Consider the following 72,089-nt stretch of genomic DNA (forward strand, 5'->3'; position numbering starts at 1 on the left):
GTTTCTCAGATCTTCATCCTCCTCTTCAGTAGTCACATTATAGTTTCCAATGCATGGTGCAGCTAGGTGCTCCAATTAGGTTCGCTCCATTCCATAGGTTTCATCGGCGTTCTAAAGATGTCTACCTTAATCTCTTGGAGAGCTTCATCAATGCTTGAGAAGTCATCTTCAAAGATGAAGGTCAATAAGGACCCTTCCTTCAATATATCCTATTCCATGGTGCCATGGTGGAGCTTCGTTTTCAGATACCAGTTCATGGGGATTGTATCCAAAGGATGAAAAAATATGTGTACCCACTTTGGTTGCGGTTCTGTTCCCCATGCTTTATTCAATTTCACTAGGTGATCACATGAATTTTCCCTTCCACTATATTTCTCAGTCATTCTAGTGTTAACATGCCCAAATCGCAACTTCATCATTCTTTTGTAATCTCGCCATCCAACAAAACTATCCTTATGCGTACCCCACCATCATGCAGGTGTAGATGCAGTGCCAACTCTAATGCTTGGAAGCGGTGATCCTCAAGGACTTCGCGCTCAAATTCATCCAAAAACATATCTACATCAGTTAAACCATCATAATAGGGTAGTTTCCTTACCTTCAATGAAACACAGCGTAGCGACTTCATCATCATATTTCATCGCAATGTAGACACTTCATGCAAGCGATTTTGCCAATGCTCTAATTCCTCATCTGAATCAAAGGTGCAGGAACTCTCCGATCCCATGCAATCTTTCCATCTGTTGTTGGATTGATCCAGTCCTGATCTCGCATTGTTATTTTGTAGATTTGATCCAATTCCTCATCACTTTCCTCATAATCACAGACTAGTTAAGTATATCGTGCCCCTTCTGCAGGGTCCAATGGTAATACAACTCGAAGTGATTTTCTTTCAAACGACATTGTCCTCTTCTTCAAATTGATGACCCCATTCATATCAATGGCCCAGTCAATTCCCAGGAGCGTGGGGTATGGATTATTATCATCAACGATTTTCTATAACCTTAAATTCAGCCATCGCAATCACACTTTCTATATCAACTGTTAATCCATATAATCATCCCAAGGGGATGATTTTTATTAGTTCGCCATTCTAAGCTGAATCGAAGACCACTACAGGACAGGTCTCCCATTCTTTCCCATGTTTGTTTTGGTAATACCTTCGTATCAAATCTAGATCCAAGATGACTTGGTCCATCTCATAATTATATATCCACACAGTGAGCCTCATCTCACGCCCTATTCGCACCTTATGTTTGCCAATTTTCTGACCACTGAGTGTCCCTCAAGGACCTTCTCTTTGCTGGCGCATTTGTTTATTATTCCTGCATGCCTTCCACAACTTTGCTATCGTGAAACAGTTTTATGTTGGTCTCCAAAAAGGTAGTGAGTACAAAGTGATCAACTTCTGCAGGCACACTGGTTTCTTGCACCTTGCCTTGACTTCCTGAGGTGGATGCCCCAGCGAAGCTTTTCTTGGCTTCCATAAAAGTTTCCTTAGAGAAATTTAGATCAAATCCAACTTCATTCTTTGGGGCCTTGCAAACCCATCCATCCTCTTCAGGTTGTTTACCTTTATCATTGCTAGTCATATTCCACTTCTTAGCACTATATTCACGCTTTGATCCTCCTCGTGAGGCTCAACTTTGATCATCTGTAAGTTCTACATAGGTTGTGCTTTCTTCTCCTGCATCATAGCTATAAAAATGGGCTTTATTCTATAGCATGGTAGAACTAGCTGCAGTATTAACATGATAGTTGTGTCTGATTTTGACACTCTCACGCATAGTGACCTGGTTGTTCACAGTTGTAGCAAATAATCTGACCGCACGTCTACCAGGTCCTTCTCCTCCTCAGCCCCATCCTTGACCCTGAAAACCTTCGCGTGCTCCTCCGGCACACTTTCTCTGGAGGTCGAGTTTTTGCTTGCATCTGGTATGTAGGTATTCTTTCCATCATCAGCTCATAGCTTCAACAATGGCACTCATCGTGGCACACCAATTTGCCGAAGTTACATAACAACAATTGGGGTGTCTGGATGAATTTTTGATGTAAATGACAATTATCCATCACATTTTTTCCAGCAACCTGAAAAATAGTCCGCCATAGCACAACCGACACTCGGCCCTACTGGGGCTTCTAGCTTCAGGGGAACCGACCCCCCTCCTGTAATATAATTTACATACACTGGACAATGGTCTTTATCGTGCCCATGGCTCTTGCACTTCAAACACTAGACTTTCGTGCACACTTCTAGTTTTGTCTCCTTGCCTTTCTTCAAAATCTATAATTCTAGGTGTAGGCTCTGTAACGGAGAGTGGATCTACTGTACCCCCAAGGTCGCATCTTGAATAAGTGATGCATGCAACCTCATCGCAATTTCCAAGGCTTATTCCTGTGTTCCTATCTTCTATTGTGATAGATAAATTCTCAGGTGGGGCAGAATCAAAGCTATAAACCATTCACGATGCTGACTATCTATGAGCTACATGTTAGCTTCTCGAATCTGGCACTTCAACCTTTGATCTAATTCCCAAGGCATCTCATCAACCCTCATCATGATTTCTTTGAATCCAATTACTAACTATGAGTCAGAATTAGGCTTATTAAACTCCTTGTTTTAAAGTTGCCTTCGTCTCTACTAGCATTGCAAGCAGATTATTGGAACAATACTTAATATACCAGGTTAGCACGCAATTTAGTAGAGTGGTAACCAACTGTGTCTTCTTTATATTGTCATCAGTAATCTGTTGTGTTGTCCAAACAACATTCGCAACAAACCCAAATTGCAATAATTACCACTATCCCTTAATATGCACTTCAAGTTCGCCATGATTAATTTTTTTATTATTTGTTGTGTTCTGGGTGTAGGTGGTGGGAGGTGGTGGTGGATTGGGTGAGGTATGGGTGGAGGTGGGGTGAAAGGACTGATTTAATTTTCTCGAGGAATCCCCTAAGTGATTAGCTAAAAAATGCTTCATATAGGGTTCATTCCACCCGATCGTTGTCACTTAAAGGAGGTTCAATCAATGGACTATACTCTGGTCCTGATCCTTCGCGATTTCTAAAGAGTTGTCCACTTCGCGTAGCTTTGAACATCATGGTAATGGCATCACCCATTCTTCACATAATAGCATTTTAATCCAAGTATTCAATGATCTTAAATACTTACCTCATGGTCCTTTGGAAAATCGTCGCTCCGCTTCGCTATAGCTGACTGAGGTATCAACTGCAAATTTTGTAACAAATTCTCCAAGAATATGATCGAGCCAATGATCAACATCCCGCGCGATCTTGTTGTTAGAAGCTTCTAATTGTCACACTATTTCTGGAGTCCACACTATAGGACTATCAAGCTTCTGTCATTGATTGTTTGTCAATTTAGCTAACCACTCATACAGTTCAATGAGAAAAGTGTAGAATAAGATCTCGTGTATCTCCGTATACAGATATCTGTTCAACAACTCTTCCTTTGACATGCACGGATTCCTATTTTCTTGTGCAATGAACTCATGAATCTTCCGATCCAACCACTTTTCAATTTCTTTCTTGGTCGAATTCCAATGATGCGACATCACACATCTCTTTCAAGCAAATCTCGGTCTCGGCAATGGAACCATTTGTTGGCTTAGGGGGTCCTAACCCAAGTTCAGAGTTAGTTGCGCCAACTAACAAAACCCTACACTACTGGCCCTTTCAGAAACAACTTGCGTAGCGCAGGATGCATTCTCACCCGAAGCAGTATGGGGGTATGCAAGAACCAAGTTTTTGCATCCAGAGACTAGTGTGATGTCTTCCAGCACCTCAAATCTTCCTTCGTGCAAATCGATACACTCTTAGGGCACGTTGCTTCAACTCTATTACAACAGCCTTCAGACCTTCACGAAGGTCTACGATCAATCATTGCAGACCTTTAATAGCCAATTTTTCTACTTACACACATCAAAGAGCAGCCCTAAATTAGGGTTCGTGCATATTTACTTAAGTTATTAATAAGCATCAGAGAATTCATCAGAGTCTTTGCGAAAGTACTTAAACATAGAGTGTGTGCATTATTTAGAGTTATTCAAGAGAATCGCTTAACATTTAATCAATATTACATAAACACAACATTCATTGACATCATATAATATTAACAGAAATAAACAGATATACACAAGCATTCTTTAGAAAGTTGTCTTTATTGATCTTCAATTCAGGATTACAGACTCAAAATTTCCCTGCGCACTTAATTGCGGTCTCTACCTAGGCCTCTGTGAACTCAGCTACAAAGCCTTTCTTCTTCTATCTTACCCACTTCTTCTCGCTATCACTTCCCTTTCTTCCCTTAAACTCTTTAAGACACACCTATTTATAGCCTTTTTCATACAATGCCATGGTCCGTGGACCATGGGTGTATCTCAAAACTGACTCAAACTTTACATAGCACAAGGGGTTAACCCCCTTGACTCATATTCATCTATGTGCTACACATCCATAAATCGTAGAGAATTTACATTATTTACAAAAAATATACAAAACTGGGTTATCTAAACCCAAAACTTACCCAGAGGACCCCATCCAACAAGTTCTATTGTGCAAATTGACACAATACTGAACATTGCAAGGTTACAAGTTATGGAGTGCCCCAGATTCATAGATCGCTACATACAAGGGGTTTTTCCAAAATTTAATAAAAACCTCGCCAAGAAAATCTAAGTGGTTAGGATTTAGCCCTCCGACAAGGTCATACACTTGAAGCTTAATATTATGAATAAACTAGGATATCCATACCAACTTTAAAACTTGATCTATGGGGGTAGTTCCCTACAGGATGAATGAAGTTTACATGAATACAATATTCTTCATCTACTTCCATCATTCTCAATCTGAGACTAAGAGGAGGAGCAGCGGGATAAAAGTAAATCCAAAGGAACCCAGAAAAACCCTTAGGGCACTTCGATTGCGCAGGGGTTGCCCATCAAGCTTGTGATTTCAATAAATTCTTGCTGGATTTTAGAGAAATTAGACTCGAAAAACTTCCAAAAAGTCTCGCTAAAAACAATTCAAATCAATTTTCATTTTGTAAATCAACACTGGCATGCCATCAAGTCTCACACTTGCAACAAGGCCCTATTATCTATACTTCCAATGATGAACATTGTCATTTTAGATTTAGATTTTTGTTTTCATCTATCTTTACAAAGCATTAGTAATGAAAATCACTTCCTTTTAGAGTGCCCCACGTACAACCATACTAGATCTCAGTTTCATAATCTTTGTCGCAATTCTGACCTTCCTAGCCTTTTACGATGTCAAAATTATAGTGAGCTCGGGAAGCTTCTCTCCAAGCATTTTGAACATAGGAATAAAATCTTAAACCAAACTAAATAATTTGTTTCTTTAGATCCGATAGACCAAAGTTTGACCTCAATGAACGTTTTTGCCTTATCGTGTACATCATAAAAATAAAAAAATAAATAAATCAATTGAAAAAATTCTATCTTTAAATTTCAACGAAATATTAAGCATCAAACGGAGAATATATCTTTAAAAATTAAACTTCATTTTTTATAAATTTCATTCAATAGTAAAGCGTTCAATAATACAGAAATCAAATGAAAGTACAATTAAATAGAAATTTGTCCCTAAATCTATTTATACGAGTCATTGCATAAAAAGGTATTAATGGATCACATTCGTTCATAAAGAAGTTGCAAGTGGGGCGTCCATCTAAGTTGTCCCATTTTTTTTTTGGATTTTAGCTTAAATTTCCATGTTTTTCTTTTTAATTGGGATGTACTCTAAAGTAAGTTGTGTATTTTAAAAGATATTTTATTGAATTAGATGTTATATTGATGTATTACATTTGTTAAGTTAAAGAATAACTATGTTTTGAATATTTATATAACAATCTAACTATTTTATAAATACTCTTTATCACTATTATCAACATAAAAATGTACAAATTTATTGAAATTGATATTTTTTTATTTTTTTTCTATTATTGGATTCAAAGCTCATAAAATTTTATTTGATCATTTCAAAATTTTTTATATGAGATTTAATGTATTTAACGAGTGTCGTTTTCTCTTTTAACTTATGTACATTTTTTGATCAAGGAAAATTTTAAGGATGGAAGTTTACAGTAAAGTTTAGAAATTTTGGTGAATCTTACTAGTCCCTAATATGCAAATTGTAGATTTTTTGGTGATTTTTTTGTAGAAATATTTAGATTTCCAATCATTTTATATTATTTGATATAATATTTTAGCGATTTTTAAGGTAAAATAATGGTGTAATATAAAATTTGGGCGAATCATTTTAGAAAAAAGTGGAAATTGGCCAATCATTTTTTTGGAAAAAGCATGGAAAATTAGTCCACCTGTGAACATTAAAGCATGAAAAATTAGTCCACCTGTGAGCATTAGCCCCTAAAATTTTCTCTTCTTTTGATGCATATGATATTGAAATCTCTTTATTAAAAATTTTAATAACGTTCACAAAAACATTGACCAAATTTATGCAAATGTTTTTTTATCTAAATAAAATATTCACTTAGCTTCTTTTAAACTATAATAATCTATTCAACACCAAATATTCCAATATCATTATTAATATTTTTAACTTTGATGGCATACTATTTAAGCTTCTAACACATGAAATGTAAATTAATCTAAACTAATAGAAACATTGTATCCAAAAAAATATCTATAAAATTTTATGGCTAAAATTAAAATTGTAGAATGAGTATATATATATATATATATTATATATATATATATATATATATATATAATATCATTTTTTAGGCAAAATAGACTGAATTTTATTTTGTTGTTTCAAATATAAAAATTTTACTATGGTTTTATATAATATAAGATAAAAACAAAACATAAAAATTAATTTAAACTACATGAACAATTAATTATATTCTTACTAATTTTTATTTTTTTTTAAAATCATATTTTAAATCTACATATTTATTTATTTATTTTTATTTTTAAACCAATAATACAGTTATCAAATTTACCCATTTCATATTCAATTATTCAATTCTTACCTTAGTAAAAAGAATTTTATTTAAAAATTTGTTTCTTTTTAATGAAATAATAGAAATCATGTTAGTATATGGACAAGTAAATATACACAATTTTTTAATACCTATATTTATTCCCACTTCTGCTGTGAAATACTTTTTTACATAATAAACAGATACTAAACAACAAGGGTGCATATTAAACGTGTTTTATGACCTGTAATGATATTGATTTACATTTTCATCCAGATCCCTTCACATTTACTTAAAGAAATTATATTTAAATTAAATTTATTTTAATTATATATGAACAAAAATGTCATAAATGCATTTCATTAAATGTAATAAAACTTAATGCATTTTAATTTCGTCTTGGTATTGCATTATTATGTTAGTGTGTTTTCTTATATTATAAAGAAAATATTACTGGAATTTATTCATTTGTAAAAAAATAAGTGGATGTTTTTACAAGGTGGCAAATGAAAAACATAAAAAAAATAAAAAATCAATTGTAATGCATTATGTTTAAATACATAGATCAACCAACTTAATATATAAGAGTAATGGTGTTCCACGATCACATGTGCATGAGAGTGACATCATGTTAAAAGGAAATTAATTCTCTTCTTGCATCATTTCTCCACATTGTTATGGGTGCATTGGTGTTCTAAAATTGATGCGCGCTTTAATGTGAATAACTCAATTATTTCTTAACTACATTGGTATTCCACATGGAACAACAATATTCTATTCTCATGTATATTTAAAGGAAAATAAAACAAATTGAGTTGTTTAATGAGGCGGAGGAATTGCTTGGATGACCAAAGTGGTCGGAATTCGGGCAGAAAAAATTCAAAAAATCTAGTACAGGCTATGTTTGAATCATGATTTTGATGGTGGAAATGGATTTAGCACCATCAAAAATGCCTAAGACACCTAAAATTTTGAAGTTTAACAACTATAACTTGGAGTTACAAAAATCCTTGCCGGATTTTTCTAAATATAACCGGAATTTCCATAACTTTCTGAGCAACTTCTTCGCCTTGTTAGACTACAAGTTAGACTATGCGAAAACAAATTGCTTCTCTAATATTTATGCACATCATAGTGCCAATAACTCAAAAATATATTAATGCTCCACTTATTTCTAAGCACATTGGTATTGCACATTGATGTGGAGCAGCAATATTCCATTCCCATGCATATTTAAAGGGAAATGAAACAAAAACTCTCAGCACTCTATATCTATTTAAAAGTATCAATAGCAAGTATCAATGTTCCTTGGTTGTTTGGTGCATATTTTCTCCCCTTTAGTATTAAAAGGCCATTCTCTCATTTGGTTGAGGTCAACCAATCCTCTTATTATACAAAAGAACCAAACAATAATTCATATTATTTTTTAACATATTAAAATAAGTGAGAAAAACTATTAGATCACTTTTAAAAGAGGAAAAAATGAGAGCTTGTTTCATTTCATATGTAACAAGATCAATTGGCGTTGCGGTAGTCCCTGCCCACGTGTAATTTTAGTGGGCTGTGAAGCAATTTTGCAATATGAACCAATTTGCAATCTTAAAATAGCTTGGTTAGCAATTACAGTTCTGACTGAGAATAAAATTCTAACAGTTTTATATGTTTTGCAGGTAACTATCTCCCCACCCCACCAGGGCCTCGAATAAACTGTCCACATAAAGTGTAATGAAACACGCCACAATTATTTGATATCTGGTCGGATGCTAATAGTAGAAAACCATAATAGATGTAATGAAACTACATCTAAGGTCTTGTGCAGAGGATTTGATCACAACATCTAAAATCTGTCAAAAATAGAGCATCCGATCAAGGACGTGGAGAAATGAATTTCAAGCGACTTTTCTACACTGAAAAGTAGTTGGGTACGTGATGGGAGAAAGCATAAGCAATGGCTCTCTCATGTTTGATTGAACCTTGTTGTCTCATTTGCAGTTTCGCATGAACTTCTTCAAGGGTTCCTTGACTATCACACCATTCCTCGTGAAACAAGGAATGCACTGCTGAAACAAAACAAACTTAAAATCCATTACTAGTGCTTCTCCCAAAAAGCTAAAATACTACGCAATATCACACTATTCCTCATGAAACAAGGAATGCATTTCTGAAACAAAACAAACTTAAAATCCATTACTGGTGCTTCTCCCAAAAAGCTAAAATACTACGCAGTGTTGATTTGTATTGATTTAAGAACATTGTCGCGTTGTCATTGCATTGGTTCATTACATATAAAATTAAACAACCTTGAATTCCAACAACAGACATTGGTTCATTGGTTCATTCATGTTGTGGCAACATGCATTGCATTTGGTCACTGACACTGTGTTGAAGTTATGTCAATTGTAGTTTTTTGGAATCTGATGGTGGGAGAGGTGATGGTGAGAGAAGTGAGGTGAGGAGAAGTTAAATAATTGACTTTCCTAATGATTAATTATTCTTAATTTCTCTAGTAACTATCAAATTTCAGAATATTATAGGATATTCCAAAAATTTACTAACCACTACACATACAATTCCCCATCTCTTATGATATGAACGAAGCGATTGGAATCTTGCGACAGTAATAATCTAAATAGTTCTTGACACATCACTATTTCCGAATATAAGATAGATGTGCTTCATGGTAGAGCAAATGTTCTTGGCATAGGAACCATAACTGAAAAAATACACAGTTTTGTTGACATACATATAAAAAACAAAAGAAGTCGCATGTTGTCATCTGGTGCGCAATGAAATCAAAGAATGGACGATGCAACGAGAATCAAATTACTACAATTGGCACTCTTTCCACATAATATTTAAATTTCAAAATATGTTACCATCAACTGGAAAGATATTGTTGAATTTGAAGAAGAAACACGTACAATATTAATATGAACTAAAAAAAAATTGATGTTACAACTGAACAATCACGAAAAAAATCATATTTTTCAATTTCCTTATACTATAATATATTATATGTACATTCCAAATGAAATCAATGCCAATATTTCATCGCTGTCATATACACAACCAAATTATAAATAGCGCATAATTGGCATATACACAAGCAATTTATAAATAGCGCATAATTGGCATCTCAAGACTACTTCCAAAATGAAATAGTTGTATATTTATTTGGCCAATGACATGAGTGTTGTCAAAATAATGTGGATTAAAGTAATTTCCAAATACCTATACGTAACACCTAACCAATAGGATAAACGGGACCGACTATATGTTACAATAAAATTGGTGCATTTTTAACATCTCTAAGTACATATTTGACTAAATCATCTATGTAAATACCCAAAGATAAATTGAGACTTTCCAAACCCAAGCTTAGTTATGAAATAGATTAAACTTAAGCTCTATCAGTGAGAGGCATATGCATATAACTTTAACATTTTCAGAGCTGACTGACCGTCATTCGAAGACGGTTACTTGAATTTCAAGAAGAATGAAGTCGACTACATTTAGTGTAGATTCTGGTTATACAAGTCTTTGTTCCCCTAAGGCAAGTATAAACATATATTGTTTACGAACCCCGTAAAGCAGTTCCTAGGCGAAGATACTCTTCCTTCAAGGCGATGTGGGGTCTAAAATATTCAAAATAAGGGTAACCATACAAGTCCCATTGTCTCATTCAACACTAAAGATTTGGTGAAGTGGAGGGGCGCGTAGTGAAGATCCTACTCAAAGGTGAGGTGAGTTACCCAAGAACCAGTCTCATCTCTGGTCAATCACGACCTATGATGTTGATGCGACGCTCTGCACGGAGTCAGATGGAGCAGTTAGGCCCATCAAGGAAAACACTTAGAGAACCTAACTAGAGGTTAACTCTAGGGCTAGCCAAAGAATTCAGAGCCTAAAAAAGTCTTGGGTTTCAGGGGGCACATGGACTTTTCAAAATGGGGGGAGGAAGGCAATGTGAGAAACAAAGAAAATGTTGTGTTCTTCATCTCCATGGATGCCAATATTGATAAAGCATGAAGATACTTTTGGCAATGTTGGGTTGTGTTATACTCTTTCCACGACTATCCCACATAGTTAACCAGGGTTAGAGGGGGGGAACCCGTAACCCCACTTTATGGGGTCTGGGGCAGTGCCCTGGAAAATTTTGGTTTTGGACCCTATGTTAGGTTGGGCAGACCCACCTATGGCTTTGTGCATGATTTTCACACATGTTTTTTGGACGCAATGGTTTTCGGTCCATGGTTTTGGACGCGATGGTTTTCGGTCCATGGTATTGGATGCTTCGGCATGTATAAATATGTATTATAACATTGAAAGGAACATAATAAAAAATCAAGCTGGTAGTCTCGGTTTTGGGATCTAGGGGAAAATCTCTATGTATATGTGTGTTTATGTGTTATTCTCTCGCATTGTTTATTTTCTGTGTTTTAGAATTCGTATGCAAGTAATTTCTATATGGGGTTAAAACCTACATTTGATATCAGAGCAGTTTTGGCTTCAAGGGAACGCCTTTGTTGTTGAGGGGTTTCGCTCGGGCCTGTGGTAGACCCTATTCAGTGGGAGATCTGCGAGATTGATTCTGGTGGTGAAAGAAGATGGCGAGTAGTGGAAAGATAGAGATCAAGAAATTTAGTGGTTAGAGTTTTGAGTTGTGGAAACTCAAGATGGAGGATCTGTTGGTGGATAAAGATCAGTGGATCGCAGTAGATCCAGGTACTAAACCAATGGGAGTGTCCGATGAAGAATGGAAGAAGTTGGATCAGAAGGCAAAGAGCACAATACAATTATGTGTCTCGGATTTAGTATTGTTGAATGAATCAGGGGAAGCTATGACAAAGGCTTTGTGGGACAAGTTAGGGACTTTGTACCAATCTAAGTCTCTGGTGAATAAACTGTTCCTACAGAAAAAGCTATATAACTTGAGGATGAAAGATGGAGAATCGGTGACAAAGTATTTGAACGCATTTAATACTATGGTAAGTCAGTTAGCATCTGTTGATATTAAAATTTCAGATGAAGATAATTGCATTAGTTTGTTGTGTTCTTTACTAGATTCGTGGGATATTGTGGTTATTGCAATAGGTAGCAACGCAACTATCCTTGTAGTTTGATGAAATAGTCTCATCCTTGCTGACGGAGGAGATGAGATGGAAAAATATGGACAGTCAGAATGGTGATGCCTTGCCTGTACGAGGACGGTCCCAGTACAGAAACAAAAATAAGTCATCGAGTGGGAGATCTAAATCTAGAGGGACATCTAAATCTCCAGGAAAACCTGTAAAGATGGTGTGCTGGAAATGCAGAAAGGAAGGGCACTACAAAAGTTACTATAAATCTAAAGCTCTTGATAAAGGAAAGGGATATGATGATGCTCCTTCTGCAGGGGCGAAAACTAGCTCAGATTACGGTGGGGATGTGTACTTGGCTTCTTCAAGTACACATGTAGATCATGAGGCATGGTTGATTGACTTAGGTGCATCCTTTCACTTCACTCCCCATAGAGAGTGGTTCTGCAAGTATGAGAAATATGATGGTGGTGATGTCTTCTTAGGGGATGATAGGAAGGCTAGAATCGTTGATCGCAGAAAAGTAAAGTTGAAGTTGCAAGGTGGAGGGGTTAGAACACTTTCGGGTGTTCTGCATATTCCTGCATTAGCTAGAAATCTGATTTCTGTAGGCAAGTTGGATGATGTAGGTGTAAAAACAGTGTTCGAGAAAGATACCTGCAAGATGGTTTAGGGAGCACTGGTATTGATGTGGGGAGTTCAGATTGGAACTCTGTACAAGATGCAAGGTAGCACTGCTATTGATGGGTGCAATAGTTCTGTGGTTCCTGAAAGTGGAGCTGAAAATCTAGTGGTCTCTGGAGAGAAGATCATGCTGTGGCATCAAAGGCTTGGACATATTGGAGAGAAGGGCCTTCGAATACTTCATGGTAAAGGTATGGTAGAAGGTATGAGTAATAGCTCTCTGTATTTTGATTCTGTGAAAATTGTGTATACGGGAAGCAGAATCGGGCGAGTTTCCCCTCTGGTAGTAAGAGGGTGAAACAGATATTAGAACTTGTGCACAATGATGTGTTTGGACCTATGAAGGTTCCATCACTGGGTAAGTCTGTGTACTATGTATCATTTATAGATGACTTCTCAAGGAATACATGGATATATTTCCATAATAAGAAATCTAAAGCCTTTGAAAGGTCTAACGAATTTAAGGCTCTTGTGGAAAATCAGATAGAGAAGAAGATAAAGGTGCTGAGGACAGATAATGGTGGAGAGTTTTGTAGCAATGAATTTGAAGAATTCAGTAAGAAGTGTGGAATAGCACGACAGAAGACAACTCCATATACATCTCAGCAAAATGGATTTGTAGAAAGAATGAATAAGACATTGATGGAAAGGGCAAGAAGCATGCTTAGTGGTGCCTGGTTAGGACAAGAATTCTGGGTGGAAGTGATGGATACTACATGTTACGTGGTCAACAGGTCACCTTCATCAGCGTTGGAGGATAGGACTCCACAAGAGATATGGACTGGTAAGAAACCCTCTCTTTCACATCTGAGGGTATTTGGATGTGATGCATATGTACATGTTCCAAAGGAGAAACGAACTAAGTTGGATAGTAAATGTAAAAAGTGCATCTTTATTGGTTATAAGGATGGTTTGAAGGGTTATAAGCTTTGGAACCCAGTCACACAGAATGTTGTGTATAGCTGAGATGTGGTGTTGAGAGAGGTAAAAGATGTTATTAAACATGAAGTCCAACCAAAGGAACCCGAGAAGATAGAGTTTGAGCTAAAGGAGGAAGAATCAGACTCTACAACAAAGGAGGAATCAAAAGATGAAGAGCCACAAACTCTGGGTGTAAGAAGATCAGTTCGAGAAAGAAGGCAGCCAGAAAGGTATAGTCCATCTGCTTTCTGTTCAATTTTTGCTTTATCTATTACTGATGGTGATCCTAGAACTGTGAAGGAAGCAGTAGATTCAAAGGACGGAAAACTTTGGAAAGAGGCCATGGCTAATGAAATGGCATCTTTGCACAAAAATGAGGCTTGACATATGGTGGAGTTGTCGGCTGGAAGGAAACCCATTGGTAGCAAATGGGTGTTCAAGAAGAAGACAAATGCAGAAGGAAAGGACAAGAAATACAAAGCTCGGTTGGTAGCAAAAGGTTATTCCCAGGTGTCAGGAATTGATTTCAGTGATATTTTTTCTCCTGTTGACAAGGTAACTTCTATTAGATTACTTTGATTTGTTGATGTTGCTTTTGATTTTGAGCTAGAATAGATGGCTATGAAGACAACATTTCTTCACAGGGATCTGCAAGAGGAAATATACATGAAGCAACCTGAAGGCTTTGCGGTGAAGGGTAAGAAAGAATTGGTATGCAAGTTAAAGAAGTCTCTGTATGGGTTAAAACGGTCACCAAGGATGTGGTATCAGAAATTTCATACATTTATATGGGGACTTGGCTTCACTAGAAGCAAAGAAGATCATTGTGTGTATTTTAAATTAATTGGTGACCGTGTTATTTATCTGGTCTTGTATGTGGATGATATGTTGCTAGTTGGAAATGACAAAGAAATTATCCAAGATTTGAAGACCCAATTGTCCTCCAAATTCGACATGAAAGATCTTGGTGCTGCAAACTATATTTTGGGCATGGAAATTAAAAGAGATCAGGCAAAGAGGAAGCTTTGGTTAAACCAGAGGAAGTATGTCGAGACAATACTGCAAAGGTTTAATATGTAGGATAGTAAACCGGTGAAGGTTCCTATTCCTATAGGTGTGAGTTTATCTGCTAAACAGTGTCCCAAGACACAAGAAGAGGAAGAGGACATGTCTCATGTTCCATATGCAAGTGCAGTCAGTAGCCTGATGTATGTAATGGTCTATACTAGACCAAACATCACACATGCAGTGGAAGTATTGAGTGGGTTTATGTCAAAACGCATCACACATGCAATGGGAGTATTGAGTGGGTTTATGTCAAAACCAGGAAATGAGCATTGGACAGCAGTGAAGCGGGTTTTCAGGTATTTTCATGGCACTAGTGATTATGGTTTGTGCTACCAAGGAAGACCAGGATTGGATAGAGTGTTGGATATTCGTGGCTTTGTTGATGCAGACTGGGCTGGAGATCTGGATCAGAGAAGATCTACAAGTGGGTATGTGTTTAACCTATTTGGAGGTGTCTTTAGTTGGATGAGTAAGAAACAATCTGTAGTGGCACTATCAACTACAAATGCGGAATACATGGCAGCCACTAATGCAAGCAGGGAAACAGTTTGGTTGCAGAAATTATGTTCAAGTATGGGGTTAGTATAGGAAGCTATAAGGATAGACTATGACAGCCAAAGTGCAATTTTCTTGGCAAAGAACCCCACATATCATTCAAAGACAAAGCACATTGATGTTCAGTATCACTTTGTGAGGGATATTATAGAAGACAAAAGGGTGTTGCTAGTAAAGGTGGACACTTTGAAGAATACTGCAGATGCATTAACAAAATTTGTGAGCTCTGAGAAGTTCTCTTGGTGTAGAGAAACAATGGGCATTGCAGGGCTGGATAAATGACTAAGCTCTCTTGTGGCCCCCTGTGGAAAGAAAACAACAAGTGGGAGAATGTTGGGTTGTCTTATATTCTTTCCACGACTAGCCCACGTAGTTAACCTGGGTTAGAACGGGGGAACCCGTAACCCCACTTTATGGGGTCCAGGGTAGCGCCCCGGAAAATTTTGGTTTTGGACACTATGTTAGGTTGGGCGGACCCACCTATGCTTTTGTGCATGACTTTCGCACATGTTTTTTGGACGCGATGGTTTTCGACGCAATGGTTTTTGCTCCATGGTATTGCATGCTTCGGCATGGATAAATATGTATTATAACATTGAAAGGAACATAATGAAAAATTAAGATGGTAGTCCCAGTTTTGGGATCCAGTGCAAAATCTCTATGTATATGTGTTTTATGTGTTATGCTCTCGTATTGTTTATTTTCTGTGTTTTAGAATTCGTATGCAAGTAATTTCTGTACGAGGTTAAAACCTACAGGAAAAAGGCAATTTTTATGGATTAGCAGATAGAGGTTCACTATTGACTTTGCTATAACAGTTAACAACGTTGCTACTGCAATACCATAATTGCATTGAAGCTTCTAGATTGTGGATCAAAGCTGAAATCTGAATACAATCCAAATCCATGAAAGGTGAAACCAAGCACCACAAACCCCAAGAAGGCCTGCACACCAATGAAGATGTCCATGAAGCAGAATAGAATGTCATTCCTGCACCAACCTCCAGAATGATCTATAAAAGCTACAGTCCCATAAAAGATGCTTCAAGGATTCTAAATGATGACAAAAGTGGCATAAACTATCTGACAACCTGCTTTTGGCAAGGCAAACTTTGGAGGTCATCCCTTGAACTACCAGTGAAATAAAGACCTGGACCTTGTAGCTCAACATCACTCACATCTAATAGCAGAATTAAAAACAAAGCACACCCATAAGAACATTGCACGACCTGTTAATAAAATGATCGAATATATTACCTTGGGTTGCAGCTTCTTCCATTCGATTTAGGTCCTACAGTTAAAAAAAAAGTTATAGGGCTTGACAGTGGAAGCAAATGTTATAGATTGTACAAAATAGTTACTTGAAAGGTGCAAGTGAGTTTATCATATGTCCTATATATAAAAAAAAATTACAAAATGGCATCTATTATAATTTATCATATCAAGAAGGCTTAGGACCTCCTCGGTTCTACTTGTTATACCTCAAACCACTGATAGATGAGAAGAATCCTTTTTTGTTATACCTGGGACCACTGATAGCTTAGAAGCATCCTTTGAGGACTTGAGATTTTATCTGCAAATTGTGACTGGCCAACTAGAAGGAGATGGCCATCAGTAATAGGATAATAATTCCAGAAGCCCACTGGACTCTAGAATTTACTAGTGAGCATCATTATTAAAACTAACTATAATAAACTAGAAATTCAAATTCATAATGAGGCACGTGTAAGCCATGCACACATTATATATGCCTTGTGGAAATAATTTCAAACCAAAATTTTACACTGTGACTTCCATGGGCCATGGACCCCACATGAGGGCCACATGCCTTACCTCCCCATTATCCAAAACAACCATGCAAGACTTGGATGACGCCACGTGAAGTTGTAGCACACCAAAATATTGGTGCTACTCTTCCTTTGCTTCAGGTGTTACCTTAGCTCTTGGTTTATATGATGTTGTAGGGTCATTTGCTTAATCTACTGAATAAACATAGGAGTTACTCTTGATCCTTCTACCATTACCATTGTTTTCTTCAGTATATGATAGGTAGATTACATTAGATTATGAAGGTGCATAACAATTGTTCAACGACTTCCTTGGCATGGGTGGTAGGTAGTTCTAAATATATGCAGTGAAATGAAAACAATTGACTATATGGGAACATGTAGCAGTGTTGGTACCAGAAGTTTGCCCTAAGCTAATTTGGAAAGAAAATGTAAACAGTTTAGGAACATAAAGCACTATGGATCCAGGTACAAATTCCAACTTTCTTTTACAAGCAATATTCCTTACAAGTAATTTTCCTTGGATTCGTTCTAATCTCGTGGAATTCACAGCTCAAGGTTCCCGTTGAATGGCTATGTCACCCTGTTTTCCTAATTAGGGGTTTTCAAAATTGTCTCATTTTATCGTCCTTATTAATAAAAAACTATATGCATATTTTTATTTTAAATTCTCCAGAAAAATGTCTCATTTTATCAGCCTCATTCATCCGAGGTATGCATATTTTTTTTTGTAATTCTTCGAAAAAATTTATTAAGTGAAACAACACTCACATAATTCTATTTTGTGCTATAGGGTTGTGGTCAGAGCTCCTCTACTCATTGATTTGCCTCAGAATCACACCACTCCAACAATCATTTCTAAGGGTTTAGGAGGAACCCATACTAGTGACATACCATTAGTTTTTTGAAATATTCATAGGTTATTGTAAGAGTAATCCAACTCCTCCCAAAAGCCCTAGCAATGAACTACATACCAATACAACTCTTCCTTGTCATTTAATACTAAGTATATTATTTTTTATGTAGGTTGTGTAAATCATGGTTGTTCCATATTCCTACTCATAGGTAATAATGTTATTTCGTTGTTGCACTTATTTCCTTCCATAATAATGTCCTTTGTAAAAACTCACTATTAATGGGATTTCTTGTTCAAGTATTAACCACTACCTCAGTGTATTTCACTTGCAAAAAAGGAACTACTCAAATGTAGAAAACAAGAAGGCGAATTTGTATCTGGTATTTTTGAGATGCACCTGGAACTGAGCGAACTTTCGTGAACCTCAACAATAGCGTTCCTTTTTTCTATCCCATGTACCTGCTTCTGTCTTCTTTACCAACCTTCTTTACTAGCATGTATCTTAGCCCATCTCAGTAAGGCACTCTCAGTAACACACAAAAAATAGAAATCTCAGTAAGGCACCTTGTTTCTGTCCCCTGTACCATCTTTTGTTTGCGTCTGTCTTCTTTACCAGTCTATATCTTAGCCCATCTCAGCTTCTGTTTGCGTCTATCTTCTTTACCCGCTTGTATCTTAGCCCATCTCAGTAAGGCACTCTCAGTAATACACAAAAAATAGCAATCTTAGTAAGGCTCAGTGATACATAAAAAATAGCAGAATAACTACAATACATAAAAAATAGAAGGATAACTACAATCTTAGAACTGTAAAGAAGTAACTGCTGGAGGAGTAGGTACTACACGCGGAGGAGTAGGACTGTCATAAAGTAACATGTGCCCATTGATGGCATCCGGCATCAAGTCTAAAAAAACTTTAGATATAAATAAGTTGTCACAACTGAACTTTAGATACAAATAAGTTGTCACGACTGAACTTTGGATAACTATAACTTAGTCGCAATATTTCACATTGTGATGACTTAAGCTTGCAATAAGAGGTTGATTTCCTTCCACTCGAAAACTTTGGTTAAAATTTAGATAAATAAATATCGCCACAATAAACCTTAGTTAAACAATGATAAAGCCAAGAAAAACAATGAGTCAACGATTCAATTAATAGCTAGTCAACGATCTATGGATCGCTATAGTCCTACTGAAGGCAGGGACTAATAAAGAACAACGTAAAGAAAATTCACTATAAAACATTCCATTGTTAATATCTACACAAAAATATCCACATCATGATTCATTTTTATTTTCTTCCTTCCCAATGTGTTGACTCATTCACATATAGAATGTGGAATTGGAACATACACCATTGTACCATTAAAAATAAATAAAAATTACAACAAAACCATTTGATAAAAAAAATATTACCCTCTATTAATCAAACTATACAATAAAAATTATCTATTCTTTTATAGAATACTCACTATCTTACTTTACGATTTACGAAGACATTAAAGTTCAGTAAATATCAACATAAATAAAAATTCAGTAAATATTAATGTCTAGACAAAATTCAAGAACAGCAAAAACATTTACCAACACAATTATTTACAATAAACAACCTCAAAGCATTGTGACTTACTCATACAAACTTTTATTATATTATTTCCCCTTGGTTATTTACATCTTTTACTTATACCCCTCCCTTTATTATTTATACTTTTTACGTGTATCTCTTATGTTAAAATAACTATAATATAAATATTTTAAATTATTTAGATTTATTTGTCTTGTTATCATCACTATAATATAAAACACTTTGACCTCCTTATATTCTTTAATTTCGACAGTATGATTTGTTCTTTTTTCCAAAGTGTCGCCTCATTTACATGAGGATACTCTTCACAAATGCATGTTTATCTCTATTGTTTCGTTATAATTATGAGCAGAATCAAAGTGATAGAATTAAAAGCATGTTTATCTCTATTGCTTTTTTATAATTATAATCAGCATCAAAAATTAAATTGGTGTGACACAATGAAAGTTAAGTTTCCTCCAATTAAATTGGTGTGACACAATGAAAAGTTAAGTTTCCTCCCTATTATATATTAATTAAAATTATACAATACGAATTATCTTTTTTTATTTTTTTATATATTTTTTAGAATTCGCATTATTTCATTCTATCATAATATTAGAGTTCAATAAGTAGCAACATAAATAAAACTCACTATAAACCATTCAATTATTAACATTTACAGAAAATCCACATTATGATTCTTTTTCTTTTCTTTTCTTTTTTCATTTCCTTCCTTCCTCAAAGTGTTGACTCATTCACATATGGAATATAGAATATCGAATATACAACTTTGTACTTATGAAAAAAAGAAACATTACAACAAATCCATTTAATGTAAAAAGAAATTGCCCTATACTAATCAAATATATACAATAAAAATTATGTATTTTTTTTATAGAATTCTCATTATTTCACTCTACCATAACATTGGAGTTCAATAAATAGCAACATAAAAAAAATCACTATAAACATTCAATTATTGATATTGTTAGGGTCCTATAGTATAGGAATCATAGTGTTTTCTTATCTTACTATTCCATTCTCGAGGTCTGTTTGTAAAATTTAGCCTATGAATCACAAGGTATCATAGTCTAAAGGTTTCTGTATGAAAGGGTTTTTGTGTGCCACAATCTATCATCCCCATTGTAAAGGTTCATGCCATAAAGAGGTCTTTGAATCTAAGGTGGAATTTTGTGAAAGTCTCAAGTCTAAAATTCATGAGAAGGTCATAAGGTCATAAGTTCAAATGTGTAATCATGGAGGGAAAATGAATTATTGAGGGTTCAAGGAGTCATTTCATGGGGTTTTCATTCATCATAAGTCTATTAGTGGTCTTCACTTCTCATCATTGGTCTAATTAGTAAATGATATCCTCATGTCACCTCACTCTTCCTCCACTCAACCATTTATCCTCATGACATGAAACAAGGCATATGGAGGCACTAAATTCATTTTTTTTAAAAGCTGCACTCATTCCCACCTCATTGCAACCCGCGCTCAAAGAATTTGTGAATTGAAAGCTAGTGTTTGAAAACTTAGAAGAAAGGAGGTCGTTGCGCAAACTAAGAACAACCATTTTGGAGGTCTACAAGCATGGAGGTAAGCACTCATAGGGTGCTACATCATCACCAGTTCATCTCAATCACATCTACACACTCATCCTTGCACATAACCATCTGCAACCATATTGACCATGGAGGCCTGCTACACTCTGCTACGAATTTGCTCTGAAATTGATTGTTTTAGTCATCGTTTTCAAAATAGGTTTATGAGTGAATGGAAAATAATTTAGAAAAACTGAAAGATATTTTTTCCAAGAATGGCAAAAATAAAAGAAACCTCCTTCCATTTCTACATAGGCGTTATTTTTTTTTAGATATGCAATTCTCTTGGAGGCCTATTTATCAAAAAATAAAATTCTGCATTTTCCTCCTGTTTCAGTCATTGTTTTTTTGCACACTTTCATAATATATGGAAGTGAATTTTTAAAAACAAAAAGAGCTTTATGTATTAAATGATCCAAACAAAAAACACCTCTCTCATTTTGTGCATAGGTAGCACAGTTTGGGAATTACAATTGTCACCTAGAGACCCATTTTCCACAATTTCTTGCTGAGGAGTTTTGGTAGGTTGGAAGTATGTTAGGTGCTATAAGGATGAATAAGATGTTTGACTGGTCACTACAATCTGTTTGGAGTAGGATTTGCTAATACAACGTCAGAATCTGAATTATGTTTCACAAATAATGAGCAGCTAGTTGGGAGGTCTGCAAAGGCTAAGGAAGATATCTCAGAGGTTTTACACCAACACAACATCATTCCAAGCACACCCATTAGCTCATTTTTGTCCAGAATGATCTGCAACCATGTCAATCTTGAAATCCTATTTCACACTGATGCGCAAGTTTATCAGTTATGGTAATTTTTACAAATCTCTATTTTATGACCTTCTAGAAGTGTTTTAATAGTCGAATAAGCATGGATAATTTAGTTTAGTTGATAAGTCCAGACATGATGTTTCCAAACTTGATGTTGATGTTTATTTGATGTTTTTTAAAGTTTTAAGACAGTGATAATTTCGATATGGTAGGTTTATGCTTTTCTTCAAATACATTGTATCTAGCCTATTTTACTCTTGTGCAGTGAACTCGACCACCTAGAGTGGTAATTTCGAATTCTTGATTCTATTTAATGATGAAAGGAGATGTAAAAGGGTTCAGGTTGAGAGTGTTTTAGAGGCTAGACTACTTTTCTGTAAGTTTTGTTGAATGAATTGAAGAAGGCAAGTGCATATTTATACAATGATGCATGTGTCTGGCTTATTGGTATCTTGTTCCTTTATTTCCATGATATGTATTATTATTAGATCTACTTGTAGTTTTTAAATTTCATACAACAATTTTCCTTGTGTTCATCTTTGAAATATTTCTTAGAATTCAAGAATTTCTCTCACAAATTTCAATTGATCACTATATGTGTGTTGTTTTCTTCTATGGCAAGTTGAATTCGTCCTTATATGGATGCTCATGTTTTTATTTTTCCTTTTCCTCCATTCATATTGTTACCACAATGAATTTGATTGTTTACCCATAGGTCTGCCTACCTTTTCCCTGTGTGAATTGCACCATATCCCTAATTCATTCAAACCTATAATAGTGCTATGAATTTAAGTAGTCCTTCCCTCTGCACACACCTTAAACAAATAAAAATCAAAACATCCTCCAATCATCATAACCATCCTAAAATCTAGACCCTGTCAGTGATTTAGTTGATTGATAGAAGAAATCTAGAGATCCCTCTCAAAGGCTAGGGGATTGGACCTCAGCCTAAAAGAGGTTTGTGGTTACCCTTGTGATCCTTTTTTAAGTCTAGAGGTTAATTACAAGGTGATAACATAGTGGTGTTGTTGTCGGGGATCGAAAGGTTCCATCTTCCCTGCGAAAAGATCATCAAAGTTTCAGATCTGATTTCTGATGGTGGACAACAATCAGACACATGAAGGTTGAACCATTCACCTAGCGACTCCAATCAAATATCAACCTAATCCAAAGACTTCGCTGATAGCAGGATCCATAAATCAGAGGTTTACTGGAAATTCTATTGGCCAATAATAAATTCATCTGCAAGGTATGCACCTATGGATAGTGTTCATATTCCTGGCTTTCCAAACTGCATGCCTTGTGTAGATTGTAAAACTTATTTTCCAAAATTCAGAGATCAAAAAGGAGATGATGTTGCAATTCACTTGGTTAAATTTCACATGCATGTGCGTAGACTTAAAGTTCAATTTCATGAAGATTTCCTGATGAAGATGTTCAAGGCTACCTTGGAGGAAAAAGTGAGATATTGGTATGAAATCTTGCCAAATGGTTGTTTGTATTCTCTTAGATATTTTCATGTTGTATCTTATGAGAGATATAAAGAAAATCATCCTTCCTTATTGTTGGTCTAAGACTATTGCATACATTTTGAAGAATTTATTGAGCATTTGGAAAGTTTTTATAAAGATGATCAATTTATGGATGATGAGATTATAGAAGCTTTTCATGAGAATCCTTTTCAATATTAGGAGGAAATAGAAGAGGTCTGTTGCCATGATATTCAGGTGGATTTCCATAAATAAATAGTTCGTCCAAGGGTTGAAAATGAAATAGATCAACATCCTGATGCAAAAAGTTATGATTTGTCTCCTGAGTTTGAAGAAAATTTGCAGCAGTCTTGTTAGTTTTTAAGTGATTAGGAGGAAGAACTAGTAGATTTTAGTAGCCTTGATACAGAAGAACATTTCCAACAAACAGTGTTTTCTTCCATGACTGAAGACCAATCATATTTGCATGATGAAAGTCATGTTTCATCTCACGATTTTAATGATGATTTGCAGCAAGATTTCAGTTTTCATGTGACCAAAACAAGAATGAAGATAGTGCTTCAAATTTTCCTTCATGTCATTCCTCTACTGAATTTTTCTCTCATGAAAAAAGTCTACGAAAATCAGATTTCTAAAATTGTTTGCATGGAAAATTTAGGAGTGAACTAGTCCTTGTTGGTAACTTCTTACATATGCAGGAGGATCATGTGCAAGAACGTGTTTCTCTTCACTCCTTTGAAAGTCAAAATGAACCATATGCTGATATTTTTTAGAGTTATTTTGAAACTAAAAACATAGAACAACTAACAGTTATAGATGGAGCTTCCATTTTTCCTTGTGTTCATCAACAAGAAGGACATATTCATGATTTTTGGGATTCTTTTTCATTTCTGTTGCAAAAATCAGATAATGAGAAATGTACAATATTCTTGAAATTAGTCAGTGGATTTAGCTTCTCAAAATGGAGAAATTTGAATTTGGGTTCAAATTTCATGTTGTTGGGTCATCTCTCAGATTTTTCTTTCTATCTGAACCAAATGAAAGTGAAAAGAAATCAAGTAATTATTGGCTTGATTGGTTACATTGGAGGGATCATTTCAAGAGTGTATATATATCTTCAGCAGGTGTGGAAAACTATCATCAATGTTTGAAGCCCGAGGAGAAGGCCCTAAGACTTTGGTGATGTGTTGTCAAAATTCTTATTTCCTTTAAAGTTTTTATCTTTATAATTAGTGAGACAGTTGAGTCAATTTATTTTTTGACTCCATTGCCCAATGGTTAGGCTAATAGTCTGCAGTGTTCTTGGCACCTCACTAGGAGGCTTCCATCCCCATTGGAGCCAATGTTAGGGTCCAATAGTCTAGGAATCATAGTGTTTGCTTATCTTACTATTCCATGCTCGAGGTATGTTTGTAAAATTTAGCCTATGAATCAAAAGGTGTCATAGTCTAAATATTTCTATATGAAGGGGTTTGTGTGTGCCACAGGCTATCATCCCCATTGTAAAGGTTCATGTCATAAAGAGGTCTTTGAATCTAAGGTTGAATTTTGTGAAAGTCTCAAGTCTAAAATTATTGAGGGTTCAAGGAATTATTGAGGGTTCAAGGGGTCATTTTATGGGGTTTTCATTAATCATAAGTCTATTAGTGGTCTACACTTTTCATCATTGGTCTCATTAGTAAGGGATATCCCCATGTCAGGTCACTCTTCCTCCACTCAACCATTCATCTTCATGACATGAAACAAGGAATATGGAGGCACTAAATTCAAAATTTTTAAAAACCTACGCTCATTCACACGTCATTGCAACTCACGCTCAAAGAAGTTGTGAATTGAAAGCTAGTGTTTGAAAACCCAGAAGAAAGAAGGTTGTTGCGCAAATGCTGCGCAAATTGAGAACAACCATTTTGGAGGTATGCAAGCATTGAGGGAAGCACTCAGAGGGTGCTACATCATCACTAGGTCATCTCAAGCACATATACACACTCATCCTTGCATAGAACCATCTGCAACCATATCAACCGTGGAGGTGTGCTACACTCTGCTACGAATTTGCTCCGATTTTAACTGTTTATGTCATCATTTTGAAAAGATGTTTCAGACTAAATGAAAAATAATTTAGAAAAACTAAAAGATATTTTTGCCAAGAACAGGCCAAATAGCAAAAATCTCCTTCTGTTTCTGCACAGGTGTTATGGTTTTGGAGATATGTAATGCTCTTGGAGGTTTATTTTTCAAAAAATAAAATTCTGCATTTTCCTCCTATTTCAGGCATTATGTGTAACATGGCCCAAATAACAAAAACCTCTCTCATTTTGTGCACAAGTAGCATGGTTTGGGAATTACATGTGTCTCTTGGAGACCTATTTTCCATAATTTCTTGCTAACAGAATTCTGATTTTTTTTTTAAATTTGATTTGTAAATTCAAATTTTGGTAGGTTGGAAGTATTTTGGGTGCTATAAGGATGAATGAGATGTTTGACTAGTCACTACAATCAGTTTGGAGCAGGATCTATCTGCCTTTCCCCTATGTGAATTGCACCATATCCCTAATTCATTCAGACCTATAACAATGCCATGGCTTTAAGTAGTCTCCTTCCCTCTGCACCCCCCATAAACAAATCAAAATCAAAACATCATCCGATCATCACAATCAACCTAAAATCAAGACCCTGTCAGTCATTTAGTTGGTTGATAGAAGAAATCTAGCAAGAGAGCCCTCTCAAAGGCTAGGGGAGTAAACCCTAGCCTAAAAGAGGTTTGTGGTTACCCGTGTGATCCTTTTTTCAGCCTAAAGGTTAATTACAAGGTGATAACAGATATCTACACAAAATTGAAGAATAACACAATTATTCATCAACATAATTAATTATAATACACAAAATTTAAGAATAGCACAATCATTCATCTAACATACTTAATTATAATTAACAAACTCGCTTATGAAATAAAATCATCATTACATATGATCTATAAACTTTTATTATATTTTGAAAAAACCATAATAACATAACTATCGAAAAGCACTTCCTCCCTTAATATTATTTACATCTTTTACTTATATCCCTTCCCTTTATTATTAATATCTATATCCCATAATATAAAATACTTTTAACTTATTTATATCTATACCTAACTAAAATAACTATAATATAAAACACTCTAACTTAACCTATTTATACTCTTTAATTTGGAGTTGTCTTTAGTGCGACTTTTTGGAGATTCTAGTAAATTGCTGTCAGATTTTAGAAAAATTGGATAGGAAAAACCCACGCGAAAAGCTTCCAAAAAGTCTCACTAAAGACCACTGCCTTTGATTTCTGCACTATGATTCTTTTATTTGTCTTTACAAGATGATTCTTTTATTTGTCTTTATTTTTTTTTTTAATTTCCACACCATGATTCTTTTATGATTCTTTTATTTGGCTTTACACGATGATTTTGAGGTTAACGAGCACGGAGGCTCCATGATTATGGTTATATATTATGGTAAGGAGGGCCACGGTATGCAACGTTCGATTATCATTCGGAGCCTCTCTCTGCCCCAAAAGAAACTCCGAGATGGCGTCCCTTTCTTCCCAATCGAATGGCACCGTTTGCCCCGCAGTTACAGTAAAGCATACGAAGCTCTTCATCAATGGAGAGTTTGTAGATTCAGTTTCAGGTATTTAATTTCTTGATCCATTGCACAGTATTTTAAAGTCAAATCAAGATTTGTGTTTAGATCTTTAGGGCTGATTTATTTGTATTGTTGCAGGGAAAAAGTTCGAGACTTTGGATCCTCGAACAGGGGAAGTGATAGCGAGCGTATCAGAGGCCAGGCAAGAAGATGTGGATTTGGCTGTAAAAGCCGCTCGCGCAGCATTTGATCAAATCTGCAGAGCAGACTCCCTTTACAGTGGTTAAATCTGCAGAGAAGACTCCATATTTGAGTTAAATGGAGTCTGCTCTGTACATCCTGCATTGGCCTGCAGAGCAGACTCCCTTTTACAGTGGTTAAATGCCAATGTCAAGTCTGCTCAGTTAAATGCCGCGCAGCATTTAACTGAGCAGACTTGACATTGGCATTTAACCACTGTAAAAGGGAGTCTGCTCTGCAGGCCAATGCAGGATGTACAGAGCAGACTCCATTTAACTCAAATATGGAGTCTTCTCTGCAGATTTAACCACTGTAAAGGGAGTCTGCTCTGCAGATTTGATCAAATGCTGCGCGAGCGGCTTTTACAGCCAAATCCACATCTTCTTGCCTGGCCTCTGATACGCTCGCTATCACTTATCACTTCCCCTGTTCGAGGATCCAAAGTCTCGAACTTTTTCCCTGTAACAATAAAAATAAATCAGCCCTAAAGATGTAAACACAAATCTTGATTTGACTTTAAAATACTGTGCAATGGATCAAGAAATTAAATACCTGAAACTGAATCTACAAACTCTCCATTGATGAAGAGCTTCGTATGCTTTACTGTAACTGCGGGGCAAACGGTGCCATTCGATTGGGAAGAAAGGGACGCCATCTCGGAGTTTCTTTTGGGGCAGAGAGAGGCTCCGAATGATAATCGAACGTTGCATACCGTGGCCCTCCTTACCATAATATATAATCATAATCATGGAGCGTATCAGAGGCCAGGCAAGAAGATGTGGATTTGGCTGTAAAAGCCGCTCGCGCAGCATTTGATCAAATCTGCAGAGCAGACTCCCTTTACAGTGGTTAAATCTGCAGAGCAGACTCCATATTTGAGTTAAATGGAGTCTGCTCTGTACATCCTGCATTGGCCTGCGGATGTACAGTGGTTATCAAATCTGCAGAGCAGACTCCCTTAACTGCACTTTATTGTGCACAACTAGCCAGCGAGGTATTTATATTATCATTTTAATAGGGTCAAGATATTGCAGATCCAATCCAATAATTTTTTAATCGGAGGTGGTCTCTTCCATAATTTGTAATTGCAGGCAGGAATACCCCCTGGGGCTCTTAATGTGCTCTCTGGCTTTGGTGAAACTGCTGGTGCTGCCATGAGCAGCCACATGGATATTGATAAGGTAAGCTGATACATTGATGGCAAATGCTATAATTTTTTCATTTAGGGATCATTAGTTCATTGAAATGAATACGGTGAAAGAATATGAAGGGTTTGTAACTCCGTGTTGGATTGTACTCAGATATCATTTACAGGGTCAACTCAAGTTGGGCGACTTATTATGGAGGCTGCTGCAAAGAGCAACTTGAAGCCTGTGACATTAGAATTGGGTGGAAAATCCCCTCTCATTGTTATGGAGGACGCTGATATTGATGAAGCTGTGGATATTGCCCATCTAGCAGTATTTACCAACATGGTGACTATACAAACCAGATGCCTTATAAAAAATATTAGATTGAGCAAATGGTATTGCATTGCATCAAGTATGTTGTTTTGATATATATGTCATCAAATTTGTGCAGGGGCAAGCCTGCTTGGCAGGTTCACGGGTGTTTGTTCAAGAAAGCATTTATGATGAATTTGTGAAGAAAGCAGTGGAAAGAGCAAAGAAGCAAGTGATCGGAGACCCTTTTAAGTCTGGGGTCCATCAAGGCCCTCAGGTAAGCCATGCATGCACCTTTCTCATAGATTGCACTGTCTCAGATAGCATTGACAATTCTATGAAAATGTGTAGAAACTTGCAGTACACTTCAGTAGTGTCAGTTTGTCTGGTCAAAGGTTCAACTCCAATGTCTTGTGCTTTCACCTTTCTCAGCTACTTGAGAAGCCCATCCACTAAGATTGACCGAGCAGATAAAGATTAAAAATTGATTGAATATTTTGTAGTTTTCTTTTTTTCGAATATAGATTCTAGAATATTATGTTGAGTAATTTAAGAGTGTAACTTACTCCCACTTTAAAATAGTTTTCTTAGTAAATTTGATAGACACCCAATTCTAGGTTAAAGAACTAGTTTATATTTTATTTTATTTTTACAATAAATTATTAACTTTATTTTTTGTTTTTAATTAAATTATATATATATAGATATAGATATATATTATTTTTATAAAAAAAATATTTTATTTTATTTCTACAATAAATTATTAATCTAACTTTTTATTATAATATATATATATGATATTTTTATAGAAAAATATAATCCTTAGAGTGTTGTTTTCTGTAAAAAAAAATTTAATCGTAATGTTAAAATGGTAGACATATTTATAAAATTTAGAAAATGAATTTCACATTTTTAATGGTAATGTTAAAATGGTAGACATATTTATAAAATTTAGAAAATGAATTTCACATTTCAATTTTTTTAATTGTAAATTTAAATTATAAATTATTAAAATATGTAGTTACAAAATCTATTGTTAATTTTATTTTTATTTTGTTATTGGTTTTTTAATATTAAAATTAAATTAAAAATAATAAAAATAAAATATTATATTATATTATATTTATAATTTAAAAAAATTATATAAATTTTAATAAATATAATCGGTATTATATTTCATTTTTTTCTCATTAAACAAAAAAAATTATAAATGAAAATAAAAAAATCTTAATTTTTTAAAAAACATTATAAAAAACAATCATAATACACCAGTAATAATATGATTTGAAATGGTCAATCTAGATGTTCAACGCTGGTATCGATGCTCAAATATACTTCTATTAATATTCCATTTCATGACATTATTTGGGGAGAACCAACAAAATCTGACTATTAAGCTAAATGGAATAAATAAAAAAGACAGTGGCGTGATTTCATATATGTGCTTTGGTTTGGAATAAGAACACAAATAGAGTATCTCATCTTCCGCCAATTCTCTCCCTTAATAATTATTAACTTATTTCCATGTCTATGTCTATATTCTATATAGGATGGTTATGGAATAAATTATAGTAACTTTATGGAGGACCACTTGGCAAAGTAATTTATTTTCTGAGTGGGATAACTTTGGACAGCCTGTATTTACTTCTTATAAGAAGTTTAAATATTTTTATTGGGTGTATTTTATGGTTTTGAAAGATGACACTTACACACTTGATTTATCTAATACTTGCTAAATTTTTATATGTGATACTTTTAATTTTTCTTTTCAGATCGACAAGTTGCAATTTGAAAAGGTGCTGAAATATATTCAATATGGAAAAGATGAAGGAGCTAATTTAGTGACTGGAGGTAGCTGTTTAGGTGGTCCAGGATTTTATATTGAAACTACAATATTCTCTGATGTTCAGGTGACTTGAATTTAATTTATATTCAATCAATATTTATATAAAAATATTATATTATAAATATATTTTTATATTAAGCGAGATATTTATTATTTTAAAATATTTTGCAGGATGATATGAAGATTGCACAAGATGAAATTTTTGGACCAGTGATGTCTATTTTGAAATTCAAGTAAGAATTCAGAATTTTTTATTTTTACTGATGAATACATTACATGATATATAATAAAATAATTTACAATTTTGAATCTTTTTATATGTTTCAAAGATGTTATTAATTCGTATATATCATTATTAATTTATATAAAAGTTTATAATATTTTTATTTTTATTAATTTTTTAAAAATAATTAATATATAGTATATATCTGTAATTTTGAAATTAATAAAGTTATTGATTTGTGTAATGCAGGACTATAGATGAAGCCATAGAAAGAGGAAATAAAACAATTTATGGTTTGGGAGCTGGAATTGTTACTAAAAACATAAATGTGGCTAATAGATTTACTAGATCTTTGCGTGCTGGAATGGTATGGATCAATTGTTACCTTCTAGGGAGTGGAGACTGTCCAATGGGTGGATACAAGATGAGCGGAATTGGGAGAGAATCTGGATCTAATGGCCTTGAAAATTATTTACAAGTCAAATGCGTCATTACTCCACTTCAAGAATCTCCTTGGTTATAAGAGCTTCTTATGACCTTTTATGTTATTTTATATTATTGTTATTCCACTTCAAGAATCTCTTTGGTTATAAGAGCTTCTTATGACTTTTTATGTTATTTTATATTATTGTGTGGTATATAACTATTACAGTAAGAATGTCCATTTATATACAATAAGAAGTGGATTTGAATCTATTGTTGTGGGCATGAGGTTTCTAAACATGTATGTAAAATGTGTGGGGTCTTAACATCCACCATAAATTGTCTTAAAGAATGTCTAAATGAAATATTATATAATGGAATGCAAACATTGTGTTATATTGCTTTGCACATATTCCTTTGCTTGATGAATGGAGTCTTGAGGTTGGTGTCACACCTATAACCATCACTCTTTTATCAAATGTCTATTATTTTCCTTTAACAATGGTAATTACAATCTGTTTATATATTTTTACATAGATGGTATTGGACAACATCACATGAAAAACATGGAGTATAGTCATGGGAATGTCAAAATAAATGCTAAAATCGGTGATAATGAGATTATTGGTGAAATATATTTAGGCCTATTACCATTCCTATAATGATTTTACATAGCCCATGCTTTCATAACTATGTGAGAATATTTTCCCACCAACCTTTTGCATGCACCTTTTCCTTTCAATTACTTCAAATGGCCTACAATATCTTAGTGTTCAACTGTCACAATTTCCAAGTTTTAAGGAACTCTTCTTTGGCTTTAGTTAGAGAAAAACATTATCCTTAACATGGAATTATCTATGCACTCTACTTTGATTTGGATATATTTATGTATATCTTGGGATTCCTTTAAATTTTACATAACTTTAGCAACTTCCTTATCCATTCCCTTAACAATTTCTAGCCTAAGCACTGATTATTGAATTATCCTAGATCATTGATGTCCTATATCTTCTACCATATAAAGATTAAAATGGGCTCATTTTCAATGATTATTGACGCCCATTGTTATACGAGAACTCTACCAAGTGTAGATAGTATTCCTATGTATATGGTTTGTGCATCATATACATGATCTAAAATTAGTTCTTCAAGCTTCAATACTAATTCATTACATTTAAAAAGTCTCTCAATTTATCACACTTGCATAAATCAAATGTTCAAGAACAATAAACAACCAATTAAATAACCACAATACTCAACCAATTGATAACGGAATTCGCCAGAAGGCTATGTTTTTGGGTCTACATCAATCCACTAACCAACTTTAATGATTCTCCTTCAAAAAAAGGATTTTCCTTTTACAAAAAGGGATGAAGATTCACAATCAATCCTACAACGTACTTTCCCCCCTTTCCAAAGCAAAAATGGATTCATGAGAAAGCATTCCACATATTTCCTATCCTTTACATTGGGAAAGTGAATCCATAGGAAAGAATAAAATTTTCTTCCTCTCCTATTGTAACGTCGCCTCCTCTCACATCTACCCACTTTCACAGGCTTACCTAGAGTAAACATGAGATGCAGGGTTACTATGATATGACTCAACCTCCTAGATGACCTTAAAGAAATGGAGTTGACACAACTACACCTTACTAACCCCCCTCGGGTGCCACAGGATCCCCAGGAGTAACCCATCCCCTCCAAGTGTCCAATCCCTTAGAAAACTCACCTTTTCCCTAACCTAGAGCCCCAGTCGCTCCATTTCCAAGGCCTCCATCTGACTATGGGTTCCCATTTGCTCCAATAGGCCTACATTGGTGCAACTGTAGCCTTTTTTTGCTAGTATTGAGGTAGTGACTATGAGAATTAAGGCTACTTTCTAAGGTTGGGGCTTAGCCTCTGCCCAGAAAGATATGAAACTTCCAGAACTCATAAAAGACATGAAGACAATACTTGCAAACAAAAACTAGAATTAGGACTTGACCTAACCATCCCCAACCAGGACTGTCATTTTGTCAAACACTTGGTCGATATGCCACCTTGATCAAGTGCTCAAAATTATTCTCAAAAATCAAAGTGTCAGAATCTTGTTAAATTTATCTTCAGATCAAAGAGCTAGTCATTCTGATTCCAACGGTGTGAACGACACTCAAATCCGAGCTCGTATGCAAATGTTAGATCAAGTCGAAGTTCAGGTTTGACTTGCTCACATGGTAAGATTGGATGACATGGCAAGGTCCTTTAGCGAATGAGGAGGCACCAAGTGGCAGGTCTCCATTGGCCCCCGCATTTCACAAATCGCAATTTCATGCGAGTCGACGTTAAAAATCAGCCCCCGAGGAGGGAAAGGTTGCGATGCGATAAGGCAGGCGGAAAGACATTCAAATATCAGACATAGGTGTGATGCAATGGATCGCAATCGTAGATTTGCGAAGGGAAGACTTTACAGATAATCGGCCACCAACAGGTACTAGGTTGATATGCCATCACACATCGCATATCGCATGACACTACATAGTTGGTCCTGACTGGTTCGGGTTGCTGCAAATCGCAACAGGGAAAAGTCTCGCAGACCTTAAGACCACCGGAACTCCACCGATTGTGATATCCTTGATGTGATAGGTTATGAGCTGCAGTTTAATGTCTGGTCGGGTCTGCTGATATCGCAATCGCACATCGCCTCTTTTCTCATAGATCGTAAGCCCACAGAACTCCGTTGATTATGATTTGTGATGGGATTCCCGATTGCAATTTGCGACGTACAGTCGGCTGACACAATATGGCTAGCCATGCGGTGAAAGTTTTGCTCAATCAGTGCATTTTTGGGGCTAATTTGTAGGATCATGTAAGAAATGGGGCAATTTGTTGAGTGAGTAGTGGGAAAACTAGAAGAAGTCATAACTCCTTCAGTTATCCACCAAATTGGATGCAAAAAGAGGCTAGATGGCCATTTTTGAACATTTTGGGCTCATTGGAGTATGTTTCATAACCATTTGATCATTGTAAATACAGATTTTTACACTTTGAGCATAATAGAGAGGCCCAAGCCATTGGAAGCTGGACCAAGGAGACGTAGCCCAGGAGGGGTGAACTCCTTTATCATGTGCTTGTTGTAATGCATTTTTGATGATGTTCTATACATGTTTATGTTGTTGTTCAGTTTCTGATTTATGTTAAGTTGCTCATAAAATTAACATAAAAAATCTTCATTTCACTTGCAAAAAATGATGAATCCTTAAGCACAATGAAAGCATTTTGTTTATAATCTGAAAAAGATCTTAGCACTACAAACTAATATTCTAAATCAGATCAATTTGGTATCAGACCACTAGGTTTTGCTTTGTGATAGAAGGATTTAATTGTTTGCAACTTTATGTCATGCTTAGAAGGTTGAAGCTCAAAAAAGGTGAAGGAAAGCTAGTTGGAAGCCCTAAAGTTGGGTCAAGGGGAAGAAGAGCAAGGTTGCCACAATCTCCAACACCACTTCAGCCTCAAGTTGCAGTTGACACTCCATAGATAATTTATCATGAAGGAGAACCTACAAACATGACAGAAGATGAGAAGACCTTTAGAAAGGCTTTCTTTGATATGACAAAGATGGTGAAGGTCCTCTATGAAGAGACGAATAGCAGGTTGCGAGGAGAAAGTTCCAAACCTCCTAAAGGAGAATGTTCTTCAGGAGGAGGTAATGAAAAAGGAGGTAATGGGAATGAAGACAAACCTCCGCCCTCTCCACCATCTTCTTCATCCTCTTCTTCACAAGTATCTTGACACTCTTCCACTAATAGAACCCTTACTCATACTCATCATCATTTTTCAAAAGGAATTGGTAAATCATCTTTTTAGAAACTTGATGTTAAATTCATGTTGCCCATTATAATGGTGAAGTGAATGCAGAGAAGCTTGATAATTGGACCTATCAGTTGGAGGTCTATTGCAGGATTCAAAAACTTCAAGATAATGACATAAATATTTAGTTAGCTTCCTTGAGAATGGAAGGTGCAACACTAGTATGGTGGGAATCAAAGACCCAAGAGGATATTAAAAAACATGGTAAGATCTCTATTTCCTAGAATGATTTCATTGCTACAATTAAAAGGTAATTCTACCCTCTAGCTTATATGCAGAAAGTCATCATGAATTGGTAGAACTTTAGACATCTTAAAGGTAAAAATGTGCAACATTACACCCAAGAATTCAGAAAAAGGACTTTGATGTTAGGTGTAGACCTGCAATCACATGACACATTGCTAAAGTACATAGGGGATTTACACAGTTACCATAGGCATACTATCTTAATGTTTAATCCCAGTAATATAGATTATGTGTGTGTGCAATCCACTCATCTTGAGGGAGGAGGGAAAGACACCCCAAAATAGGGTAGTAAAAAACCATTTGAGGGTAAAGAGAAAGGAAAGGGCTTCAAGGGAAAGAAAAATGCATTCATTAAAAAGGAAGGAGAGAAAACAATATGTAAAAATTAATCCAGAGAGGGTCACGATGAGGCTCACTATCGGAAGCTTCATCCCGAAATGAAACCAAAGAAATTCAACAACAAAGGAAAAGAAAAGACAAATGCAATCACTCAAGAAGAGGATTTGAGATCTGAATCAGTTGATGAAACAAAAATCACAGCCATAGGGTTTCAAGGAAAGGAATCCATTTCCAGCACTAGTTCTTCAAACTCACAAAATGAAACTCCAAACAAAAAGAGGAGAATAGAATTGTTTCACATAAGTGTGATATTGAAACATAAAAAAATTGATACAATGTTTGATAGTGGTTCTCAAGCCACTCTTATCCCTGAAAACATTTTCAGGAGTTTAAATCTAGAAATTGTTCCACATGATAAACCATATTCACTTGGATGGGTATGTGACAATGCATAATTGTAGGTTACGAGAAAGTGTAAACTGAAATTTGCAATCACTGCAAAATTCATAGATGAGGTGGAGCTTGACGTTGTGACGTTAGATATCTATGGAATTGTTTTGGGTAGTCCATACCTTTATGATAGAAAAGTTTTTCTCTATTGACATGAAAAAAAATATCACATATTCAAAAATGGAGTAGAATATATTGTGAGAGATCACACCAAAAAAACAAATCTTTTGATTGTTAATGTAGGGAAAATGAAAAGACTAGTGAATTCGAGCAAGAATTTTGTGTTTCTCATGATCAAACCCGAGAATGATATTGATTATGAAGCGTTTGATGGTTGTAATTTGAATTTGAAAATTGATTTGGTTGACGCTGTTAACCAATCTGATGAAATGTTTCAGGAATCAAAGGGATTACTTCCCAAGAGGGGAATCCAACCTGAGTTTCTGTTATAGAAAAAGTGTCTTCTTCCTAAGATTGGCATGTACAGGATCTCAGTGATGGAAAGCACATAAATTAAGACACAAATCCAGGGATTGTTGAATAAAAGGATCATTCGGCCTACTCCTTTACCATGTAGTGCACCTCTTTTTTTGGCACTCAAGAAGAATGGTAAGCATTTCCTTGAATGGGATTCAAGAAGTGGTTTTCATCAAAGTAGATTTGTTGAAGGAGATATAGGGAAGACGACATTCAAATCCAGGGAAGGTTTGTTTGAATGTATTGTTATTATTTTTGGTTTTTTCCGTGCTCCTACTACTTTTATGCATATGAAGAAAGATGTGTTGAAGCCATTTCTAGACAAGATAGTCTATTTGGATGGCATTTTCATTTTCAGAAAATTTGAGCATGTCATGTGTGAGAAAAAAATACTTGATGTCATATGTCAAGAACATTTGTTTCTGAAGATGTCAAAGTATATGTTGGATAAAAATTATTTGATGTACTTGAGCCATGAAATTGGTTCTTCCAAGCATGTTCAGGTTCCAAAAGGATTTTTGGCAGTCAGGGTGGGACGTGGAGAATGTGAGATGAAGCTAGACCTCTCCAAGATTGATGCCATAACAGTATGTGGTGGTATTGGCTCAATTTTTGCAAACACAGGTGAAGGAATCATACATCCTTGCGAAGCCACAGATGCCTTTGCTCTGCTCATAATTTACGCAGGTAGGCTCAAGATATTCATTTGGATAAGAGGTTTTTTGGGAGCAGCACGATGTTGGAGGAGAAATTTTGTTAATTTTTCTTCTATTGTAGTTCATTTTCATTCATTGGTAGTTGTGCAAAAGGTCTTCCAGTGGAGAGGCAAACAACAAGAGGCATTTGATGGTTTAAGACAAGAGATTGGTTTAGCCTTTACACTTTCTTTTCTAAACTTGAAAAATTCATTTAATTTTTAGGTTGTTGTATGTGACTATGCCATGGGCACAGTATTTTTTCAATTTGGTAAGCCCATTTCTTTTCATTCATAAATTTTCAATGATAAAGTGTTTATGTTGTAGCGACAAAGGAACTTTCATTGGATGGGTATTCCACTTGGTTAAAAGGTATAAGAAAGGTATAAGTGACAAGTTTGTTGATGTACTTTCTTGGCCTATAGTTTGCATAACTATTTTCCTCAAGCATCATTTCATTTTACATGAAAATTATGTTCAGAAAAATACATACTTTCAAGATGTATATTCAAGCTTGAGTCAAAGGAATCAATTCGAGGAATTTGTTTACCATTTGCATCATAATGTATTGTATCATATTGGTAAGAAGGATGTTGCTACTGATAGTAACATGGACAAGGCCAAAGAGTTCATTGAATGAATCCAAATGGTACGTCAAACAGTGTAAGAACAACTTGAAAAGGTTAAAGGCAAGTACACAAAAAGGCACAACAAGAATCGTGGAGATCACGAGTTCCAATTCAGTGATAAATGGATCGATATTGAAAAGGTGAGGGAATTGTACCCTCACCTATAGGTCAATTGAAAGTGATATTTTTGGGGTCCAAAGACTTCCTATTGCGGAGGAGTGATCAGGTGCTCAAAATTATGCTCAAAAATCAAAGTGTCAAAATCTTGTTAAATTTAGCCTCAGATCTAAGAGCTCGTCATTCTGATTCTAATGGTGCCAATGACACTCAAATCCCAGCTTGTATTCAGAAGTTAGAGTAGGTCAAAGTTCCGGATTGACTTACTCACATGGCAGGATTAGATGATGTGGCAAGGTCCTTCAGCGAATGAGGAGGTGCTAAGTGGCAAGTTGGCATTGGCCCTCACATTTCACAAATCGCAATCGCAGGCGGGTTGACGTTAAAAATTGGCCTCCGAATTGGGAAAGGTTGCGATGTGATAAGGCAGGCAGAAAGGCATTAAGAAATTGTTCGGTGGTGTGATGTGATGGATCACAATCACAGATTAAAGGGAAGGCTTTACAGATAATCAACCCCCAATAGGTATTGGGTTGCGATGCAATCGTACATCACATATCACACATCACTACAGAATTGGCCCTGATAGGTTCAGGTTGCGGTGCGATGTCACAATCGTAAATCACAACAGGGAAGACTCTCGCATACCTTAAGACCACCCAAACTATGCTGATTGCGATATCTCGCATGCGATAGGCTATGAGCTACAATTTAATGTCCCATCGGGTTTGCTGATATCGCAATCACACATTGCCGCTTTGTTCACAGACGATAAGCCCATAGAACTCCACCGATTATGATTTACGATGGGATTCCTGATTCCGATTTGCGATGAACAGTCGGTCGACAGAATATGGCCTGCCGCGCGGTGAAATTTTCGCCTAGTTAGCGTGTTTTAGGGGTTAATTTGTAGGATCATGCCGAAAATGGGGCAATTTGTGGAGCAAATAGTGGGAAAACTAGGAGAAGCCATAACTCCTTCAGTTATCCACCAAATTGGATGCAAAAAGAGGCTAAATGGAAATTTTTTAACATTTTGGACTCATTGGAGCAAGTTTCAGAAGCATTTGAGCATTGTAGACATAGATTTTTACAATTTTGAGCATAATATAGAGGCCCAAACCATTGGAATCTGGACCAAGGAGACGTAGCCCAGGTGGGGTGAACTCCTTTATCATGTGCTTGTTGTAATGTATTTTTGATGATGTTTTGTACATGTTTATGTTGTTGTTCAGTTTTTGATTTATGTTAAATTTCTCATAAAATTAACATAAAAACTCTTCATTTCACTTGCAAAAATTGGTGAATCCTTAAGCACAATGAAAGCATTTTGTTTATAATCTGAGGAGGATCTTAGCACTGCAAACTAATATTCTAAATCAGATCACACCTACAGGTCATGAATGCAAGTATGAACATAAGGGAGTGAAAAATTGTTTGAGGTTTATAAAGAAGGTTTTGTACCTTCTCACACTAGTTTTCATAGCATCAATTAGGTCTTGCATTCATTGTTTATTCAGTTATGAGTGATAAGATGAAAAGATCCATGAATGAGATATGTCATAAAACCAAGCTTATAACCAACATATAACCAGATAAATGTTGAATTTCCACGACCTTGGGTCTAAGTTAGAGTCTTAGAATCACTGACGCTACCAAAACAAGAATCTCAATCGTAAAATACTTTGCACAATGGAAATATAAAGCAGTAAATCACATATGCACAAATATACAAACTTTTTAACAAAATTTTACAATATTGTACAATCTCAATATTCATTATATTAAACCAAATCTGAGTAATACAATAGTTTATGGTATACAAAATACAATGAAAAACTTCACTGCAACTTTTATGTCGTATCTTTTCATGTCGGTCCTTCGCTTCCATACTGCTCACTAGTTGCCACTTATTCCTTTAAAGGACAACACATCGAGACTCCAGGAGGGTTGCCACCTAACAATGTTGCATGTCACTTCTATTGCAAGTACACGGGCTCATTAATATACTCTATTGGTATGCCTAATTCCTAAGCTCCAATTTTCCTTCTAGTAGCCTCTTTCGTCCATCAAAGAGCTAATAATTAGGCTGCAATCTTCACCCAATCATGCACCAAATAACGTTCTTATTGTATGCTTCTCTAGGGCGACTTTGGGTAGCTAACACACTAAACTCCAATCATATCAATGGAAACCAATCCTACACTGTCGATTATACTCCTAGGAAGAATTTTCACCCCCTCGGAAAGTCCTCCACATGATGCCAATAGGCTGCAAGTCAATCTGATCCAAACCGGTCACCTCTTGACACAATATTCTTCCACAAAACATTGTTGTAAATTATGTTTCGACTTCGATCTTTGTGACAGTCCTAGTTAGGGCATGTGTTGCAGCCCTAACTCCACCGAGCAGTCATCAAGCAAGCCCTTTAAGGGTGGTAGCACACCTTGGTAGGCTCCCTCCTTTGCGATGTTGCCTCCTTAAGGCACTTATCACCTCTTGACAACCCTAAATATAGAAATGGCTCACTTTATTGATCAAACCGTTAAGGTGGGGCAACACCATACATTCACTCCTTAAGGAAGGAGAACACTCCACAAGCCATATGCCTATTCATACAATATTCCTTGACATCTCTCAATGGGGAGTCTCTTACCTCTATATAGGCCTCATACATATAATACCATGGGTCATTACCATGGTTCCCTCAATACCATCTATCTAATACCATGGGCTTATTACATTATTGCTAACTACTTGTGGTCCCTTACATGATACGGGTTAACCACCTTATTTATTACTATGGCCCATCCCATTATTATACCTAGGGGGGATAATATAGAGTACAAAGGGAGGTACCCAAGGGAATAATGTAATAATGGGATGGGCCATAGTAATAAATAAGGTGGTTAACCCGTATCATGTAAGGGACCACAAGTAGTTAGCAATAATGTAATAAGCCCATGGTATTAGATAGATGGTATTGAGGTAACCATGGTAATGACCCATGGTATTGTATGTATGAGGCCTATATAGAGGCTAGAGACTCCCCATTGAGAGATGTCAAGGAATATTGTATGAACAGGCATATCGCTTGTGGAGTGTTCTCCTTCCTTAAGGAGTGAATGTATGGTGTTTCCCTATATTAAGGGTTCGATCAATAAAGTGAAGTATTTATATATTTAGATTTTTCCCCAAATCATATAGATCCGATCTGCAAATTCGTTGCCCTGAAAAATGTCTGCAACACCACTAATTTCTAGATCAGCAATATCTCCTTCATCCGGACTCCGATTTGGCCGATTTTTTTTTTGAACTTGGGTATTTTTTCACAAAGAATCCAGATATACAATTAGATTTTGTATATTTTCCCCAAAATGTATAGATCTGATCTGCAAACTCGCCACCCCAGAAAGTTCCTACAACAAATTAAAAAAAAAATCTCCACTTTTGCCCAAGAAATTGCTCTAATACCACTTGTTATAGATCTAATATGAAAATATATGATAATAGAAATAAACCGAAGAAATAACAAGATAAAAATAGATAAAAATTCTTCTTTATTGATCAAACCCTTAAGGTAGGGCAACACCATACATTCACTCCTTAAGGAAGGAGAACACTCCACAAGCCATATGCCTGTTCATACAATATTCCTTGAAATCCCTCAATGTGGAGTCTCTAGCCTCTATATAGGCCTCATATATACAATACCATGGGTCATTACCATGGTTTCCTCAATACCATCTATCTAATACCATGGGCTTATTACATTATTGCTAACTACTTGTGGTCCCTTACATGATACGGGTTAACCACCTTATTTATTACTATGGCCCATTCCATTATTACATTATTCCCTTGTGTACCTTCCTTTGTGCCCCATATTATCCCCCCTAGGTATACTACACAAGCCCAGCTATGTGCTATGGTCTATGGCCTAGCACAAAAACCCTCCTCCTATAGAAAATAGCCTCCAAATGTTACCTAATAGTCTCTAAATAACATCATATTTCTCCTCCGATACTGGGCCCAACAGTAAGCCTACTTGACCTTTAGAAAAAGAACTCAGTCCTATTTTCTAGCCCAAATACAGTTTTCTCCCACTGCAGCTCGCTTAGCCTCCATAACAGAATTCAGACCGCCTTCTCCATGTTGTCTTGATCTCTCTTTTGTTGCGGCTAGTGATAATTTCAGAGCTCCTTTTCCTTGCGTGATCTAGGTAGATGTTGGTGGCCACCCACATATCCCACTTGGACCCCCAGAACTGTCTCTTTCAGTTTTTCAGTTTCCTTATTTGTAGCACAATATACGTTTTTTAGCATCTTTTTGGGTCCTGAACTTCTAGAGCCATTTTGAGGCCTTAAATGACATTTTTTGGGAAAAATGGGAGCAACATGGGTCCATGGACTGACGTTGCTCTTCCCAAAGTTGTATTCCTTGGATAGATATTTCTAACGAGGTATTGTGCACATCAAACAGAGATCGTATGCCAAAGTTACGACCCTGGGAAGTTGATTTACAAATTTACCCAAACGGGGCGCACAGTTTGGTGTTTCATCTCCTAAGGTTAGGTTTTTGGATTTTTAGGGTTTTCCATTGTTTCTCGACAATAAATAGGCCTTCTAGCCTCATTGTAACACAGTTCATAGGCATGTAGCCCCCACATCTCTTCTCAGAGATAAGCTACCATTTCCCTAACAAGTTTATTTCCATTTATGTTTGTAAGCATATTTTAGTATTTTACATTAATGAAATGAAGTGTTATTTCTATTGCATCTCTATATTTATGGTTATGTCTATAGTTTGTTACATTCTTGTTTAAATATGGATCAGTGGTATTAGAGCGGTCTGCTCTTTCTCTGTCTTTCTTTGCATGTCCCCAACGAGGTCGGGATATAAGGAGTTAAGGCTTGAACTAGTCGAACCTTTGTAAGACCAGCCTCGCAAACATGGATGACCTCCCATGGTGGATGAAAAGAAAGACAAGGGGGTAGGAGATCCTATCAAAATATTTCTTGAAGAAGCCCTCAAGCGGTAGACGAACGCGATGATGGAAAACTTTTCCTACATCCTTGGGCGACTACCCATGGGCAATGCATCTACTTCAAACAGCTACTAATCCAAAATGGATTCAATTTTGACTCCAGATCAAAGTCTTCAAATGTAGTTGAAAGTTGAATCAAATCGAAGTGCTCGTCGATACAATTCCAATGGTGTGAATGACGTGTAAATCTAATTTCTGATGAAGAAGTTATGGCCGGTCAATGTTTTTGGGAAAAATTAGGGAAAATGGCAAAAAAGTCAAAGTCAAATTCAACGATTAACGTAAGGTGGCATCAGTAGGACATGTGGCATCCCGAGAAAATGCCACCTGTCCTAGATGATGTCAGCAGGAGCAGTGATGTGGTAACACGTGATTAGATAGAATGGGCCAATCTGGTGCTAACACATGTCAGCCTGGATTTTCCCAATGTTGGTAGGAAATCCCAAAAATTTGGGGTCAAGGGGAGTCGAACCCCCGACCTCGTGGAACTGTCAAGACTTCGTTGAATCCCCTCACTAGTCAAGCTACCGAGCTGCTTGTTAACGGATTTGTTGATTTTATATTTATTGTTGCAGGATTGAAGGCGCCAAAAAAAAGGCCGATGGATGGGGTCAACCCCACGGCTTCCGGACCATGTATTTCGTTATAAAATTATCCCACATCCACTACAACAGAAAACCATATATGGTATATATTACCATATATCGAATGTATAAGCCAATAGAACGCGGAGATACATGTCACCCAAAGTTTAATGCAGATATATGTTACTATATATGTATATCAATCTATATCAAAATGCCGAAGTGTCGGGCGGGGGATTTGACCCGCCGACCTCCAACATAGTAATATATACCATGCCTTTACACCTTTGGGCTAACCAATATACCCATACGTTCGAACTCGAAATAGAGCCGAACCAAAATCCTTTTAACCTGTTGCAAAGCTGAACTTGCCAAATCCAAGCCGTGTGGACCGAGGTGGTTTCCACAACACAGAGGGTGGTTTTCGTCAGCGGAAAGTGGTTTTGTAGAAGGCATAGGTGGTTTTGCACATTCCACGGGGTCTAGAGGGCATAGAGGCCAAATATGGGCAAGTTTATACTCGTTTGACTCGAAATTGCAAGCTAAACACAATGGTGAGATCCTTTTTCTCATTTGAGTCTCTGTTCTTGAGCTCATGTCTGTAAAAGCATTTTAAAGAATAATAAAGCAATCACACTGGAAGCTAAGGACCTAGAGAGGTAGTTAGGAAGTCTAGTGAACTCCATTATCAAATTATCATTATGTTGATGCATATATTTATGATTCAATTTGCTTCTATGTTTATGTTATTCGCAATATTTTCAATATGTTGCACTAAGTAACATAAGCGAACTTCACATAAAGTTGATAATACCTTTTTATATTTTTGGATAAAGTTGGTATCATAGTAGCAAGGTTTTTAAGGTCTGACAAGATTGTGTGAAGATTAGAATGCTTACTAGGTTGAGGCTCGAACGAGGTGAAGGTGAACTTTTTGAGGAAAATCTAGAGATTGGAAGGGTATTTTCACAAAGAAGGATGATAGATGAAAACCCACTTGGATCAGAATCTCAGTTCCTGGATAGTTTCATGACGATACGTGCAATGGTGGAAGAGTTGTATCGCGAGTTTAAGAAGGGAAAGGATGAAGGCACTTCATCACCCAAACCAGATAAAGGAAAGGGAGAAAAACCTCCTCCATCATCTCCTCCATCGACACCACCATTGCCATCATCATCAACTTCTTCTCATAAATCGAGTGCTTCTGAAAAGAATAAGAAGTCCTCTTTGATCAAATTAGATGTAAAGTTTGATTTGCCAATTTATGATGGAGAACTTAATGCTGAAAAACTTGACAATTGCATAGGACAAATTGAAGTTTATTGCAGGGTATAGAAAGTGTTTTCTAAAAGGAAGAAGATCCAGCTTGCTAACCTTCGACTTGGAGGAACATCACTTGTTTGGTGGGAAGGAAAGACACAAGCAAATATTAAGAAACATGGTGAAATTATCTTGACCTAGAATCAATTTATTTCTGCTATTAAAAAGCAATTTTATCTATTGGCTTATATGCAACAAGCAATGATGAGTTGGCAAACATTGCGTTAATTAAAAGGTCAAAGTGTTCAAAGTTATACTCAAGAATTCCGTAAGAGAGCTTTAACATTAGGCATATCATTGGACTCACCAGAGACATTGTTAAAATACATAGGTGGTCTTCATTGTTATTTGAGGCATATTATACTTATGTTTAATCCAACTAGCTTAGATGATGTATCAGTCCAAGCAACTCATCTAGAAGCTAGAGGCAAAAATGTAACCAAGGACGTTGGGAAATCATCCAAACTTATTGAAAGCAAGAATAAAGACAAGAAGAAACTTTAGTGGAAGGAGAAGAAAGCAAACATTGTGAAGAAAGATAAACCTTTGTGTACTCATTGTAAAAAGGAGGGCCATGATGAGGCACATTGTTGGTCATTGCATCCAGAATTGAAGCCTAAGAAGTTTAGGAGTAAGGAGCGGAAGAATGTTGCTGCTATTCAAATGGACTTGGGATCACATTCAGGTGATAAGACAACGGTTACAACTACAGGTATAAAAGGTAAAGATTCTAAAGCATCTACAAGTACTTCTTCACATTATGTTGATAATGATAATGATGAGAGGAAAAGAAATGAGCTATTTCACATTACAGTCATTTCCAAGCATACTAAAATTGATACCTTATTTGATAGTGGTTCACAAGTTAATTTGATTTATGAAGAAATTTTAATGAAATTGGGTATAGAAACTAAACCTCATAAAAATACATATCTATTAGGTTGGGTGTGTGATAAAACTAAGCTACAAGTTACAAAACAATGTAAAATTCATTTTTCTATTGGGTCGAAGTTTGTAGATGAGGTAGAGTTAGACATAGTCCCATTTGACATATGTGGAATTGTGTTAGGAAGTCCATAATTGTACAATAGAAATGTTATCTTCTTAAACTAAAAATATGTATCAAAACACTAAGGATGGAATTGAATATATTGTAAGAGCTCATAAACTCAAAGATAACTTCTCTCTCATAAATTCTGGACAGATGAAAAGAATTGTAAATGCAAGTAAACAATTTTTACTTATGATTGTAAAAGCAAAGGATATTGATAAATCTAATGCTTTCCAAGGCTGTAATCCTAAATAGAAAGTAGATCTAGTTAAAGTTGTTTCCGATTATGATATTCTATTTCAAGAGCCTAAAGGGCTTCCACCCAAGTGGGAGATAGAACATGAAATTTATTTATAGCAAGATGCTCCACTACCTAACATTGGAATGTACAGGTTATCAACTCTAGAGAATGCATAGATAAAGAAGAAGGTATAGGAGTTGCTTGATCAAGGGTTTATTTGACCAAGCACATCACTGTGTGGTTCACCGATTGTGTTAGTGTGAAAGAAAGACGGTTCATGGAGAATGTGCATTGATTTTATAGCACTAAATAAAATCACAATAAATAATCGTTATCCTCTTCCTCGCATTGATGATTTATTAGATCAATTAAAAGATGCAGTTTACTTCTCTAAATTGGACTTGCGAAGTGGCTACCATCAGATCAGAGTTTCAGAAGAGGATGTATGGAAGACTGCTTTTAAAATGAAGCAAGGACTCTTTGAATGGATGGTTATGCCATTTGGCTTAACTAATGCTCCAACTACATTCATGTGAGTCATGGATGATATATTTAAACCATTCATTGATGAATTTGTAATAGTCTATTTAGATGATATTATTTTTTATAGTAGGGCATGAGAAGAACACTTAAAACATGTAAAGTAGGTTTTATATGTTTTGAAAAGAGAAAATCTCTATGTAAAACTGTCAAAATGTGAATTTGGCAAGACATCTTTAAATTATTTGGGTTATATTGTAGGGGGTGGTGAATTGAAGATAGATCCCTCTAAGGTTGAAGTCATTGAAAATTGGCCTAACCCCAATGCTACTATATGCCATGGGGGCAGTGTTGATGCAGCACAGAAAGCGCACATGATTTCATTATGAGACATTTACATTAGAAGTAGTTAACTATCCCACATATTATAAAGAATTATATGCATTAGTACAGAGTGTTAAAAAGTGGAAACATTACATAATGGGTCAAGAAACAATAATACATACAGATCATCAGCCACTATAATACTTACACTCACAAACTAAATTGCAACAATCATGACACTATAGATGGATGGGGTTTCTACAACAATTTCATCTTGTTATCAGATATAAGAAGGGAATACATAATAAGGTTACATACATGTTATCAAGACCAATCATAAATGCATCCACTATACTTAAGCATAATTCAGTAATTCATAAAAGTTACATTCATCAATATGCTCAAGATATAGATTTTAAGGATGTATATGCAACATTAAGTCATGGTAAGCAAGTAGAAGAATTGGATTATTTCATAAAGGACAAACTCTTATATCATTTGGGAAAGTTATCCATTCCACAAAATGAAAGAGTTAATATAATTCGAGAAGCACATACTTCTCTCATATCAGGTCATTTTGGTGTAAGTAAAATAGTTGCACAATTACAAAGATACTACTATTGGCCACGAATGAATGAAAAAATTTCTAGATACATTAAAGGATGTACTATGTGTGCTACAAGCAAGCCAAGTAATAGAAAATTGGGCTTGTATACTCCATTAGCAATTCCTTCTTGTCCTTGGGAAAGTGTTACCATGGATTTTGTTGGGGGATTGCCAATGTCTAGAAAGGGTCATGACTATTTGTATGTAGTGGTGGATAGGTTCAGTAAGATGTGTATTTTGATACCATGTAATAAGCAAGTCACAACTGAACAAACTGCAAAGTTGTTCTTTCAAAATGTATGGGTTCATTTTGGGTTACCCACTTCTATTATATCTTATCAAGATTCTTGGTTTGTTGGGAAATTTTAGTCAAGTCTATGGGAGTTAATGGACACTAGGTTAAAGAAGAGCACGGAATTTCATCCGCAAATAGATGGTTAGATAGAAGTGGTCAATAGGATAGTGATACAGTTGCTTCGAGGATATTGCAGCAAGCATCCTAAGCTTTGGGATGAACATTTGTGTTATGTGCAGCATGCTTACAACCATGCAAAACATTCTTCTATTAAGAGATCTCCTTTTGAGACTTGTTTGGGTACCAAAGTCTCCCTTGGATTTTGTCTTGGTAAAGACATAGTAGTTGATGGACACAATGATGTGGACAAGGAAACAAAGTTCATTGAACAAATCCAAGACATTCACCAGGCAGTACAAGAACAACTGGAAAGAAGCCAAGCAAAGTATAAAGCGTGGCATGACAAACATCGAGTTGAGCATAATTTTCAAGTTGGTGATCAAGTCTAGTTGTACATCAACAAAGAAAGACTACAAGGAGAAGGTAAGAAGTTGAAACCAATTAGATATGGTCCTTTCAAAATACTTGATAAAATTGGTGAAAATGCTTTCCGCCTAGATCTACCAGCTTATATGCAGATCTATTTCATCGTAAATGTTGAAAACTTGAGATTGTATGAGCCTTCATTGATTGAAGATCTCGAAGAGAAAAGTCAATTACCTTCCATCAAAGATTTTTCACCCAAGTATCTCAATGAACTACAGGAGGACACAGTTCTTGATAGGAGGATAAGGACTTTGCGACGAGGAAATGTTGAGTATCTTCATGTTGGACTCAAAGGTACAAATCCAAGTAAAGCATGATGGATCGAGATTGGAAAAGTGAAGGAAATTTATCCTCACTTACTCGATAGCTAAAACCAAACTTTTGGGGGTCCAAAATCTTCCAGTAGGGAGGAGTGAATCCAAAATGGATTCAATTTTGCCTCTGGATCAAAGTCTTCAAATGTAGTTGAAAGTTGAATCAAATCGAAGTGCTCATCGATACGATTCCAACGGTGTCAATGACATGTAAATCCGAGTTCAGATGAAGAAGTTATGGCCAGTCAAAGTTTTTGGGAAAAATTAGGGCAAATGACAAAAAAGTCAAAAAGTCAAAGTCAACAGTCAAAGTAGGGTGACATCAGAAGGACATGTGGCATCTCGGGAACACACCACCCATCCTAGATGATGTTAGTAGGAGCAGTGATGTGGCAACACGTGATTGGATAGAATGGGCCAATCTGGTACAGACACATGGCAGCCCGGATTTGCCCAATGTTGGCATGAAATCCCAAAGATTTTTGGCCAAGGGGAGTCAAACCCCTGACCTCGCAGAACTACCAAAACTTCTCCAGAATTTGCTCACTGGTCGAGCTACCGAGGTGCTTGTTAACATATTTGTTTATTATATATTTATTATTGCGGGATTGAAGGCATCAGAAAAAAAGGGCTGACAGCCGAGGTCAACCCCACGGCCGCCGAACCCCTTATTTGGTTACAGAATTATCCCACATCCACTGCAATAGACAACCATATATGGTATATATTACCATATATCTAATGCATAGGCCAACGGAGCGCGGAGATACATGTCACCCAAATTTTAATGCGGATATATGTTACTATATATGTATATCAATCCATATCAAAATGCCGGAGTGTCGGGTGGGGATTTCGACCTGCGGACCTCCATAATTGTAATATATACCACGCCTTCACACCTTCGAGCTAACAAATATGCCCATATGTTCGGACTTGAAACAGAGCCGAACCAAAATCCTTTTAACCTGTTGTAGAGCCGAACCCGCCGAATCTAGGGTGCGCAAATCGAAGTGGTTTCCACAACACAGAGGGCAGTTTTTGTTAGCGGAAAGTGGTTTTGCAGAAGGCAAACATGGTTTTGCACATTCCAAGGTTTTGGATGGCACAGAGGCAAAATACGAGCAAGTTTACACTCGTTTGACTCGAAATGTTGAGCTGAACGCAATAGTGAGATCCTTTTTCTCATTTGAGTCTCTGTTTTTGAGCTCATGTCTATAAAATCATTTTGAGGACTAATAAAGTGATTGAACTGGAAGCTAAGGACCCTGAGAGGTAGCCAAGAAGTCTAGTGAACTCCGTTATCAAATTGTCGCTATGTTGATGCGTATGTTTATGTTTCAATTTGCTTATGTGTTTATGTTATTCGCAATCTTTTCGATCCATTGCACTAAGTAACATAAGCAAACTTCATGTAAAGTCTATAATACCTTTTTACATTTTCGGATCAAATACTCTGGAAGTACCACACCATTTAAGGTATAAGTTAACTTTGAAATCCCCATATTCGAGGGTCAGATAGATGTAGATGTTGTAGATAAATGGTTTTCTATGTTAGAAGGGTATATTTATATCCCTGAATCCTCTTGGCAGAAGACGCATCATCCAGATCGCTTCTCAGCATATCAATTCTAAAAAATAAAAGAGGACATCAAGTCTGAAAGTCAAAGGAAAAAGCTATTAGCAAGCTTAGCAATTAGCAAGGTGCGAAGCGCCAGAGGAGAAAAAGGAGGGGCAAGGATGCGTATCTCGGTGTCCAGGGTTGTTTCATTCTGGGTGCAAGGGATGGTTGTCCCAATGTGTTCGGTCAGATGTTTAGTTCGAACATTTGGCAACAAGTTCGAGAGAAGGCATGCCACAATAGATCTCAGGAAGGCAACAAGGTCTAGAGAAGGTAGGTCTCTAGGTCTAAGTTCAATGAAGCCAGGAAATGATTACGTTTTCTCTTCTGAAAGTATCCCCCCACATCAAGGACTGGTGGGAAACCTACTGCGAGTAGAAGGATGAAAGTATGAACTCATTGTTTTTAGCCTCTCCCACTTAGAATTCATTTTGGGATGCCATTAAGGAGCACTACTACCCTATCAAAAGCTATGAGGATAAATACATAAAGTGGACCATGCTGCGGTAGGGAAGGGACCAAGATGTGCCAGAGTTCACAAATATTTTTCATACCCTTCGCACAAAGTTGGGTATTAAGGATTCTAAGCTGCATTTGGTACTCAAATATCGCAGATTCCTACATAGGTAAATCCAAGATGAGATAGAGTTCCTAGACATCTCCTCGCTTGGCACGCCATACCGATACACTCTCAAAATCAAGCAAAAGTTTAAACATAAAAAGCGATACTTTGGATCCACGAATCCAAAGCAAGGGAAAGGCTTCCCCAAACTACAGCACCAAGGACAAAGCTAAGATGGTGTGACCCAAGACAACTCGTCGAAGCCACAAGAAAATAACAACACCATGAAGTCAAAGAAGGACACAGGAAAGTGGTGTGAGTTCCATAAGAACCCCACTCACAACACGAGTGTCGGACCAAGCAGTCGCTGGTGGCCGAGTTGAAGGCTTCGGAATCATATGCATCTTCTAACCCTGAGTCAGAACCCGATAAGAGGAATGAGAAAGGGAAGCAGATCATTGACGCGGAGCCTAGTTCCATTGTTGCCACCAGCAAGATCTAGAAGAATGAGCCCGAAGATCCAGAGGAGGGAGAGCATCTTTTCCACTCATAGATGTGGGTGAATGGTTTGCCACTGCAATTCATTGTTGATAGTGGGAGCCAAAAGAACCTTGTTGGCTTGATGGGGCTTGACCCAGGTTCGGAGTTAATTAGCCAAACAAATCCCTAGACTATTGGCCCTTTCGACATCAGCCCGCGGAGCGTAGACTAAAGTCTTACCCGAAGCAGTATGGGGGGATGTTGGAACCAAGTTTCTAACCCTTGAGATGTCTGAGGTGTCGATTTAGTCCAGCTGTGCCTACCTTCGCGCAGGTCACTTCGCGCACTGTGCTGACCTGCAAGACCTTCGCGATCTGTTATAATCACCTTCCATGTAGCCCTAACCAGGGGCTAAGGTTCTTTTGCGCTACTATGGCAACGATTTGCGCTATTTCCCCAAACTATACTGTGGATCTTGCTTATCTTCTTAAGGATCTTAGTTAACTTCGCATAAACAAATACTTTATCTCACATTTACTTAATTACCACAGTCACATATGTTCGCGCATCATATAATAGTAGAAATGCAATTTATGCCCAATATTTTCAATGTAACTGATGCATAAAACAGGAAATAAATACACAATACCCATAATGGATATGAAAACTTATCTTTATTAATGCTCCAACTGTTACAGACTTGACTCACCCTACGCACTCAGATGTAGGGGCTTGCGCACTCAGCTGCAGACTACTAGGCCTCTGTGCACTCAACTTTAGAGCCTTCTCCTACTCTATAATCCAAAGACTCGACTTTACACTTCACAAATACGACTCAATTCTTCATCCTTAGATCACCACTTAACTACTTAGAGCCTCGCTCTATTTATACAATCCCATGGTCCGAGGACCATGTGTAGATCTCTATAGCCGACATTACATTACAAAATTAAGGGAAGACAACCCTATGACTCATTTACAAGCTACGTGCTCCGTGCCCACAAAATGTGGAGCTTATACATCAAAGATACAATTTATGACCAAAATTTGGGCTCTAAGCCCCAAAACTTTCCTTGGGGGATCCTGCGCCCAACAAGCCCCCAACACAAACATCATGACTCGCCCTCGAGTTACTCTATTGGTACGGAGATCTTTGCGCAAAGACCTCCCAACTCTGCCTAGACTGCTGCAAGGTCAGCAACGCACTGAGCAGTTGCCTACTGTGCTTCCTAGATGCACTGTAGCTGAACTGCTTTCCTGAATCTATTCCTGTGTTCCCTGCATTTGCATGAGCTTTACTTCAATAGAGTCTATAATGACGAATGCCTCATCAATCCATGGTTGTACGCGCACCTTCAAAATGGCTTCCTTGTGTCGAGCAGCTTCCACCTGCTCCTTGAGCGCTTTTGCCTGCTACATCCATGCAAGCCTTTGTGTAAGGGAAACTGTTTGCGCGGTCCCTTTTATCTCATCATATTTTTGCTACAGTTCACATGCCTCTGTTTCTAAGCAATGTATGTTTGGGTCCTCTTGTAGAGTGGTGAGCACCTCAAACAACTCTTCAAATAGCTTGGTGCAGTCTTTCACTACGTTGTTGACCTCTGTTATGGCTACTGTGATCGTGCTGGCATGTTTTTCTTTAATCTCTGGTGGAGTTAAAGGCCACGCCTTCAGTTATAACTAAGCTATCTGAAGGTTCAGCTCCAGTTGAACCTTGGCCATCTCTTCCTTAGCCTCACGCACCCCTGCTGCCAGTTTCCAGATGCGTGCCTCCGCTAGTTCCTCTACTTGGATGGCCAGCTCCGGGACCATCTAAAAGGCTTCATCGACCACCTACACAATCTGTCGATTTTGTGCCACTACATCATCGCGTTGTAGGCTCAACTATTCAATGTTGATGTGCTGCTCGCTCATGACCTGGAGCGTGAGACCCTCCCTGGCTTGCATTTCTGCAGTCACTCCGTCCTGCAAAACATAGGACTTCTCCCTCAGGAGTGCAACCATGTTTATCCCAACTCCCTTCAACACACTGACCATAGGCCTATCGGCCTCATTTTCTATAACTAGTGCTCCTTCTAGAAGCACTATAGTGTTGGTCATGCAGGCACATAGCATTTCCTCAGCCACGGCCGTACCTACTGCGAGGCTGGTTGACAGAGTACCAGCCTGTGGAGTGCGCACCTGCAATTCCTGTATTTGCACCTAGAGGGCCCCCAACACCATCTGATTTTCCTCCACGAACTACTGGAGGGCCTCCGCGGTGACATCACGCATAGTCTCCCCAATGTCATGGAGATCCCCCTCAGTGAGGGTGATCAGGTCGAAAGAAGTCTTTGAGGCCTTCAACTTCTTCTGCGACCCCACCTTCTCTCTTAGGTGTTGTTGCTTTAGTTGTGTGGATGTTGTCTATGGGTCTGCGCCACCTTCCTCTGTTTTTGTCTCCTGTTTGGGCAATGGAGAATTTTCCCCTCGTGCTCTTTCTCAACTGCCTTCTGCTACTCTTTTGCTGCCTTCACAACATCCCACGCCTCCTGTGCCTTGGCTGCTACTGCTTCATTCCTTCTCTTCTCGGCCAACTGCGCCATCCACAATTTTTCCTCCTCCTTCTTCCTTTGTGTAGTGGAGTTCTCTGCTTCTAACACAGAGCAGGCTGGAGTGCGCTACTCTGATGGCTATGACTCAAGGATGATGAATATGACATCATATGTCGCCAAATAAGGGAGCTCGTTCCAAGTCTTCACGGGTTCCTTGTGTGCCCTGATGTATACGTGATGAAAGCCTACCTTGAACTCTTTGAAGCTCTGCAGACTATTATAAATTGTGGGAAATAACCATGGCTTGTTGTTAATCTGCATTCTAATGTTCATATCAATGAACACCTAGAATATTTTGTTGTCTCTGATCCTCTGCGCATCTTTAGTCACCCACATCAAAGCGTACTTTGCTACCTCCAGAAGATCCTGTGAAACCATTGGGAAATAGTTGTCCTGAGGAAATTCCCAAGCCCCAGCACTATGAATAGTAGAAGCCATGCATAGTGGAAAGTCTTCCCCTTCTCTTGTCCCTCACGACAGTTCTCCAGGAACTCTCTGCACAAGTAATTTTCCTAGTTAAAATGGACCCCCTCTACGCACTGTGTGGCAAGTGCAACCATCAACGTGGGCACCTCATCCACACGACACTTCCACATAACTTTCCCGGCCAATATCTGCATCATGAATTTGACCACAATGTTATTGATACTAGAGATTGCGTACCCTCTATTTTTCTTCTCCAGCTTAAAATTCTTCTTCATGGCCTCCACGATGGCCAAATCATCACTTTTACCCTCGAATATTCTCACTGGATCCTCCCCTTTGCAAGGGAGCTGGGTAATTCTGTGAATCAGATAACCCGTGATGGGGATGGACTCCTCCAGCCATAGGCACCCATCATGCACCAGGTAGAGCAGCCACCTGATGACAAAAATAGTCACAGGGCCATGATGGTAATATGGCACCCACAACAAGCTTAACATCCCTGCCTTCTCCACACCTCGCAGCCATTGGCATGACTCCAACCCTATAACTCCCAGCGGTGTGTTTTTCTTCTGGTGCATGAGCTGCGTGGTTTCCAAATGTGGGAATTTCTCATGGTCCACGAGATCCCAGTCTTCAAATTTTAATACCAGCACCCGCCCCAAGTGTGCTCTGTAAAAAATGATGTTGTCAAGGAGCAACGGGGTCTGCAGAGAGCTCTTTCTCTCATCTAGGTCCTTGGGCACCCTTACTTTCCCCTTCCGTGGAGGAACATATGTAGGTAGCCTGGTCAGAGGGTCCGCACCCTAGGTTTCCACCTCGATCTCTACATCCTCTTCCTCTTCTACCAGGACTTCTTCAAAGTCTTTCTCCTCCTCATCGACTTCCAAAATGATTGCCTTTCCATTTTCTTCCATGGTAAGCTTAGTTCTCAGCAGGTTTCTAGGGGACATGCGCACTAGTGCCATAGGCTGCTTGTATTTCTTAGGTCTCAACGTGCGTGGCAATTTAGGGATTTATGCAACTATCCCAACACTTTCTGGGGCTTCGCCTACTTTCAGGGCCTACACAGCCTCCTTAGTGGTCATTTCTCTGGTATCCATGGCTTCCTCAGGTGCTACCATACTGTTATTCCACAATTCCCTCAATGGCTCGAGTAAGTGATCAAACAATTCCTTCGACTTCAAAAGATCAAACAAATCTGGGTTCATGAATCTCTGGGCACGCAACAACTTAATTCTCAAATTGCCAAGTGTTGTTTTCTGGGGAGCCCTTTGCAATTTATAGTTCCTTTTGAATTTGAATTCAATTTTCCCCCCACATTTGGTCCATTAATGCTCCCTTCGCAATAGATTTTCCCAAATCTAGCCCATAAAGTTCACCTTAAATGCTTGTCACCCACTCCATTTGGTCTCAAACCAAGCATCACATCATGAATATTGATTGTAGTGGTCACTTTCCAGCCAACCCACATGGCAGCGCAACTACCCTCATGCTGTCAGGGAACCTGTGACACTTCACTACTGTCAACTGCCTAGAGCGCTAAGATTGTGCTTCCTACAACTAGTCAGATGGTCAAGCCACCTATGTATGGCTTCAAATGACTACCATTTACTTTTCCAGGGAAGAGTTCACCATTTAATTTCACCAACTGCACCACACCACCATCTGTGATTTCCAAACCATTTTGAGCTTCCCTGGGAATTTATCAAACTTACTATCATATAACAACACCAAATCATTCACCTTGAAGGTGCACAACTTAATATGTCGATTGTGCCAAGCCTTTTCGCACTGCTTTTGTACATGCTCGTGGAATCCAGCCAAAAACCATTCTTCTTCGAGCTCTTCCAACCACGTGAGCCTCTCCTCCAAGGCTTCACGGTCCATCATACCTATCAGCACTGCTATGCGCAGACTAGGCATGATGTATTCCATCAGCATTATGGCTTCTACTCCATAGACTAGCCTGAAAGGTGTTTGTCCCGTCAACTTCTTGCATGTTGTCCTATAAGCCCATAATATTGCAGGTACGCACAGGTCCCAATCACTTCACTACGCATTGCATACCTTGCTCAACGCATTGCATACCTTATTGAATGCTTCCATGTGGATAAACTTCTTCATGATTGTTCTTCCTACATACTCTCTTTTTAACATGAAGAGCCATTTGCACATTTTCCCCCCCAACATATGCTTATTGACCATACCTTTCAGTGCGAAGTTCATGTGCATCTGCACAGGTTGTCTTCCATATGCCTACATCCACCTGGCCAGACTCGCACGTGGATCATATTGTCCATTATATTTGTCTATCAATCGCACCCTAGGCTTCCCAAATCGTGTGCACATCATCCTTCTACATTCACGCTAGTCGTCAAAGCTCCCTTTGTGCATATGCCACCATCTCACGGGCATAGTGCATAGTACCCAATCCAGGCCTGGAAATGTTGCTTTTCCGACACCTCCCTTTCAAATTTATTCAAGAAGGTATCTACCTCACATAGGCCATCATAAGTAGGCAGGTCTCTTACTTCTGTTGATACGCAGCGCAACGACCTTGTCATCATATTACAATTCAGTGTAGTTACCTCATGTAACTGATTCTACCATCGCTCCATTTCCTCATTTGAATCCAAAGTAGAGGAGCTTTCATGCTCCCATGCAAGCTGCCCATCCGCAGTGGGATTCACCCAGTCCTGGTTTTGCGTTGTTATATTATAGATGTAGGCAAAGTCATCATCACTTTCATAGTCGCACACTGGCTCTGTATAGTGTGATCCTTCAACAGGGTCCAGGGGTATAACTACGCGTAGTGACTTCTTCTCCAAAACCATCTTGCACTTCTTTAGATTAATCACCCCGTTCATGTCAATGGCCCAATCAATTCCTAAGAGCGTAGGGTAGGGATTGCTGTCATCAACAATATCTACCAATTCAAAGTCTTCTAGCATGCTCACTCCCTTAATATCCGCAATGATTCCCTACAATCGCCCCATGAGTATTTTGTTTTGTTGGTTCGCCATTCGCAGCTAAATAGAAGACCATTGTAGTGTAGGTCTCCCCATTTTCTCCCATGTTTGCTTTGGCAGAACATTCACATTTGATCCTAAATCTAGAATTACTTGGTCCATTTCATATTCTCCAATCTGTGCAGTTAACCTCATTTCTCTTCCTGTCCTCATCTTATGCTTTCCAATCTTCCAGACTACGCACGGTTCTCCTGGCACGGTCCCAACGCATATGTTAATGAGTTCCTGTAGTCCTTTTATAGCTTTATTGTTGCATAGTAACCTCATGCATGTTTCTAGGAATGTTGTGAGCATAGATGGGTCCATCTCTAGCTCCGGTTTATCTTTGCTTCCTGAAGTGGAGGCATCAACGAAGCTCTTCTTAGCTTCCATGAAGGTTTCCTGAGTGCGTTCCAAATAAAACTTTGCTTCTTTCACTGGAGCTTTGTGAACCCAAATACTATATTCTGGTTGTTTGCCTTTGTCATCTCCCATCGTGATTCCACTTCAGAGCACAATGTTCACATTTGGATCTTCCTCGCACAGCTCAGACCTCATCATCTGCAGTATCTGAGTTGGGGGAGGCGGTAGTGCTCCTTTGTTGTGTATCTTAGCTATCAGCGTAGGACAATCTTCAGTTTCATGATCAAACAAGTTGCAATACAAACATGATGGATGCATTGGGTTTGTACAATCGCGGGCATAATGTCCTGACCCTCTGCAATTGTAGCATATCAACTGACCGCGACCTCTTCTAGGTCCTCCTCTGCCTTGGCCTTGTCCACACCCCTGAAATCCTATTCGCGTCACTCCTATATATGGGTCTAGGGGCCGTGTTTTGGCTGGAAATCTGTAGGTGAGAGTTCTATCCATCATCAAATCATAGCTTCTACAAGTGCGCTCATCATGTCCCACCAACCTACAAAAGTTACAAAACAATTACTGCGAATTTTGTGTATACTTTTGTAACAAATGGTAGTTGTCTGTAGCGTGCTTACCTCCTATTTAACAAATGATGCAACACAAAGCAAGCATCGCACTAGGTCCTAGTTGTGCTTCTAGCCTTAATGACATTGGTCCTCCTCCCATGAGGTAATTTGCAAACACAAGGCGGTGGTCCTTGTCGTGACCTTGACCTTTGCATTTTACGCACCACACCTCTTCGCGCACTTTTGGTCGAGCTGTCCTGTCCAGTTGCAAACTCTACATCTCAAGGCATAAATTCTTCATCTGCACGTGGATTTTCTGAACTCCCACGTTGGGATCCTCCATTGGTGTCTCATGCAGCCTCATCACGATCTCTAAGACCTTTGTTTGAGTCGTTAACTTTTGTTTTGATAGCATGCTCCTTAAATGTGGCATTAGCAATGATATAAACAATTCACGATGTTGCCCATCCATCAGATTCATATTAGCTTCGCAAATCATGCATTTTAGTCTCTGATCTAGCTCCCAAGGAGTCTCACTTGGTAGCATCGTGATCTCTTTAAATCAAATGATTGATTGAGCTTCATACTTCGACCTTCTAAATTCTCTGTTTAGTGTTGCTTGAATATCTGTGATTCCCGCATTTGGATTATCATTGGAGTGTTTGATATACCAGGTCAGCGCGTGGTCTTGCAGGGCACTAACCAGTGTCACTTTCTTTACATTTTCATCTATAACTCCTTGCGCTTCCCATATGGCTCTTACAACGAACCAAAATTGGTCTGGATCGTCATTTCCCAATCCCTTGAACACAGGAAACTTTATCGTGCTTGCCATATTGACTCGCGGTGGTGGCGGAGGTAGGATGGACGAAGATGGAGGTGATGGTGGTGAAGCTGGTGGCAGTGTGGCTGGGGGTGGTATTCGTGGAATTCTTTTCCTTATAAAATGGATCGCACTTCACGGTGGGACCTTCACGAGCTCTTCCTCGCCCCTTCACAAAGGTGAAATCAAGGAGCTATTTTCTGGTCCCTTACTTCCTTCATTCCTATAAGTTTTTCCACATTGCGTAGGGTCCCCGAACATCAAGGTAATTGCATAACCATTTTTTCACACCATAACATTTGAATCTAAGTTTTCAAAGACTTTACGTACTTACCTCACAGTCCTTTGAGAAAGTGTCGCTCTGCCATGCTATAGCTGATTGAGGTGTCTACCACAAACTCAGTAATGAATCCTCCTATAATCTGATCGAGCCAATGATCAATGGTGCATGCGATCTTATCCTTTGACGCTTCCAATCTTTGAGCTAACTTTTGGGTCCACACAATAGGACCATTAAGTTTCCACCTTTCTTGGCTATCTGCTAGCTTTGCGATGCACTCGTACAGCTCAGTAGGGAAAGATGCGAAGAATATTTCATGGATCTCTGTGTACAAGTAGTAGTCTAACCACTCCTCTTTTGTCAGTTGTGGGTTCCTATTCTCCTACACCGTGAAATCATGAATTCTTCTATCCAACCGGCCTTCAATTTCCTTCTTAGTTGGATTCTAATGATACGACATTAGACATATCTATGTAGATTTCGGTCCCGGCAACAGAACCATTTTTTGGCTTGATGGGGCATAACCCAGGTTTGGATTTAATTAACCAAACAAGTCCCTACACTACTGGCCCTTTTGGCATCAGCTCATGGAGCACAGACTGAAGTCTCACCCGAAGCAGTGTGGGGGGATGCTGGAACCAAGTTTCCGCACCCTTGAGATGTCTGAGGTGTCCATTTAGTCCAATTGTGCCTACCTTCGCGCAAGTCACTTCATGCACTGTACTAACCTGTGAGACCCACAATCTGTTATAATCACCTTTACGTAGCCCTAACCAGGGGCTGAGGTGCTTTCACACCACTATGGCACCGATATGTGCTATTTCCCCAAATTATACCATAGATCTTGCTTATCTTCTTAAGGATCTTAGTTAACTTCACGTAAACAAATACTTTATCTCAAATTTACTTAATTATCACAGTCACATATGTTCATGCATCATATAATAGTAAAAATACAATTTATACCCAATATATTCAATGTAACAGATGCATAAAACAGGAAATAAATACGCAATATGCAGAATGGATATGAAAACTTCTCTTTATTATTGTTACAGACTCGACTCACCCTGCGCATTTAGCTACAGGGGTTCACGCACTTAGCTGTGGACTACTAGGCCTCTGCACACTCAGCTACAGAGCCTTTTCCTACTCTACGATCCAAAGACTTGACTTTACACTTCACAGATATGACTCAATTCTTCATCCTTTGATCACCACTTAACTACTTAGAGCCTCACTCTCTTTATACAATCCCATGGACTACGGACCATGGGTAGATCTCTATAGCCAACATTAAATTACAAAATTAAGGGCAAACAACCCTATGGCTCATTTACAAGCTACGTTCTCCACTCCCACAAAATGTAGAGCTTTTACATCAAAGATACAATTTATGACCAAAATCTGGGCTCTAAGCCCCAAAAATTTCCTTGGGGGATACCACACCCAACAAACCTGATTTCAGTAGAGGTCGTGAAGTGGTTGGGCCAACCGACTACACCACACCCACAACCGTACACTATCGGGTGGCTTAACCAAGGATGAAATCTCTGAGTTCGCCAGTAGTGCCACCTTCCCTATAGCATCAAACCCTTCACAGATGAGGTATTGTGTGATGTTGCAGCTCTGGATGTTTGTGATGTATTATTAGGTCAGCCATACTTGTGGAGGTGACATGTTGTGTAATTCATTATACAGGATACAAGAGGTAGCCCCACCTACCTCCACCTCTTTGATCTCTGCTAAGAAATGCAGCAAGATCATCTCCCAGACTAGGAAATTCATTTTCTGTTTGGTTCACTCCCAAAGTAAGGGGAAGACCGTTGCCACATCCATGACCCCTGCAAAGGGTTCCTCCACGCAGTAGCATCAGTAGATGGATATGGTCATGAAAGAAGACAAGGACATCTTCTCCTCACCCACAAGGTACTGTTGCACTGTAAGGTCAAGCATTTGTCCGATCTGACTTCTAGAGCACCTCTACCCAACAGGCCGATCTATCGCCACTCCATTCTGGAAAATTCTGAGTGCAAGCAGTGACATGATCAACATCATCTACCACATAAGTTTCAAGTGGGCGACAAATTCTGGTTGCATCTGTAGAAAGAACACCTTACAAGAGCCCATCAGAAGCTCAGACCACTCTGACATGGTCCTTACACCATTACCAAGGCTATGGGATATAATGCTTTGGAGCACAACATTCCTCCATTCCTTCGCTTGCAACAAGTGTTCAATATGGACCACCCTTGACCATGCTTCCCACCATTATTGGACACATCAAAGGTTGCAAAACAACTCACCAGGGACCAAGTTCAGCAGAAGTTTCCTCATCTCATGGAGGAACTCAATGGAATGGGGACCATTGCTTCCTAAGGGGGGAGGAATGATCAAGGTGGATGTTGGTTGCCACCCACCTATCCCACCTGGACCCCCACAACTTTCTCTTTCAGTTTTTCAATTTCCTTATTTGTAGCACAATTTACTATTTTTAGTAGTTTTTTCGGGTCCTGAACTTCTAGAGACGCTTTGAGGCCCTAAACAATGTTTTTTGGGAAACCTGGGATCATCATGAGTCCATGGACTGATGCTACTCTTCCTTAAGTTGTAGTCCTTAGATAAATCTTTCTAACGAGGTATTGTGTGCATCAAACAGAGATCGTATGCCAAAGTTACGACCCCGGGAAGTTGATGTACCAATTTACCCAAATGGGGCCCACAGTTTGGCATTTCATCTCCTAGGGTTAGGTTTTTGGATGTTTAGGGTTTTCTATTGTTTCTCAATAATAAATAAGCCTTTGAGCCTCATTGTAACATAGTTCAGAGGCATGTAGCTAACACATATCTTCTCATAGATAAGCTATCATCGCCCTAGCTAGTTTATTTCCATTTCTATTTGTAAGCATATTTAAGTATTTTACATTAATAAAATGAAGTATTATTTTTGTTGCATCTCTATATTTATGGTTATATCTGTAGTTTGTTGCATTCCTGTTTAAATCCGGATCAGTGGTATTAGAGCAGTGTGATCTGTTGGAAATAATACTGAGAGGGGGGGTGAATCAGTATTATCAGATCAATTATTTTTCATTTCAAAATCAGATTTGTATACGCTACTTCAGTTAGTAAATACCATGTAGGTACGCAACTTCAGTTAAGGAAACAAGCGTATATAAGCAGACATGTACTTTAACTTATTCTTTAGATGTTGATCATTAATCTATGCAACAAACCATATGACCAATAACTAGGAACAGTAAAACAGAACAGGAAATCACACATAAGAACACAAGATGTAAGGTGGAAACCCAATGTGGGTGAAAACCGCCTGCTGCAATTCGTCTCTATCTTCTTTCAATTAGAAACTTCTTTTTACAATGTTTCTGTCCTAGTGCAATCTTATACCAGTACACAGGTTGTTACCTGTAGAAGGCTACAACCTTCTCTCGTTCTCCAACTTCTCCTGGAAGGGAGCTACAACCCCCTTACCTCTTGTACTAGCTGAGGTACTAATATGTAGGTGCTGACCTACAGAAGGCTACAAACTTCTCTTTTCTTCCAGGGACAACGTTTCATAAATTTTCAGACTGGATCCACATAATCAATCAAACATCAAGTATATTTGCATTAACCAAACTCCTTTACACCAAACAAACTGAATCAAATAATCACTTCTCTAAATGTTGTACCAAAAAAATAGTAATAGTAACAAGACACCAATTCTGAACCCAAAATACTGTAGTAATGAACAGAACTAGCTAAAACATATTTCAAGAGTCATACACTACTTCAATGTATACAACGTGTGTGCATACGCTTCTGAATTAAGGCCAACCAGCGTATACGCTGTTTTGACTTACTGAACCAGCGTGTATACGTGCCTCTGCTGCACTAAACCTGCGTACAGATCTATAAAAGATAATTTATCCTTTTTACTTAATTAGACATTAGTTATACCCAGATTATCATATTTATAGATCACGTCATGCACCAAATATAACAGATCAAAAGGTTACACAAAGATACTTCTCTTCAAACTGCCTTAAGATCTTGACCCAATAGGACTTATCCTTCTCCTTGCGTTCAGGTTCCTCCTTAATTCAGATCTAGTTATGCACCATAACCCAATGATAGTATTCTAGATCTTGCTCTTCATAAGATATTCAAAGCTTCAGTTGATACCTTGCCAAATGATCTCCTTTCGTTTTTATAGACTTAGGCTTTACTCAAACCATGGTCCAAAACCATAGAGATCCAATACTAGGGACTCAATACCAGGGATCAACACTTTGGTTGCAATACCAGGGACCAAAACCATAGGTTCAAATATGTCAGACTAAATACCATGGACCAACCATAATTTTTCCCACACATGTGCGCTTTTCGTTGCATGAAAGTGCATGCATACATATACACACCTTTTGATTGGCACACCCGTGTGTATACACGATTTTCTTAACATGAACCTGTGTATACCTCATTTTCTTTCATTTTGAGAGCCTGAACTATGATCTACCTTTTGAGTAAGTTGCCATCAAGGACTACACCTATGCCATAGTGCCAAACCTATGCCATAATGCCAAAAATCTCCCCCTTTGGACATGATGGAAATCCCAAGTCACTAAAAAATATTCTCCCCCTATGACATCAAGGGCAAAGGGTTATGCTACCCCTGAATACATGCTAAATCCTCTGCTCTATTGTGCTATCCAAGCTCCCCATTAATGTAGGCAAGGTTTGCAAGAAGATGATCTACTAAAAGAAACACAACTTTATACATTATAAAAGACCTTCCTATCACCAAAGACACATACATACATCCATCACCCAACCAAGTGGGGATACACCAGAAGTTTACACATGACAAATAAGTACATTCATCCCAGGCATAGTGGGGAAACCAAAATAGGCCGTTACATGACCTTGATGAGAAAATAAATACATGACATAGAGAAAAAATATCTACAACAAGACTATGATAGTTATTAACAACTAACATTAGCAGCATCTGTCAATCATCATTCAGACTAGTACCCATGTTCTCCCTTTGCACCTGTTCCACCTGAAACCAAAACAACTGTGAAATTGAACCAAGATCTTCTAAGGTAATGCCAACAATGCATTATTAGAAGAATATATGCTCTCCCTGAACCTGTGCCAAAAGGTCTCTGTCAGACCCATATCAGACTCATTTCAACCAGAGCCTGGCCCACTGATTGTCTTCAAACAACATATACCTGATTGTACCCACATAAACCGGTGTATGTACGCGTATCCTCCTTATGAAACTCACGTACAACCATTTTTCTCTGAAACAAACAAGTTTCAACAGCAAGATGATGCATCAACTACCCCCAGCTTCTGTCTGAGATATTCAAATGTCTCCCTAGCCAGTGGTTTGGTGAGTATGTCAGCAACTTGTTCCTTAGAGGGAACATACTCCAATTTAACCTTTTGTTCAAGCACTTGTTCCCAAAGAAAATGATACTTGATAGGTATGTGCTTAGTCTCTGAATGCATGACATGATTCTTTGAGATACTGATTGCACTTGTATTGTCACAAAAAATGGAGATAGGTGGAGTATAAGTGATTTGCATGTCTTGCAATGTTTGCATCATCCAAAGGAGTTCTGTGCAGCAAGATGCAACAGCTACATATTCTGCTTCAGCTGTAGATAATGCAATTGAACTTTGTTTCTTGCTATACCAAGATACTAATCTAGGACCCATGAAGAATGCACCACCACTAGTGTTTTTTCTTTCATCCACGCTTCCTACCCAATCTGCATCTGTATATGCATGAAGTGTGAGATCTGTACCTTTAGGATACCATAAGCCATAGTTTTGAGTTCCTTGAAGATATTCGAAAATTCTCTGAACTGCCTGAAGATGAGTTTCCTTTGGATTTGCCTGAAGCCTTCCAACTATTCCCGCTACATGTATAATGTCTGGTCAGGTACCTGTTAGATAGAGTAGACTACCAATCATGGATCTATATGTTGGTTGATGTACTGCTGCCGATTCATCACTTGTGCTGAGGCTGCATCCTGTTACCATAGGGGTACACACTGGTTTCGAATCCTCCATCACATATTTCTTCAAGATCTTCTTGAGATACTTGGTTTGTGATAGGAAAATGTCATCTTTGTTTTGTTGGACTTGTATGCCAAGAAAATATGTGAGCTCACCAAGCATGGACATTTCAAACTCTTTCTACATCACCAAGGAAAATTTTTGACTCTTGTCTTCTTCGTTGCTACCAAAGATGATATCATCAACATACACAACAAGTATTAGTAACTTATCATTGTCAATTTTTATATATAGATTGCTATCTGTTGATCCTTTTATAAAACCTTGTTGATGGAGGTACTTATCCAACCGAAAATACCAAGCCCTTGGAGCCTGTTTAAGGCCATAGAGAGAATTTTTGAGTTGCATACAAGTTTTGGATCATTTCCAAGAATAAACCCATCTGGTTGTTCAATATATATTTCTTTATCCAAGTCTCCATTCAGGAAGGTAGACTTCACGTCCATTTGAAATACTTTGAACTTCTGAAAGCTAGAAAGAGCAAGGAACATTCTCATGGCCTCAAGTCTAGCAACTAGTGCAAAAGTTTCTTCAAAGTCTATACCTTCTTGTTGAGCATACCCTTTACATACAAGTCTGGCCTTGTTTCTAATCACATCTCGATTTTCTTTCAGCTTATTTTTGAATATCCATTTTGTTCCTATGACATTCTTATCTTTTGGTCTAGGAACCAACTCCCAAGTGTTATTCTTTTCAATCTTCTCAAGTTATTCTCCCATGGCCTTTACCCAACATTCAACCTTGCATGCCTGTCTTACATTTTGTGGTTCAGTGGAGGAGAGTAGTGCTAGATGACTTGAAGCTTTTGAAATGGTTCTTCTTGTTTGTACACCTGCCTCCTTTTGCCCCAAAAATTGGGTTTCTAGATGATTCTTCCGAACATACCTGGATGGAGTCTTTTCTTCGATTCTTATCTGTTCTTCTGGTGCCTCATGGGCTTCTTCTTCATCATGAATCTGATTTGATGTTTAAGGATAGTCTTCATCATCTTCAAAATATTCATACTTTATTTGCCTAGGAGCGTTCCCTTCTTCATCAACCACTACATCAATACTTTCAACAATTTTTCCAAGTCTTTTATTGTAACACTTGTATGCTTTGCTGTGGGGAAAGTAACTAAGGAGAATGCCTTCATCTGCTCTAGGTTCAAACTTGCCAAGATTTTCATCAGTCTTCTAGATGTAGCATTTTCTTCCAAAAATTTTGAAGTATTTTACCGTGGGAGTCTTACCATACCAAAGTTCATGAGGAGTCTGAGTGTTGTTTACCTGGACATTTGTCTTATTGAGAATAGTAATTGCAGCAAATGCGGCTTCACCCTAGAAGGTTGCGGGAGTTCCAGATTCATCAAGCATAGCACGAGCCATTTGTTGAACCATTCTATTCTTCCTTTCCACTACTCCATTTTGTTGAGGAGTCCTTGCAGTAGAGAATTCCCTTCTTATTCCATGTTCTTCACAAAAATTGAAAAATTCATTTGAGGTAAATTCCCCACCTCTATCAGACCTAAGACATTTGATTCTATGATTTGATTTGTTTTCAACCAAGGCTTTGAATTCTTTGAACTTTACGAATGCTTCATAAGTCCTAACCAACACATCTTGGAGAAGTCGTCAATGAAAAATATAAAGTATTCTTCTCCTCGAGGTGACCTTTTCCTAGATGGACCACATACATCAGTATGGACAAGTTCAAGTGGCCTACTAGCTGATCCTTCCTTCTCAGGGAAATTAGTTCTGGTTTACCAAACTGACATGATTTTCATATTGTATTGTCTGGAATTATGATGTCAGGGACATCAGAAGCCGCCTGATATTTACATGATTTCCTTATCTGAGAGAAGCCTAGATGCCCCAATCTTCTATACCATAGCCAGTGTTCATCATTCTTGCTAAGATAGCATTACTGTTGTCCTCCCTTGTGTATGTATAGATTATTTGGAGTTCTTATGCCTTTGATCACTGTTTCACCTGTATCAAGCTCACAAACAATACGTCAATTTGAAATATTACCTCATTTCCTTGATCACACATTTGACTGACACTTAATAGGTTATGCTTTAAGCCATCAACATACATGACATTTCTAGCCTTGACCTTTTCTTTCAAAAGAACAGAACCTTTACCTTTTATGAGTGCAGGGGTGTCATTTCCAGATGAGACCTTCTTTTCCTTTTCTAAGGAACTATATGACTGAAGTTTTCTTTATCACCTGTCATATGTTTTGAGCATCCACTGTCGATGTACCACTAATTTTCCTGTCCTTCCGCATATAAGGCTATCCCACATCTTTCTGGTAGTGGTTCTTTCTTTCTCCATGTTTGGGACTTAATGAAGTTTTCTCCTTCTGAGTTGTTTGCCGAAACCTACTCGTGCATTAAGAATCTTCATGAACGAAGTTGTTACAAATAGAACATTCTATTTCATTTTTAAAAGTAGAAAAGTTATTGTAGGTCCTTTCGTGATCCTAGTCATACTCCTTTGTTTTTGAGCTTCTCTAGTCATGATTGTCTTGTAGGAAACACATTGAGCTGCTTTGTGACCAAAGTTATGACAAGAGAAACGTTAGCATTGAAGAAACTCCTGCGGTTATCGAATCTACCAACCAAACGATTGTAGTTTCTATTTACATCCATTCTTGGGGAAAATTGAGAATGATTTACCTGTGGTTGGTTGTAGGTTCTATTCATTCTTGAATTAGATTGCCATTGATTTACTTGGTGATTTCTGTTCACTCTTGAAGTAAATTGTCCCTGATTTACCTGGTGATCTTCATTGTGCCTTTACTGTTGATTGTCAACCTATTCACTTCTCTTAGCTGCTTCATGATAACTTTTAGAGGTAGATGGCTTTTGTGCTTGCTTCTGAGCTTGATATGCTTCTTCAGTATATCCAAGACCTGTCTTGATTAGAGGAGAATGCAACACTTTGATTATCTCATCTAAAGTTTCAGATCCTTTGTCAAATTTAAAATTAAGAGCTTTTGATTTCTCAATATCCTTTATAAGTCCCACAATTTCACATTCTAACTTTTCATTGTGTTTTTCTCTTTCAGCAAGTTGGAATGTCAGAGTATCTATAATCATGTTCTTTTCTTCTAAGCAAATCTTGAGTCTAGAAATTTCTTCATAAAGACCTTCTTCATCTACAACATCCAAGAAATCATCATCTTCAAAAGCCATCAAAGGTCTATAATCATTACCTTGTTCATCTTCATCACTATTTGAAAGTCCATCACTGTCTTCATGAGTGTAATACCTCTTCTTACTTACATTCTGTTTTCTATTCCATCTAACTGGTTCCTTACCTTTGTCAAGCTTATCTTTATGAGGACACTTGGCAGCATAGTGACCGACTCTTCCACAAGCAAAGCATTTGAAAGGTAGCTTACCTTTGAATCTTCCAGAACCTCGTTGAAGGTTCTTGACAAAATTTGATTCTTCCTCTTCTTCCGACATATGTAGTGAGTCATTGTAATCTTGTTTTCCTAAGGCTTTGAAAGCAACTTCTCTCTTGTCTGATGGTCCCCCTTTTTTCATTTCGTAAGCAGTTGGAATTCCGTGTAGTTGTGACATGGTAAGGCTCTATAGATTCTATTTTTCTTCTACGGCAGAAAATTTTGTTTCAAACTTAGAAGACAAAGATCTTAGAACCTTTTCAACCGAAACAACTTCTTTTATTTCTTCACCCAAATTTTTCATACAATTAACAATCTCATCTATACATAAGAAATAGTTAGCCACACTTTCATCATTGTACATTCTGAGATTTTCATATTGAATTCTGAGAGTTTGTAGTTTTGCTCATTTTACCTGTTCATCTCCTTCATAGCTTAGAACGATCTTGTCCCATATTTCCTTTGCAGTTTTGAGCTGCATAACCTTGATGAATTTTAATTGAGATAGGCTCCCTAATAGAGTATTGACCGCCTTTGCATTTATTTCATACTACTTCTTACCAGCCATATCTGTAGGAGTTGTTGATGGAAAGGTTTATCCTGTTTCCACAATATCCCAAACTTCTGTACCAAGAGATTGAAGATAGGCAGTGATTCTTACCTTCCAATAGACGAAGTTGCTTCCATAAAAAATTGGTGGCCTGATTGATGGTTCTCTTTCGTAGTTGCTCATGACGATAGATCTTCCTTCAAGCGATCAAGCTTCTTCTGAAGGACCTACTTTGATACCAATTGTTGGAAATAATACTGAGAGGCGGGGTGAATCAGTATTATCAGATCAATTATTTTTCATTTCACAATCAGATTTGTATACGCTACTTTAGTTAGTAAATACCACATATGTACGCAACTTTAGTTAAGGAAATAAGCGTATATAAGTAGACTTGTACTTTAACTTATTCTTCAGATGTTGATCATTAATTTGTGCATCAAACCATATGACCAATAACCAAGAACAGTAAAACAGAACAGGCAATCACACATAAGAACACAAGATATCAGGTGGAAACCCAATGTGGGTGAAAACCACCTGCTGCAATTCGTCTCTATCTTCTTTCAATTAGAAACTTCTTTTTACAATGTTTCTGTACTGGTGCAGTCTTATACCAGTATGCAGGCTGCTACCTACAAAAGGCTACAACCTTCTCTTGTTCTCCAGCTTCTCCTGGAAGGGAGCTACAACCCCCTTAGCTCTTGTACTAGCTAAGGTACTAATACGTAGGTGCTGACCTACAGAAGGCTACAACCTTCTCTTTTCTTCCAGGGACCACGTTTCATAAATTTTCAGACTGGATCCATGTATATCAATCAGACATCAAGTATATCTACATTAACCAAACTCCTTTGCACCAAACAAACTTAATCAAATAATCACTTCTCTGAATGTTGTACCCAGAAAACAGTAACAGTAACCAGACATCAATTCTGAACCCAGAACATTACAGTAATAAACAGAAGTAGCTAAAACATATTTCAAGAGTTGTACGCTACTTCAATGTATACAACTTGCGTGCATACGCTTCTGAATTAAGGCGAAACAGCGTATACGCTATTTTGACTTATTGAATCAGCATGTATACGCACCTCTGCTACACTGAACCTGTATACAGATCTATAAAAGATAATTTATCCTTTTTACTTAATCAGACATTGGTTATACCCAGATTATCATATTTATAGATCACTTCATGCGCCAAATATAACAAATCAAAAGGTTACACAAAGGTACTTCTCTTCAAACTGCCTTAAGATATTTACCCAATAGGACTTATCCTTCTCCTTGCGTTCAGGTTCCTCCTTAATTCAGATCTAGTTATGCACCATAACCCAATGACAGTATTCTAGATCTTGCTCTTCATAAGATATTCAATGCTTCAGTTGATACCTTGCCAAATTATCTCCTTCCCTTTTTATAGACTTAGGCTTTACTCAAACCATGGTCCAAAACCATAGAGATCCAATACTAGGGACTCAATACCAGGGATCAACACTTTGGTTGCAATGCCAAGGACCAAAACCATAGGTTCAAATATGTCGGACTAAATACCATGGACCAACCATAATTTTCCCCACACGTAAGCGCTTTTCGTTGCATGAAAGTGCGTGCATACATATACGTGCCTTTTGATTGGTACATCCGCGTGTATTGATTTTATTAACATGAACCTGTGTATACCTCATTTCCTTTCATTTTGAGAGCCTGAACTGTGATCTGCCTTTTGAGTGAGTTGCCGTCAAGGACAACACTTGTGCCATAGTGAAAACCTGTGTCATAATGCCAACATGATCTTTCTCTCTCTTTCTTTGCATGTCTGCAATGAGGTCGAGATATAAGGAGTTAGGGCTTGAACTAGTCGAACCTTTGCAAGACCAACCCTGCAAACCCCAACGGCCTCCCATCGCGGATGAAAAGAAAGACAAGGGGGTAGAAGATCCTATCAAAATATTGCTCGAAGAAACCCTTGAGCAGCAGAGGAATGCGATGATGGACAACTTTGCCCAGATCCTTCAGCGTCTACCCATGGGAAACGCATCTACTTCCAATAGCTACTCTGGAAGCACCAATCCTTTTAAGGTACAAGTTAACTTTGAAATCCCCATATTTGAGGGTCAGATAGATGCAAATGTCATAGATAAATGGTTAAATTTGTTAGAAGGGTATTTTTCCATTCATGATTTTTGCAGCCGGGAAAAGATTACTTTCGCTCTTCTCAAAGCAGTCCCCCACATCAAGGATTGGTGGGAAATCTACTGCAAGCAGAAGGATGAAAGTATGAACTCACTGTTTTCAGCTGCTCCCACCTGGAATTCGTTCCGGGATTCCGTTAAGGAGCAATACTACCATGTTAAAAGTTATGAGGATAAATACATATAGTGGACCACGCTGCGATAGGGAAGGGACCAAGATGTGCCGGAGTTCACAAATATTTTTCATACCGTTCGCACAAAGTTGCTTATCAAGGATTCTAAGCTGCATTTGGTACTCAGATACCATGGCTACCTACACAGGCACATCCAGGATGAGATGGAGTTCC

General features: G+C 37.7%; 1 protein-coding gene across 2 annotated transcripts; it reads left to right on the forward strand.

The window, feature by feature from the left end:
- The first annotated feature begins 27,895 nt into the window (after positions 1 to 27,895).
- Positions 27,896 to 31,404, forward strand: LOC149226038 (benzaldehyde dehydrogenase, mitochondrial-like). Of its 2 annotated transcripts, none has more exons than XM_089375203.1 (7): positions 27,896 to 28,229; positions 28,327 to 28,416; positions 28,537 to 28,710; positions 28,817 to 28,954; positions 30,450 to 30,587; positions 30,695 to 30,756; positions 31,086 to 31,404. In XM_089375203.1, the coding sequence occupies exons 2-7, from the start codon at positions 28,390 to 28,392 to the stop codon at positions 31,267 to 31,269; spliced, it is 723 nt and encodes a 240-aa protein (XP_089231329.1). In that variant the 5' UTR covers positions 27,896 to 28,229; positions 28,327 to 28,389; the 3' UTR covers positions 31,270 to 31,404. The 2 variants fall into 2 exon arrangements, with proteins under 2 accessions (XP_089231329.1, XP_089231328.1); XM_089375202.1 differs by having other exon boundaries at positions 27,923 to 28,229; positions 30,996 to 31,404.
- Positions 31,405 to 72,089: the final 40,685 nt, after the last annotated feature.

The sequence above is a fragment of the Pinus tabuliformis genome, chromosome J, assembly GCF_031772625.1.
Source record: "Pinus tabuliformis cultivar Carrire ecotype Pingquan chromosome J, CPIR1, whole genome shotgun sequence".
Taxonomy (NCBI): domain Eukaryota; kingdom Viridiplantae; phylum Streptophyta; class Pinopsida; order Pinales; family Pinaceae; genus Pinus; species Pinus tabuliformis.

Coding starts and splice junctions, on each gene's coding strand:
- LOC149226038 (XM_089375202.1), top strand. CDS start 28,390: ATGAGCAGCCACATGGATATTGATAAG. Junction 30,588..30,694: donor CAATATTCTCTGATGTTCAG/GTGACTTGAATT, acceptor AATATTTTGCAG/GATGATATGAAGATTGCACA. Junction 30,757..30,995: donor ATGTCTATTTTGAAATTCAA/GTAAGAATTCAG, acceptor TGTGTAATGCAG/GACTATAGATGAAGCCATAG.